The following is a 72089-nucleotide window of genomic DNA, read 5'->3' as shown; positions in this document are numbered from 1 at the left end:
CAAAAGCTTTTGACTCTTTAGAATAGGATTTCATGTTTTCAACATTAAACGAATTTGGTTTTCAAGATTATATGCTCAAATGCATAAAAACTTTGTATACAGACATTAAAAGCTCAGTGATCAATAATGGGTGGATATCTGAACCCCTCAACATTTTTCGAGGGATAAGACAAGGATGCACGTGCAGTGATTTAATTTTTGTTATTGCTGTCCAGATATTAGCATGTAGGATAAGACAAGACAATAAACTTAAAGATTTGAAATCAAAATAGATGGGAAAACACATTCTTTAAAAATCAGTCAACTTGCGGATGACGCCACACTTTTTTTAAAAACAAAACAAGACATTTCAAAAGTTTTAAACATGATTGAAATTTTTGGCACTTTATCAGGGCTTAAATTAATCAGATCAAAAACAGAAGGCATTTGGTTAGGAAAACACAAACATTAAAAATAAAGAGACCCTTCACTAGAATGCTGGACTAGTGAAGTAAATTGTTAACAGCAAGCAATATATTGTTGAATAAAAATAAAGAAAAAAAAACAAATAGAATTATAAACCTAGCTCAGAACAAAGAATATTTGTGTTAAAGCCGTTTGAATACTTCTTCTTCTGTACATCCTGTAGCAGTATATTCTAATGTTCAGAAGCAGGATTTCACCATGTAACTCCACAAAACATTTTTTCATACAACAAACTGAAGGTATAGAAAGGCAAATGAGCATACAAAAGGTACATTAGTCGTAAAGTGAAATTAAAAAAAACTGTCATATCCTGGAATAAAGATTTAAATCAAAACTGTTCAACAACGTGGAAATCAAGAACCAAGCGTGTAACGCACTATAACAGAAATCTTTAAAGACATGATATGATTGAAATAAGATCTTATACAGGGAGAACATTCTAAGGAAATAATTTGGATTCAGTTTCTCCCACTAAAGACTTAAACACTCTGAACAGGGAGAAGTCTGTTCTTGCACGGAATGTATTATTTCCCAAACGTTCTTTAAAAGGGAAATATGTCATGTATGTGATCGTCCCTTATCAAAAGAATGCTACGCTTAAAGAATGCAAAAACCCATTTCATCATCATTTTTCAAAGAAGTCTTATTGTCTGTAATAAGATAGCCAGGAATGTACGAATACGTATAAAACTTGATACATACATGTACGACTAAAAGGGACACCAAGAGAATAGCCAAATATGTCTAGGTCAATTTTGCCTGAGGAAGTTTGCATCTTACTATTTTGATTATTCTTTATCTATCAACCTGAAAAAAAAACCCAACTATACGTCTATAAATCATACCTCTACAGATGCAGTCACTACTAAGGTAATAGTAACATCGGAGAGTAAATGAAAATAAAATAAACAATGAATTATCATTATGTCACAACCAATCTGACTTAAATGTCAACAATACTGACTGTAGTTATCTCGTTCTAAGTAAAAATGTGTTGTTTCAAAATGTTGTTTTTGATTTTTGGACATTAAGCATTCAACCAACAGGTCTGTTATACGGCTTTCCCATATTGGGCTTTAATTTGTTTCAGCAGTTGGAAAAAAAAATCTGTAAAATGTACACATTGAAATGTTATACATATTTTAAAGATATGGCATATTTACAAACATTAATCATTAAGAATCTTATATGGTGGCATTGTTCTTATATGAGCAATACCACGAGTGCACCATATGGAGCAGGATCCACTTACCATTCCAGAGCATCTGAAATCCCTCCAGGTTTTTGTTGGGGTTTGTGTTCCAAAGTCTTAAGTTTCCTATGTGTTGTTTTGTATACTGTTGTTTGCCTTTTGATTTTTTCCTTTTCTTCAACTGAATTTCCCGGCCGATAGAAGGACTCATGCTTGCTAGTGTTCTTTTACTTATGGTGGTAGTATGAACACTCAGTACAATCAAAAGTGAAAAAGGGTGTGATTTTGTTAAGGAACACGTGCGAAAGATCTTTGAGGAGTGTATCAGTATTTGTGAGAATCAAACTTTGAAAGCAGTGACACGCTCTTTTAACTCAAGGAATATACAAGTTGGTTATTGGGGTACCACATCATTCTTTTATTACTAATGCCAGCACTTTCGAGCAAGTTTTCTAAAAGTTGTTAACAGGCTAACATTGGATTACATTCAGTTAAACGATATGTAAGATGTCAGTATATTAGAAGAAATTTCATTATGTTTCCTATTCTTGTCAATAGGACTCATCGAACTCTATAAGTAATTGTTATGTAACCATGTATAAATGAGACTTGCAAATTTGTCACTTTAATATACCGACTTTATTATAGAGATATGTATTATTTCGTAAATTAATACTCCCTTTGTAGATTAGAGAAATTAAATGCGGTTTTTAAACTTCAATACAACAGCGACATTCAATGCAGAATTCAATAATCAAACCTACAAAGCAATTATCCACCAAAACATAGTACTCTTTCAAGTAAACCATCTAAATTGAATAAAAATGATAAATTGCAATTTTATTTGAGCAGAATCAATTCTTAAAGTACTCATAAATACGTTTTATAACCATGATAACTATACGTTTCTGGAACTCAGTTAGCTTACTTTATGTACCATTACCAGTGTGTTTATTAAAACATATACATATTATGATTTGTTTCGCATGTCTTATTAAGATCTAAAAAACTATAAACAGGTGCAAACAGAAAATATTTCTTTTTCAAAATTAGGTTTTCTTTTTCATATGTTGTGAATTGTATTTCCTAATTTTTGTTTTATCTTGGAAATGCCTATTTACGGTTGTTGATTCTTTCATGGTACATGTTCCGTCCATCCTTGTTTGATTCAGTTATTATTCTATTTTTTGACATCATGTTGCTACTTGAAAGCAGAGTTAACGTAGTAAAGTGAAACACAACTTTAAGAAAACAGATAGTTTCATTAAAAACATATGTTGCCATTGCTTATAAAGATTGCATAACTATATAAAAGTTTCTAAGTATCTAACAGCCAACGGAAATCATGCAAGCAAGTATTTAAGTAACAAAACTTGACATGAAGCAAAATAAGCCACGCTAAATTAATTGCGAAATGACGGTTATTCTCCGTGATTAAATAAAAAGGATTTCATCCGACAGAACGCAGACATGATGAAAACTCAAAAGATCGTCGGGTGTCACTTTGATATTCATTTCTTTTTTTCGATTATCATTTTGAGTTTCATCCTTTTAATTTTGACAATGGAAAATATTCTTCAGATATTCACTAAGTGCATGTCCTTTCGTAGAGAACTTATACAAATAAAGGTCACCGTACGTCATGGTAAAACAATATAATCAATCGATCCTGATTTAAATGGAATTAACCAAATCATTTAACAATTATTCTGACAAAGTTTTGTAAATTTTTGGAACACATGAACAGTATAGAAAATATGATTTTCACATTTTTTAAATGTTTATGTGTTGGTTGTTGATCAATTTCACGTTCGATCAACTTCGGCACAAAAACCGATAGGTTAATAAACTGTCAAAGTGTTCCCTCAACAATGAATGGATATTTTTTCACATGTAAACATATGACTCATTTATAACTATCATTTGAGAAATGACATCCCATTTGTGAAGTCTTCTCAAAAATATCTTTTATCAAACAAAATATTATGTGTTATTCGATATGTGACGGAGACCGTGTATATTTACGCCAAAGATTTGTCATTTTAAACTGACAAAATAGATTTTGCAAATTGCCCTACAGATTTCACAGTTAATTGTTTTGAAACATGTCACACAAGTCTTTTGAAGTCACTTTTGAAAAATCATTTTCTTAATGAGATTTGACATTTATTATATTTATGCGATTACAATTTTTGATTTCACAAGGATATTAAAAAAATAATAATAAGTTTGTTTTCAAAATGGTTTACTTTATCAACAGTTTGAATAAATTAAAACATTTGCATTTGCTCGTTTTAGAAAAAACAACATATTTCAATTGTATTCTAAAAGCAAATATTGAAATTGCTGACCTTAAGCATTTTTCAATCAGACTTCAAATATTGAAAAATGAAAAAATGCTCTAACGTGGAGCATTTTTCATTTTGACTTGAAATATTGAAAAATGAAAAATGCTCCAAGGTCAAGCATTTTTCAATTAGTCTCTTAATATTGAAAATTGAAAAATGCTCCAATATGGAGCATTTTTCATTTTAAAATTACGAATTAAAAAATGAAAAATGCTCTAACGTAGAACATTTTTCATTTTACTTTGCAATATTAAAATTTGAAAAATGATCCAATCTGCATCATTTTTTTTAGTTTTAATGAGTAGAACAAAATGAAATTTGTCTCAATATATGTGTTTTAAATTTTCATATTGTCGATTCTAATTGTAAATTTTTCACGGTTTCCTTTTTCTTTTTCCTTGTTTTAAGTTAAATATCTCTTATAACATGTAAATGATGTATACGTGTGCACTGTGTGTGGTATCAACAAATTCCGGACATGAGTATCATACTGAAAAGTACAGTAATGACCACAAAGATGTGATTTTTTATTAATTAGTTAAACCCCGAAGTACACCGCTTTTTGATCAGTTTGGTGATGAAGAAAGTCACTGTATGGTTTCTCTTTATCTTTGAATTTATGACCATATATTTGACAACAAGAAGCTGATGACTTGCAGATGCCTAGCCTTGTTATACTTTTGTTACAAATACTTGAAATGTCATTAGGTAAAGAATGCATAATGAAAGTCAAAATATAAAGTGTTTTACAATTTTTAATGTTTCCATATCTTTAACATTTCAATTGATCATGTTGATTTGTAATCAGAATTCACGACAATTTGTAATGTTGTGGTATAAGAAAATTCAGGAATAAGAAAGGAAATTTATAAAGGGTTTTGGAAGATAATGGACAATTTAAGGGTATGGTATACTGAGGAGTACTTGGATAGAAAGAAAAATATAGGAGGTGGTGAATGGGTAGTTTATCACAGATCGGAAATTATGCCAAAATGTGTTCTGGATTTAGCTAGATCCAAATATTTGTATCCTAAAGACATTCCATACATTGGACATCAGTGGGAATGATGTAACAAAAACAAATCATTATATGTGAATATCCTGTGCATATGTCTATTTTGATAATAAAACTTCTTTTCTTTAAAACTAAGGTCATTGTCTTTTTCTCAGTTTTACTGTTATCAGATGTGAAACCACAACCTGAACTGTTCGGCAATTAAATCTGTCACTAGATGATAACATACTGAAGCTGTTACAGATCATACAAATTCAGTCCGGACTGAAGATTTTCGGGGTTTAACCCACAAAACACATACGATTGTATACCTACCTGTGTCTGGAACACTCCAAATATCCTTATATATATACGTATGATAACATAGAGAATGGAAAAAGGGAACGTGTAACAGAGGCAACAACCCGATTAAAGATCAGAAAAGAGCTCAAAGCCACCAATTGGTCTCCTACACAGCGAGAAAATCAAGCACCCGGCGATGGACTTCATATAGCTTCCTCCTAAAAAAATATTTACTTGTTCAGGGAAAAAGGAAGTTACACTAAAATTCAAAATATAAGAATTTAATGAATTAAAATTGGAAAACAAACAAGCAGGACTTACAAAAATCAGAGGCTCCTGACTTGGACATACATATGTTTTGTGAGATCATACAATACTTCTAAACAATGTAGAATAAACAAACACACAACAACACAGTAAAACTCAGAGTAAGATTTCTGAAAAGATAACAAAAAAAATTAATCAAAATGACAATAATATATAAATTAACAACGGACTTCTAACACTTACTGACATGCCCGCTCCAGACCTCAATTAGTCTGATTGAAAGATAATGTCATATGAAAATCTAGTACAATCTCTCCCGTTAGGGGTTTTAGTATCATATCATCATAAACTATATGAAAGGAGCATAACCCGTTTTATGCCAACAATAGCTGAAGTACATTTTGTACGTCTCCCGTTACTGGAGTTTCTCGCTATATTGTAGACTCATTGGTGGCCTTGGGCTGTTTTATGCTGTTTGGTCGGATTGTTGTTTTTTTGCGCAGTCTCCATTTCCATTCTCAATGTTATCATATATATAAACGGATATTTGACATGTTCCACACACATGTAGGTAAACAGTCGTGTGTTCTGCGGGTAAAGTACTTAATAAAAATTCACATATTTTTTGTCATTACCGTACTTTTCACTATACTACTGATGTTCGGAATTAGTTGATACCACACACAGTGCACAAGTATACATCATTAACAAGTTTTTCAAGGAATTTTTCCTAAAACAAGGGAAAAAATACAAAAAAGAACAGTAAAAAATTCAAAATTGGTGTCGAATTTGAAAATTTAAAATTCCTATATTGAAACAAGTTTCATTTCATTAAACATAATAAAACATGATGCAGATTATATAATTTTTCAAATTTTGATATATCAAAATAAAATGAAAAATACTAAACGTTAGAACATTTTTCATTTTTCAATTTATAATGTCAAAATGAAAAATGAAAAATGCTCTATATTGGAGCATTTTTCAATTTTCAAGTCAAAATGAAAAATGCTCCACGTTGGAGCATTTTTCATTTTTCAATTTTTATAGCCAAATTGTAAAATGCTTAAGGTCAGCAATTTCAATATTTAATTTTTACAATGAAATTGAAATATAGTTTTTTCTAAAACAAACAAATGCAAATGTTTTAATTTATCCAAACTGTTGAAAAATCAAATCATTTTTAACACAAATTTGTTTTTATTTTTTTCAAAAACCTCGTCAAATCAAAAAATGTAATCTCATGAAAATTACAAATTTCAAATCTCATTAAGGAAATATTTTTTTAAAAGTGACTTTGAAAGATTTTTGTTACATTTTTCAAACCAATTGACTTCAAAAGATGCAGAGCATTTTGCAAAATCTTTTCTTTATTTCAAAATGAAAAATGTTTGGCGTTAATGTACACGGACGTTTATGACTAATAAAGCAATCGAATGTTGTTTATCACGAATCTTGTATCTGAAACAGGCACTCAACGCAGCCTGGTAAACCATTAAATCTCAACCAAATGGTTAATCGAGAAAAAAAAAATTACTAGGAAATTCTGTTGAAATTGTCTTGTAATTAATATCGAAAATAAAGATAGAGTATGCCGACTTTAATTGTCTAACTTTGATTTCATTTTATAAATAGAAGTATGTCATGTGATAGATACATTAGTGATAGCTTGTCTCATTTAATTCTCGGATCAATGTAATTCAAATTGTCATGGCAATGACTTTTCTCTAACAGGTGTGGTCAGCACAGTCAATTGCTGTCAAAACAGAAATAACATCAATAAAGCTAACGTATATATTAGTATATTGGTATTCTTCTTAATCTATATGAAAGTATAGTGTCAGTTTTTTCTAGTTCTTTACGAATAAGATTCAATTAAGGTGTATCCCTACAGATATAGCAATTTTTTTCACCATTGAATTTTTCTTAAAATTTGCATACAATTTCTATGCAATGGCCTATATAAAATTTTGAGTTGAAAACATCATGTCACAAGATTCGTTTCCATGGTAATGATCACCAAAATTGGTACATCACATGTATGAATAAATACATACCTGAAGTAGAAATTCTGGATTTTTTTTTCAAGCCTTTTAACGTATTTTGAAAGGTTAGTTCTTCATTTATCACAAAAATAATGTTACAAATGTAAATAAAACACAAATAATGGCAATTTTATAAATATTTATTAAATCCAGCTCCAATTTCATCAACACTGCTGCACACAAAAACACAGATTTTGATAAACAATTCTATTTTTCTTAAATTTCCACACAAAAAAATGGTCCATTGAATTTATTTTTAAATTTGACATAAGATGGTCAAAACAATGAGCTTTAAAAAAATATAGATAAAAATATGAGTCACCAGACTAGTTGTTTTTTTACCTAAAAACGTTTTTGTTACCCTTGCCAACACAGTGATCAACAGCAATTCTTTGTATATCTTTCAAATTTGTGTGTACAACCTACACTCATCAATATAGTTTCACATGTTGTCATATCTTTTGTTGAACCTACACATATCAATATAGTTTCACATGATAATCAAATGAAAGCTATTTTTTGTTTCTATGAACAACGGTTACCATGGCAACAGGTCAAGAAGTAGGAAATTTCAAGTTTTTACATTGTTCTGAGGTGCAAGTATTACTACTACAGTCCTTGAATGGTGTAAAATTCCCACTAACACCATACACCACTACACCATTCACCATACACCAATACACCATACACCCTGTGCCATTACACCATACACGTTACAACTTTGCACCATACACCTTACACATTACACCGTAATGCAATTTAATTTCAAAGAAAGCGTGCGACTACAAAATTATTTATTTATTTTAAAAAACAAATTTTCATCACAATATTGTAAATCAATGTATAAAATTAAAACTCAGTTATTATCAATATTTTGCATAGTTTAAAATGTCGTACACCATTCATTCACACCATTCCCAATCGCACGTTACACCATCACACCATTCCCCTTACACCATACACCATAGCACCATACACCTTCTACCATTGCACCATATGCAATACACCATTACACCATACACGTTTTTTTGGGGAAGTTTACATCATCCAAGGGCTGTAACAGACAAAAGGACATCAAATATTATGATTTCAGAGCTACAACACATGGTTTCTATGAAAATGTAAACGAATACCATGATAATGCAGCTTTTATTAGCATTACTATCGTGTAAAATTAGCAAAATAAATTACTGAGCAGTTAGCAAAAATCACAATATTTTTTTGTTTTTTTCAATTATTGATTCATAGGTACCAGTCATACTAGTAAATGGATTAAAAAATGTCAAGACTTGTTCCAATCTGTCGCCAATTAATAATTTTAGTTAGATGAAGCATACACATTAGTTGCCATGATACCATAACTAAAAATGGTGAAATTATAATTTTTCCAAAGTCTTTCAACTTTATTTTTAATGCCTCAATAATAAAGCAACAATATAGACTCTTATATTTAAATATCTATATAGTTTACTCATCTGATTCAGTCAAATACTGATTGATAGTCATAGCATGTTAAGAGTTCACTTTGTTCCCTGTTAAAATTATCAATCCTTCCATGTTGAAGAGTACAGGTTTCAACTTCTCTCCACTTCAGATACTTCTTATTAGTGGCATGATAAAAAGTAAATATCATTTATTTTGCTCGCTTCATTTAAAATGTCCATCTTGGCATGATATATCTCTGGAATAGGTTTGGTCCACTGACAGCTGCCAACTGAGTGATGTCACTATTTCTTGAAAGACTTCTTGTTTCCAAATTAAAATCTACATATTGATCTATATATATATATATTATAAAAAAAAGAGGTGAAGGAATTTGCTGAATGTCACAAGTAGTGTCGTTTACTTCCGTTTCTTTTTCATATGTTGTTCCTTCTTTAACGCTTGAACTATCATGTTGGGTCTTCTTTCTATTCTTTTTATTTTCAATTCTTCTCTTTTTAAATGCTTGTGTTTTCTGGTTTTCTCTTTGCCTCTCCAATTTCTTATTCATACTTTCCCCAACTTCCAGAGTAAATTGGCCTGGGGACAGTTCTGATGCTTCATTTGGTTGGGCATAACCCAGCAAATGGGGAACATTTCCCCAAATAAGTAACATTCCTCATTTGAGTAATAGTTCTGAAGTGTCAATTTTTTTTTAATTCACGTTTATTGACTTAAAATGGCAAAAATTCATAGAAAATGAAACAATTTTCAATTTGAACAGGCCCCTAAAATGAAGGTGGGGTGGCCTGCCTGTCCCTCATTTTCTTTTATGGATTAGATGCATTATCCTTCATTCTACACATCATACAAGGTGTGTTTTCAAATGACTAAATCTCTAAAGTGTCAAACCACTTGGTACGATGATCACATGTAGGAGATTTTTAATATGAAAATTCTGATCATAAGATAAAAACTCGTATTTTATGTTTGTAATACATTATTTCTGTAAATAAATTATGGTGACTGTGTTTGTTCTCTTTTTCAATTCTAGTTTTAACTAAGTATTCCTAAACTTTAAAACCCATTCAGGATAAATTTTAGTATTTCTAAGATGATGAAAAACGAAAGAAATCATGATTTTTGTATATCACGTGATTATTGAGATTCCCGCCAAAACTTCACTGTCATAAGACCACGTATATACACGTATCTTTACCTGTCATACGATTGATTTGAGTTGTCTTTCATGGTTTTGACCATGACTTTGTTTTTCGATATACTTTGCAAAGGAACCTTTTATTATTTAATATTTGACATGCTTTTATTTGTCGTTATCGGATTGGTGTCCTTTTTCCTTTCGTCTCTTAATGTTTTATAATATTTAATTTCCTTGGGTATTTATTATATGACAGAGATTTTTCTAGCAATTTCAGAAATATCGAATTCAAAGTGTTAGTCAGAATTTGTCTCTGTTAAAGTTGATAACTGGGATTGCATCATACTTTATTAAGCATCATTTCAAACGATCTCTTCTTCTGCAGTTAATATTGTTTATTTACAATCTCCGATTTTTTTCCCAAGGGAAAACGTTCGACAAAGGGATGTGTATATTTAAAAATAATCAATACAGGTCTTGTTTAATATTTTAATAGTTGACATACACTTTTCTTTCAAATAAAAGTCAACTAACATTAAAAAAAAAGAATTTTGTAATTAATAATGATATATGTAAATAAATGTGTACACCAATTCGTTATATAGATTGTAATTTGGAAGGTGTACTTGATTAGCAATTGATGACTAATCTGCATATAAACATTGACTGCTGTGGATAGTAAAATATCAATTAATAGTTCATAGTAATTGGCTAAAAAAAATGTCATGTCCCAGTTATCTCTGATTAAAAGTGGACGAGAATGCCAATCTATATACTTGTTACACTTTTAAGACAACTATATTGCCATTTCAGTCTTTACAGTAATTTCCATTTTAAAATGTACTTTTAATAAGTAAGGCTTGATATTGTCATAGTTGTTTTTGGATTAAGACAACTCTTACTAATCCAATTAGAAGTGGATTCTAAAACTATCACATATTGATTGAGTTAAGCAAAAAATTTTAGTTTCAATTTTAGTCTCGCATTAGAGGTATATATTTATATATAAAAGTTAAACTCTACGACATATCCATGCATAGGATCACCATTGAAGGTGATACACGGGTGGAAACACATTTTATATCAATAATTACTTTGAATATGTAAGTTTGTGTAAACCAAGCTCTCTGAAGGAAGGTTTTTACAGGTTGTTCTTATGTCGTGCTGTTGCACCACTGTCCCAGGCTTAGGGGGTGGGGGTTGAGCACTTATTCTTTATGTGCCTGTCCCATGTTCGGAGCCTGTGGTTCACTTGTTGTCGTTGGTTCATATCTGTTATATTTGTTTTTCGTAACTTGTTTTGTTATAAATCAGGCCGGTAGTTCTCTCAATTGAATTGATTCATATTTTTCAAGTTGGTTCCTTTTATAGTCGACTATACGGTATGGATTTTTCTCATTGATGAAGGCCGTACGGTTGCCTATCATTGCTTACATCAACTTCATTTCTTTTTGGCAATCATACCATATCTCCTTTTTTTGTTGTTGTTCTTTTTAATTAAATACGTTTAATATTCTCAGGTAATTTTACATTTAAGAATCAGCTTTCAGTACCTGGGGGTACTTTAATATCGGTACTCTGTGTCTTTCATCATAAAAATGTAATTGTTTTGGGCTTAATTCAATATTGATTAGTTGAGCCATTTCCAACTGAATTTTACAGGTTTTTTTTTCTTATATTGTGCTGTTACACCAGAGTGTTGAGCGCCGGTAAACGCGTTTAAGCAGGCCAAATTCTATATTGGCTTTCCCAAGTCAGATGCTTTCAATTCAGTGGATGTCGTTGGTTACTTTCTGTCATTTTTGTGCTAATTTTACTTTTGAAAAAAATTTTATTTTCGTTTGAAAAGTTTACATTTTTAAAAGTCAATGCCTTATATACTAGTATCTGATAATACGGTATGAGTATTTGCTTATTGTTGACTACAGTACGAGCCACTGTAGTCGTAATTCACACCATTTGGACTCTGTTTGATAGTTTGACCCCAGGAGTGTAAGGAATAAATCGAAAAAAGAATGCATGCTAAGCATACTAATGCTTTTGAAGAGAAAATTGAAAATATTTGTTGAACGGACAGACTGGCGGACGGACAGACAGGGTGATGGTAATATGAGTGCGGGTACAATATTTTGTCAGCGTATGTAGATGCTAGTGGTAAGGAAGTCTGGATAAAAACGGGGTAATCTTTACTTGTTAAAAAATACTTTTTACTATTTAGAATAATAATTGCATGCCTACTCGATATTAGTACAATAGCAAGTCACAACGATAATGGAAGCTGTGAAACACCATTTTACAATAAAAACTAAGCTTTTTGATACAAAGAAACAAGGAGAAAAATCAAACAAATTATGAAACAAAAAGTGATATCAAAACAAGTGTTGCTAGAATAATAATATATGCACTTAAAGCATAAAATATATAAACAGGTTTTTATTAAATATGGAATTGACTGGTAGCAGGCCAGCCTCGATTACGGGTTCAATTATTTTGTTGGACAATTCGATCGAGCGAATCGCTATCATTTCATCATCCTTAATATATATGTAATATTTGTCGCTGGATATAAGACATACATCAGTATCATCATCATCATAAGTATTATAGCTTGAGGCTAAATCTTCGTCGTATTTATTATCGCTTATAAGTTTTTTTAGCTTGAGGCTAAATTCTTATCTGATATTTTAGCCAATTTATGTCGAGAACTTATTTTATGCATGCATCTCTTTGCTACATAATTTTTATAAATGTCCAAGTTAAAGCCAATAGAGATCATAGAAGTATGTTTATCAAATGATCATGTCTACTCATAATTAAAACAGTAAGAAAGGGATTGACTCGTCCGACTAAAACGAAGCACAAAAACAGCAAATACTAGTATTTCAAAATAAACTCTATGTACCGCTCTACTGATCTCTATCTTAAAAACAACTACAACTAATAAATACAGAATAGTTATCCAGTCTAGAATATTAATCAGTTATTTCGTACTGTTACACCACTGTCCCAGGTAAGTGGGCCCGTTAACTCCGCCACATTATGTATGGCGGTGACTGTCCCAAGTAAGGAGCCTGTAATTCAGTGGTTATCATTTGCTGCTGTGCTTTCGTTCATTTTTTGTACATTAATTAGGCCGTTAGTTTTATCGTTTTTGTTGTTTTACATTTGTCATTTTGTGGCCTCTTATAGCTGACTATTCGGTATGGGCTTTGCTCATTGTTAAAGGTCGTACGGTGGCCTATAGTTGTTAATTTCTGTGTCATTTGGTCTCTTGTGAAGAGTTGTCTCATTGGTAATCATACTACATCTTCTTTTTTGTACATATCACAAATTAGGTAAAAAAGTACATAAACACTCTAGAAAAGCAAGATCTTTTGTCATGTCAAAAGTTAGTGTTCATAACTGTATAGCAGATTATATGTAGTTTCTATAAAATGTAGTGATAATTTATCAGTAAAAGATACATGATTATTTGTTAGTGGGATTATATATAACTAAATAAATGAATATTTATATTAAAAGAAACATCAGAAACAAGAATATGTGTCCATTAGATTACACGCCAGTATCACATTTCCGTGTTAAGTGAGCTCTTAATCCAGGAAAAAAACCAATTCAGTATGTAGTCTTAAACTTTTAAATCTCGTGCGAGATGTCTAATGTTCAAAGTTGTTTTTGAAACATATTTATCAAAGTCAAACAACAATCATTTATTTTTTTTTTGTGCCCTACAATTTGTGATTATGGCCGGATCCAAGATATTTGAAAGAGGGCGTAGTTCCCGATAATTGAATTTATACAGCCAAGCGAAGCAACGCGAAAAAATATTGGACAATTTTATACTAAACATTTGTATAGATAACATGGAAAATGTGAGATGTTCAAAATTACTTGGCGATCGAAAGGGGGGAGTAAGCCCTCTACCCCTGTATCTGCGAATGCACGTTTAGGTATACATGATCAAAACCTCGTCCCATGCATTATTATAGTTAAAGACTAAAAAGTACTTTTTGATAAATGTGTCAATGATATGAATTTCTGCCTACGTCAAATTATCTTGAAATAAATTAAAGAAAAAATTTTTTTTCTAAAGTTAGTCGCGTACACCTTTTACATTCGGGTGTGTTGGAATCCACTTTTTAAACGTTAAAACTTATAAAAACAAAAAAAGAGACAACATTCTCGCTTCGGATTTCATTATTTTAATATTTTAATGCTAAATGTTTACTTGGTAGTTTTTAAAATTCATATGTTGAGAAGAACTGAAATATGGGTCATGTGCAATGCCAAGAAATGATGGGTGTATTTGATTACAAGTTGCTAGCTTACTTATTCCATTAAAATATTTTTGCCAATAAAATCATTAAAAATTTAATAACAAAATATTGAAAGACTAAAAAAAGTAGTTGGGGTTGATTTTTACATTAAGTCTATATCAGCAAAAAATTCGTGTTCAAAGAGCAAAAAATGCATGCAGTGTATGCTCCCCTCCGTCATGCTTCGATGCAATAGGACGATATACGTTGAGTTAGGTCGGTTATGTCGAGTAAAGTCATTTTATTGGAAATCTCTAATATGCATTACGTATCAGTCACTTGACGTTTAAAACGTATCCATCCATCCACTAGCTAATCGAGAAAATAAGGAGATCACCACTTGTCTAGGCTCATTACGATAATGATGTTTGTATTTTGCAGAGAAAGTAATCTGTAATTAAAGATATCATACTTGTTATCTATATGTTTAGTGTGTTCTTAGCTAGCTTTTAGAAGCTCATCAAATTGCTACGACTTCATATCGTGAATTCTATTATTATATTATTCTACAGATTTAAATAAGTCTACTCTGTTGTTTGTAATATTCAACTGAATGTTCAGAAGCCTTGTTGTAGTTTTAATTAAAATTTTTAAAAAGTATTCCTTATTTGTTTTTCTTATTTTATAACCCTTTATTATTGAAGTGATTCATGTAATTAATTCATGTAAAAGCAAATTCAGACTCTACAAATATACTTAAACTCACCTTAAAATCAAATGGTTGAATGTGTGATTATAATTGAGACAATTATCAATATAAGACTTAAATTTATTATGAATGAAGCTGATTGGTTGCTTTCTCCCGTTATGTCCAGTGGCAAATATGTTATTTTACATTTCGGACGAGAACAATTTAAAATCGTTATTATTGCAATGTTGGTTAATCGAACTGAAACGGTAAAAATGGAGAGCATCTTGGACAAATGGCACATTCGGAAGCGACATAAAGTCAGCTTTACAAGAACAATGTAGAACAAAGATCCATATCTTAAATAAAATGCATGATATTTTTTCCGCTATGTGTTTCAACGACGGAAGAATTGTTTAACAAATGAATAATACGGTGGACTTTTTGTTATATATCTAAAATATAAATGTTGATATAGTGCTTTCCGTTTTATACCTCTATCCCATTATGGACCTTTGATGTTGAAGGAGATTGTATAATAATACATATCTTAATAAATAGTTTTAAGTAAATACAACCTATACTAAAAGATACTAGACCTACTCCAGGTCAGTAAGTTCGAGGCTTATAAGTTAACAGAAGACTTTTTTTTATGAAATGATATCGTCCTAGATATCGAAGGCAACCAGTTTGCGCTTAAAAATAATTGTAACTTCACGAAAACTATTTCGAAACAAATACGCTGTCAAGTTGCTTTCGAGGATAACTGAGTGGAGAAACATTATCAATTGAGTTATGTCATAAGGTCGGTAGCATAGGCTAAATCACTTGTGGTTCCGAAACATTTAGGAAATATATATTTTGATCGATTTACATGTCGTATACCATTTGTTTATCTTACAGTAGTCGATTGATCACTTAAAGTTTTACAACTGATAAAAAAGATAATAAATCTTACTATTAGGTAAATATAAGGAATTTTAATTTTCGGAAATTGTTTTTCGCTGAGTTACTGATTTTTTGTCAATTTAAACACTCATGCAAACTTTTATTAAGCGTCGACAAGTCAACGAAATTATATCTTGAAATATATTTGAACGTTGGTGAGTAAATGTTTACTTTATTACTGATGCATAATTGCAAACATAATTTAAAATTGTTTATAAATATAAAAAATACTGAATATTTTGTGCATATTTATACTTGATCTGTTTCTCGTTCGTTGTATGTGTATTTTGTCCGCACGGAGGTGTTTTGTTGTAAATTATAAACTACAAAGAAACATCGATAAGCTAATTGTCTCTGTTGTAAAATTAATAATAATAAGACACACGTATATAACTTTCCTTTCTTGATTTCAATATTTGAAGATGTTTCTGATTATATTCATACTAGAGAAGTTCAAATGTGTACTGTATATAGATATAGGAAGATGTGGTATGAGTGCCAATGAGACAACTCTCCATCCAAGTTACAATTTATAAAAGTAAACCATTATAGGTCAAGGTACGGCCTTCAACACGGAGCATTGACTCACACCGAACATCAAGCTATAAAGGTTATGCATATTTAGATGTGCAGGTTAGACTTATCTATTTTTTTTTGGGGGGGGGGGGGGAGGGGGGCTAGGAGATGAGTTGGATGGTTGATGTGTTGCGTTTAATTTGTCTATGCATTGCTTTCAGACAGGTGTTTATCATTTCCATTTTTCCTCAGAAATCATTAAATGTTTTCAGACATTTTTACTCTGTTAGATAAAATCAAACGTCAAATATATGCATATTTATCGTATCTATATGTGATAGGATTGCCTTTAAATCATTAAGCTTTTGAAAAAGTGCTGCAGTTTGAAAACTTAATCGATAAAAATCTGATTGTAAATAATCAATGGTTTGGTAAAAGATACGTATATTTTTTTATCGCTGTTTGATTTCGTGACTGTATTACAATAAAGAGATATTCTCATTGGTAAAATGTTAATCTTTTAACAAATAATTCTTTTTTTACTCTAAATATGTTTAATGTTTTCTTGTTTGTATGATAAATTATACCAAGGGAAAATTAAACTTGTTTGAACAAAGTACATATGTCTGTTATAAACATTAGAAGGTGACCTAAAACATGAGTAAACAAATATATACAACATGTACCTTTCGCATAATATTTCTTAATATTCTTATAATTGCACACTTTGCATTGCTGTAAACGTAAAGATGTCATATGAGTTGATTATTGGTGATTTAATGTTTCAGAAATTCAGATTTAAAAAGTTCAAATACAATTTGTTTCAGTAAATTTATTAAGCAATCTTATTATAGACGAAACTGTTACAATTAAATGACAACTAAAACATGTGTATAATTAATTCGATAGATATATTTCTTTTAATTGACAATATTCTTATTTTGCCCAGTTTTAACGATGAATATTATAAATCATATATATTATATAAACACTAAAATTGAGAGTTGAAATGGGGAATGTATCAAAGAGACAACAACCCGACCAAAGAGCAGAAAACAGCAGAAGGCCACCAATGGGTCTTCAACACAGAGAGAAAATTTCGCACCGTGCATTTTATTTCAAACGGTTTTATATTAAATGGACAAGAACGTTGAAAGAAGAAATCCACACTTTACTTCTGCATAAAATTATTTGATTAGATTTAAACACAAACATATATTGTTCTGCCATAGATTCCACATGTCCCCTATTGATCCTTATAAATTATAACCATTTTGTCGTATCATGTCATGTAACACAACATTGCATTCAGTTATGATAAGAATCTGATGAGAGGTTGCTTAATGAATGAAAGTTGGTTCTTTTCCTATCGACACATTAGGTTTCATTCAATTTTAAGTTACATCCGATTCCATTTTTAGCAAGATAGTATCTACATATTTGTCTACTAGCAGAAACAGGGAGTTTGGTCTATTCTATTTGAAAACAATGACAGTTGACAGAACACGTCACATTAAATTTGAATTAATCAATACAAATGACACACAAAAACACTAGGATGCATTTTAGATCTATTTTTATGTTAATATTAAAAAAAAGATGTGGTATGATTGCCAATGAGACAACTCTTCACAAGAGACCGAATGACACAGAAATTAGCAACTATAGGTCACCGTACGGCCTTCAACAATGAGCAAAGCCCAAACCGCATAGTCAGCTATAAAAGGCCTCAAAATGACAAATGTAAAACAATTCAAACGAGAAAACTAACGGCCTAATTTATGTACAAAAAAATGAACGAAAAACGAAAAGGATACACAGCAACAAACGACAACCACTGAATTACAGGCTCCTGACTTGGGACAGGCACATACATACAGAATGTGGCGGGGTTGAGCATGTTAGCGGGATCCCAACCCTCCCTCTAACCTGTGACAGTGGTGTAACAGTACAACAAAAGAGCGAACTATAAGAATCAGTTGAAAAAGGCTTAAATCATCTAATGGATACAAATAGAAATACATCTAACAAAAACACAGAGTGGACGTGGGCGGGTACTTGTACATTCCAACAACAAAAAGAAACTAAGTACAGATCGGAGAGTACTCGCAGTTACTGACAGCTTGTTCAAAGCCACTAACAACTAATGAAAAAATCATGCATCTAAGACTAAATTATCAATCAGTTCACATCCAACATCCAATGGATTTAGTGTAAAGACGTCATAAACAGTCAGAGAAAATCATGACCTTGTGCATTGCTAAGATACAGGTATTGACAGATTGTAGATCCATGAATATGCATACGTATAAAACCATAATATTTAGTTTGCCTTTAAATTACTGATAACAAAATCAATATTAATACCAATAAAAAACAATATAAAAAGATCTAATTACAGTGTTAAATTGGTAACCTTTTAGAATAAGTTTATTTAAAGGATCGATAAGTTTACCTGGATTGTTTCTAAATTTCCGGATACGGTAAAGAACATCGTAAAAATGAGGCTGTGCTATCCCGTTTGAAATAAATTTTCTACAGGTACAACCAAACTTGCAAACCAAATTTTCATATCTATGGAAGAATTTAGTAAAGGTTTTAAGTAATTTGTGGTAACGAAATCACTGGCTTAATTTTTTACCAGTAATACATAGATTACGTTCATGAAAATCAAAAACGTCACGACAGACACGGGTGAAAAAATATAAACACCGTAAGATGGTGCCAATGCACCAGTATTATGCCACTGTTCAATAGTCATTAATCGAACAAATCCGGGTCAAAACCAAAACCGAGGGGAACACATCAACTATAAGAGGAAAACAACGGAGCCGGAAACATACATAGAAACGGACTATGAGATATTAACTGCCACATTCCTGACTTGGTACAGGACTTTTTAGAAAAAAAGGGTGGGTTGAACCTGTTTTTATGGCTAGCCAAACCTCTCGCTTATATGGCAATGTTAAACTACTGATATCAAAAAACGATATCAAAAATGATTTATGAACACATTACATCAATAAAGGTTCTTGTCTTATAATAATTATGATTTGTTTTTAGAAAATGTTCAAGTATAGAAGTGTTCTAAGACGTATTCTCCTTGGTATAATAGGTAAGTTTTCATAGTTTTATTCAATGTTTATATTTAACCAATAACTTTAGAAGTTTGTTTTTCGCAATTCTAACATTAAATTGGTGAACTTATTAGGCTTTTTCGAAAGTTGTAAAAATTGTGCTGAGTAGTGCCTACAATTATCAACCTTTGTAAAGCACAATTCAACTAATGAAATATTTCGTCTTTGTGTTATGTAGCTGTACTATACATGTACATACATATGCAGAATTTGAAACCTGTCATTTGTATTAAGCATAGTTTGTTGGTAAATTTATGTAGCTATAATGTGTAAAGAGTATCTAAAATATTAGGTTAATACTTTAGTCTGCACAATAATCATTGGAGACACAATAGTCAAACGAGTTCGAAGGCCATTCTATAACGAAGTTGATAAGCTTTTAGAACCCTATTCCAAAGACATTTTTCTTACTCTGGCTATATTTCGTAAACAGTTATTATGAAAAAAATGACCTTTTATTTGAATACCGAGGTGCTTCTGGGATTTTGATATCCTCTGAGACTAAACTGATATCAGCACTTGCATCGACCATAACATTGACGGAACACAATTAAAAGCACTAAAGATTTCGACAGTAATGGCCTTTTCAGTGAATCTCGAGTCCAATATCCAGTAAACACATGGAAGATCAAATAAAACCTTTAATATTCAAATTTCAGCCAAATCCGGTCAAGGAATCAGAAGGAGAAAGTTTCCTTCATTGAAAAGGGTTTCAAAACTTTTTAACAGCAAATTTCAATTTAATACTATCCATGTTTTTAAGCTAGAACTGAAGTACTCTCTTTCGTTTTGCTGGTTTAACCATCGGTACGAAAATTTTTACATGAGAGGGAGAGGAAATTTCGTAAACAACAAATGCTTCAGTTAATTTTCTTTCAGTATGTAAACGTTTCTTCTTTTCTCTCTTGGTTTTATCAAAGGAGAATTTATTGATTTGACATAATGAACTTCAAAATGTTGTTTAGCCAGTAAAGTATTGAAAAAACGGCAACTTTAATAGCATATCAAGTTAAAATTTAAATTTGCTGGTTCTTGGTTGATTAATGATAAAAGGTCAACTTAAACTTCACTTTTTAGCTCACCTTCCCCAAAGGGCCAAGTGATCTTTTCTCATCACTTGGCGTCCGGCGTCCGTCGTCTGTCGTCGTCCGTCGTCCGTCGTCGTTAACTTTTACAAAAATCTTCTCCTTGAAACTCCTTCGCCAAAGTTAACCAAACTTGGCCACAATCATCAATAGGGTGTCTAGTTTAAAAAAATGTGTCCGGTGACCCCGTCGCTAACCAAGATGGCGGACATGGCTAAAATAGAACATAGTGGTAAAATGCAGTTTGAGGCTTAAATCTCTGAAACTAAAGCATTTAGAGCAAATCTGACACTCGAGAAAAATGTTCATCAGGTTAAGATATATCTGCCCTGAAATTTTCAGACGAATCAGACAACCCATTGTTGGGTTGCTGACCCTGAATTGCTAATTTTAAGGAAATTTTGCAGTTTTTGGTTATGATCTTGAATATTATTATAGATAAAGATAAATTGTATTCAGCAATATTGTTCATTAAAGTAAGATCTACAAATAAGTCAAATGACCAAAATTGTCAATTAACCCTTTAAGGAGTTGTTGCCCTTTAAAGAAAATTTTCAGCAAGTTTTCGTAAATTGTTGTAATCTTTTACAAACATGTTCTCCTTTGAAACTCCTTCGCCAAAATTAACCAAACTTGGCCACAAGGATATCTAGTTAAAAAATGTGTCCGACATGGCTAAAAATAGAACATAGGGGTAAAATGCAGTTTTTGGCTTATATCTCTGAAACTAAAGCATTTAGAGCAAATCTGACATAGAGAAAAATGTTCATCAGGTTCAGATCTATCTGCCCTGATATTTTCAGTCGAATCAGACAATCCGTTGTTTGGTTGCTGTCCCTGAATTGGTAATTTTAAGGAATTTTTGCAGTTTTTGGTTATCTTGAATATTATTATAGATGGAGATAAACTGTAAACAGCAATAACGTTCAGCAAAATAAGACCTACAAATAAGTCAACATGACCAAAATTTTCAATTGACCCTTTAAGAAGTTATTGCCCTTTCAAGTAAATTTTTAACAATTTTTCGTAAATTGTTGTAATCTTTTACAAAAATCTTCTCCTTTGAAACTACTGAGACAAATTTAACCAAACTTGGCCACAATCATCATTAGAGTATCTTGTTTACAAAATGTGTCCGATGAGCCTAAAAATAGAACATAGGGGTAAAATGCAGGTTTTAGCTTATATCTCTGAAACTAAAGCATTCAGAGCAAATCTGACACTTTGAGAAAAATGTTCATCAAGTTAAGATTTATCTGCCCTGAAATTTCTAGACGAATCAGACAACCGGTTGTTGGGTTGCTGTCCCTGAAATTGTAATTTTAAGGAAATTTTGCAGTTTTTGGTTATTATCTTGAATATTATTATAGATACAGACAAACGGTTAACAGCAATAATGTACAACAAAGTAAGATCTACAAATAATTTGAATGACCATGATTGTCAATTCACCCCTTACGAGGTTATTGCCCTTTAAAGTCAATTGTTAACAATTTTTTGAATTCTTTTACAAAAATCTTCTTGTCTGAAACTACTGAGACACATTTAACCAAACTTTGCCAAAATCATCATTAGGGTATCTTGTTTTAAAAATGTGTCTGATGACCACGCATGCCGACTAATATGGCCGACATGGCTAAAAATAGAACAAAGGGGTAAAATGCAATTTTTGGCTTATATCTCTGAAACTAAAGCTTTTAGAGCAAATTTTGCTCAAAGAAAAATGTTCATCAGGTTAAGATCTATCTGCTCTGAAATTTTCAGACAAATCAGACAACCCGTTGTTGGGTTGCTGCTCCTGAATTGGTAATTTTAAGGAAATTTGCAGTTTCTGGTTATTACAGTTAGGTGCAGACCAAGCATTACATGTAGACGGGCCGAAAAAGTAAACGCGGCGTTTACTCGCGTGCACTTCATGTAAACGCCGCGTTAACTGTGCGTTATATCCGAAATTTCAGTAGACATAAAAAGTAAACCTCCGCGTTAACGCAAAAACGGCGCGTCTTCTAATTTTGTAAATAGTAAACGGGCGTTTACTTTCGCGTTTACTTCTGCGTTAACGTGAAAAAGGCGCGTCTTTTATTTTCGTCAAAAGTTAACGCACGTTTACTGTTTGTAGTAAACGCGCGTTAACGCAGATTGTCATCGTATCCTGGATACACTGACCTTAAATATCAAATGATAAGGTACATCAAAATTAAATGACCAACTGGTCATTTTTGATTGACATATTGACGATTACAATTAATTAATAATGTTATTACACCTCTTTAATTAATTGAAAATTAATCATAGTAAATTTCTTTTTCTTTACAAATAAATAGTTCAAGCAAGTCCTTCTTTTATTCACATAATTTAATCATTACCCAAATCGAACAATTTTTTTCATCTCAGACTGGCTGACACAGGATGACTAGTACAACAAAATTATTTGATCACATTAACGAAAACCACATTTGCTCTTTATCAAGTAAATCCATATCGCCGCATAGTAAATCCGTTATATTTTTATGTGAAGATGGACCGTATAATACAAATGACTTTGTTGGAACACAATGAATACAAAATTTTGTTTGCATCAATTTAGAGTGCCAGTATGTCCTCTTTTTATTCAAAATATTGAATCGTAAACAAATATCAGTAGTTTTCATACCTCAGACTGACTCGTATAACAAAATTATCTGTCCACATCAACCACAACTGACCATATTTGCACTTTATTATGTTAATCTTGTAGTCTCATAGTAAATCAGTAATATTTTCACGTAAAGATGGATTGACTAATACAAATGACAGCAATATTGGAACACAATGAAAACAAAATTTGGTTCGCATCAATTTAAAGTGCCAGCATGTCCTCTTTTTATTCAAAATATTGAATCGTAAAGAAAGTTCAGTAGTTTTCATACCTCAGACTGACTCGTATAACAAAATTATTTGTCCGCATCAACCAAAACTGACCATATTTGCACTTTATTATGTAAATCTTATAGTCACATAGTAAATCAGTAATATTTTCATGTAAGAATGGATTGCATAATACAAATGATAGCAAAATTGGAACATAATTACTACAAAATTTTGTTCGCATCAATTTAGAGAGCAAGCATGTCCTCTTTTTATTCAAAATATTGAATCGTAAAAAATTTCAGTAGATTTGGTTACTCAGGATGACTCGTATAACAAAATTAATTGACCGCAATAACCAAAACTGACCATATTTGCTCTTTATTATGTAAATTTATATAGCCGCATAGTTAATCAGTAATATCTTTATGTCAGGAAGGACTATATAATACAAATGACAGCAATATTGGAACACAATCAGATCGAGTATTTGTTTTCATAAATCAGTAATATATTCATGTAAGGATGGATTGTATAATACAAATAATAGCAATATTGGAACATTACTACAACATTTTGTTCGCATCAATTTAGAGAGCAAGCATGTCCTCTTTTTATTCAAAATATTGAATCGTAAAAAAATTCATTAGTTTTGGTTACTCAGGATGACTCGTATAACAAAAATAATTGACCGCAATAACCAAAACTGACCATATTTGCTCTTTATATTGTAAATATATATAGCCGCATAGTTAATCAGTAATAAATTACATGTCAGGAAGGACTATATAATACAAATGACAGCAATATTGGAACACAATCAGATCGAGTATATTTTTCGGACGTCCCAGATATCATTTATAATCGTTATGGATAAGTCTGTCTAAATTGACGAGACGGTACAAATGTACATACTTGATTAATATCCCTATATTTACACTGTACAATTTTCGTTTGAACACTTGGCAAAACAGCATCTTAAATCATGTAAATCCAAGGCAAACAAGGTTAATTACGATTAAAAATCCATGTATAAAATGTATCGGGTTATATTTAAGAAAAGAGACTGCTAAAAATGGGGAACGAAGCAACGTCAATCATGATGTTTATCTCCAATTATATAAAAATATTTTTCCGATGTGTTGGATAACTTTTCTATCCTTCTCGATATTTGTACATGTAACTTTTGAAAAGAAAATTTAGAAAACGTTTAACCTGCTACTCAGTAAAGTTATTGGAACTGTTTTTTTGTAAATAATAAAAGTTAATATTTCGAATTAAAAGTGTTTTTGAATTGTTCTGGTTTGAAACACATATACGTGAAATATTAAGATAAAAGTCGTTTTAATAATATAAATGTCCAAATGAACACGAAGTTTATTTTTTAATTTACAAAATTAGTTAACGCGAAAAGTAAACGCGCGTTTACTTTCAAGTGCACGTAAAAATACACTTGTGAAATCTGTAGTAAACGCCCGTTTACTTTTAAGTGCACGTAAAAATAAACTTCTGAAATCTGAAGTAAACGCCCGTTTACTACTGACTAAACGCACACAGGATAAACGCCCGTTTACTCGGGTAGACATTAGAAATTTCCATTTTGACCGCGTTAACGTAATTATAGTAAACGCGCGTTTACTAGTAAACGCGAAAATTGAAGTTAACTAACGAAATATGTGCACGCGGCGTTAACTTGCGTTTACTTTATGTAATGCTTGGTCTGCACCCAAATGTATCTTAAATATTATTATAGATAGAGATAAACTGTAAACAGCAATAAATGTTCAGCAAATTACGTTCTACAATCAAGACAATATGACGAAAATTGTAAATTAACTCCTTAAGGAGTGATTGCCCTTTAGGGTCAATCATTAACAATTTTTCTTAAATTTTGTTAACTTTTACAAAATCTTCTCTACTTAATCTACTGGGTCAATTAAAATTAAACTTAGCCACAATTTTCAATAGGCTATCTTGAATGAAAAATATATTCAATGACCCTGCCATCCAGCCAACATGGCCACCATGGCTAAAAATAAAACATAGGGGTTTACTATAGAAGTCTATTGGAAAATTGTAAACAGTTTCAAATGGTCACAACTTGAAAACTAATTTAGATAATGATAAGGGGTCTTCAGTAAGTATTGTAAGACTACCTTGGGATGACCTGCGTTTAATTTAACTACTGGGCCAAATTAAATCAAACTTGGCCTCAATCATTATTAGGGTATATAATACTATTTATTATGATTTTAACCTTATTTTACATGATTTCCAAAACCACAGTAGATATAGGTGAGCGACACAGGCTCTTGAGAGACTGTAGTTTCATAAACGATTCCACTGTTTACCTCTCATTGTTTAGGACTAAAAATGTAAGTTTTAGATATACAATATTTGATCAAAATTCATTACATTAAGTGCATGTAGAAACTTTAAAAAAATTGCTAAATTTTTTTATAATTATTGCATTAAATTAAGTTAACGTTCACGTATTTGCTAGATAAAGTGCTTTATTTTGCACATATCGCCCTGACTTGAAGTATATAGATCAGACGTAATACTAGTGGGTATTACAAAAGGTAAGATGCTGCTCTGGAAATTCACTACTGTATTCAGCAACTGATATAAAGTATCCAAACGACACGAGATAATATCACCAGGATAGCCACTTTGAACTCAAATTTAATATATCATGACATTTTCGATTATAACGACACTAAAATATCAAAAGGCGATACAAAACCATCAGTCAAAGAAAGACGGAAAAAAATCTGGTCGAAAAGAACAGTGACGTAAAAACTAACAACATAAATGAAAAAACGATTTATAAAAGCAATGGATTGGCAAAGCGAGGCTAACAGAAAAACTGTAAATAGGTGTTAGCAATGCCGATCTTTAGATCTCGGTGGACATCTTTTAAGAATGTTTCATTTAGTTCATATCATTGGTTGATTTTCTTTTTTTTTCGGTTTTTGTTACCCATTCAGCACCGTCTCATACGTAAAATTTAAATCCTTGTTCGACCAAGAAACATATTTAATATTTTTTACGTGCCTATTTTAAGTCAGAAACCTCATTCGTAGTTAATTAAGTTGAATCAATTCTGTTCTATACTAAGTCACTAAGAAAGATTTTGTCATTGTGTGCTAATGCTTACACTACAGTTTGCCGGCAGTCTGGTTCTAACCCGGATTTGGAATGGCACCATGGAAACATCAATAGATTTACTACATGGATTGTATCCGAATAATACATCTTTATTATAACGAACAGTTTCTTTATACTAAGTAATACAACAATACACAGAAAGAATAAATACGAAATAAAAAGGAGAGAATATATCAAAGGAAAATAGAAAATATCGAATCTAATAAAAAAAGACAACACGATAGTCAAATATAAAAAGGACTAAAAGAAAAACATATACATGTAGTTAAAGAGAAACAATACAAGACATAACGATTGAGCAACAAAAAAACACAACAAAAGTATTGTTGTGTACTTGGGTTCTCTGGAATGGTAAGCTGTTCCTTCTCATTTGTGGCACACGTTTTCTTAGACATTTAAAATGGAATCAGGTCAAGATCGCTGTTTCATTTCAAAACAAACTAACTTTAGCATGTTTAGTAATAAGGCATTTGAAAAAAAGGAGTCATAGGAAACAGGATAGAAAAAGGAAGTTTGAACAGTCTAAACACTTATTTTGTCTGTCTAATACATATATATTCGTATTATTACAGCAATAAGTCAATTGCATGCAGCAATTTCAACAGGTAAGCAGTAAGTAATTTTACGACTAACATGCTTACACTTACAGACCGGAGATGAAAACAGGTGCTCGTAGAAGTCTTGTATTCTCATAAAGTCTTGCTATGTTAGTTGGTCATAGTAAACTGACTACATACTGGCTATATTATATTGTTACTTGGTATTGCAATTATTAAGTATCGCTTTGTACGCGTCAAGAGTTTGAACATTTTAATTAAGAATATATAAGCAATTTATTAAACAAAAATACAGCGATTGATTAAAAATAGATTAGAAGCCAACCCAGGATCACTGTAACAATTTTGTAACTATCAGATGTGTATTACCTTCATTGAATACTCTTGAATGTTTCTGTTATGTTTGGATTTTGAAATGATTTGTTTTCGTTCTGGTGGACTCTTTGCCTTCCAGGATGACACTTGCTTTGTAATACGTATGTCAGGTTATGAAATGTGCTGTTATACAAATCCAAACGTCATAAAAGGGTACGGGATTGCTCTGTATATCATACATTATGTCAGCCATTGACTTTTTGTAAGTATGATATTTTCGGGAAAAAGAGGGATTTAATTGTTATTTCAACAATATTTATCGGTTGTTTTTTTTTTTTTTCATTTTCGAATACTCTTATTTACGTTTCAGTGTTAAATTATTAATACTATTTAGTAAGTATATAATTCAAAAAAGGTACAAGCTCAAAAAGCAAACTTTATTATATTCTTATCTGTAAATTTTTGAAGGCTGAATAGAACACAACAACCAATTAAAACAAATATACACATGAATAATTCAACCTTCTTTACTTCTTCTTTGATAATGATCCAAAGAAATAAATGTAATTTAAAAATTATACGTACTGCATGTTATCTTTTATTTTTATTTTTGTTTTACTTCTTTAAGTAGAATCTGAAGCGATTTGCTATCTTGTTCATTGATTTTTTTTAAAGAAATAAGTGCAAATCAGAATGTTTAATAGGCATTGATGTTAAAGATGTTCTCGACGTACACTTTCATAATTGAATTATTTCTCATTTTCCGGATTTTTTTCAAAATACATTAGCCAGAACCAGAGATGAAAATTGATGTATGTATCACAACGGCCTTTACAATTGTAGAAGTTGTTATGGAGTATATGATAATGTTTCTTCTAAATATTTGTCCTACCTATATCAGTAGTTTTCTTTCTTCTACGCGTGCTACTAGTACTCCAACCATAAATTATTTCTACTACACTTTTACTATACTCTTTTTTATAATTCGGTAATCAAAAGGTTTTTGTCAATACGATGGCAATGTTTTTTGTGAATACTTATACAGAACCAATGTCTTATATCATACAGCTGCAATATTTGTGCGCCCATGTCCTTATAGATACAACAGTCAGCAATCCTCACACGCCATATTGATCATCTCTATCTTCTAATAATTACATAACATATTTTGACGAGCAGTTCTAAATATTATATTTTTTTTCCGTATGGAATATAACATAATTATATACAAATATTTGTATTAGGAATTAAAACATTGCATGCAAAAAAGACAAAAGGCTTGATTTAACTTCATATGTTTAGCATACAGATTCAATTTTAAGAATTGAATGCCTCTTGCAGTAACTTTTTAGGTTGTATAAGCATTGACCATGCGGATATCTTAGTATAATGACCTTCCGAGCTACCAAAAATTGTGCTTCCGTCAACGTTTTGAAATCCAAATTTAATTACAAAGAGAAATTCATTTTTTTTATTATAGAAAGTTCCGTTACCATTGTGTGATTACACCCTGCGATATGCTTATACAGTTAACTCTCGTTGTCTCGAACTCGGTTGAGTCGAAATTTCGGATGAGTCGAAATTTTCCCGTGGTCCCGAACTTTGTTTCATATAGATACATATATTTCTACTCCTAATGAGTCGAAATTGGATGAGTCGAAATTTCGGATGTCTCGAATTAAATTTACAGTCCCAAGGCTGACAAAAGCATTTAAATTTCATTCTTTATGTCGAAGTAATACACATGTGTCAAAACGTAACCTCGGGGATTTAAATCTATTTCATGGCAAGTTAATCCGACAGTACACTTGTAATTAAATTTCCGGTCATTGAACACTGTATTGATTTACGACAGAGTATTTACCTATGATTATCTTTGATGTCAATAATGAATAATTTGCTATGCATTGTTATAGATTATCAAAAGTTATTTATAAGGTTTATAATCAATTAGCCCTAATAATACACTAATTAGCGCTTGGTTGTTCATTCATGAGTATTAAGTGAGCAACTCAATACTTCTCAATCGGTGTCTTTAATCTTTTGTTTTCTCTCGTGGAATTACAAAGAAATAAAAGAAAATGAAGAGAAGTTAAATTTCTCAAATTTGAGAAAAAATTTACTGATGTTATAAAAAGGTTCCGTTGTTTTTTATCCAACATGCCTTTCAGAATGTCTTTTGATGAAACTGTTACACGTGAATCTGGTGAAGGACCCGAGCTTTGTCTCGGGGGGATAGCCAGATTTACAAATGTTGATCAAGCTAGTGAAGGACCCAGCCTAAAAACTGGGGGGATAACTAGCTCAGCAGTAACAGACAAAGGCATAAAACGTAAATTAGATGCTAAATCATACGAGACAAAATATGATGCTATTATGGCAGTAGAGAGAGGTGATAAAACCAAAAAACAAATTGCTTTAGATTTTGGCATTCCTATGTCTACCTTATCAACGTGGTTAAAAAAAGTGAAGAAATTAAGCAAAAATATCTTTCGGGAGAAATTGGTTCACAAAGAAAAAAATAAAGAACTGCTAAATTTCCAGAGGTAGAAGATGCTCTTTTAAAATGATTCAAAAATGCTAGGGAACAAAATGTTGCTATATGAGGGGAGTTAATGAGAGAAAAGGCTAAATTTTTTGCTACAAATTTAGGCATTGCAGAAAATGAATTTGAATGCTCTTCTGGTTGGTTAGAACGATTCAAAGGTCGACACAATATTGCTTTCAAAAATATCTGTGGGGAGTCAAAATCTGTTCAAGAAAATTCAGATGAAATGAATGAATGGAAAAATAAATTGTCCAATCTTCTAAATGACTACTCGCCTGATCAAATTTATAACGCAGATGAAACTGGTTTATTTTTTCGGTTATTACCTGATAAGACTCTAGAATTTAAAGATGTAAAATGTAGTGGTGGCAAACAAAGTAAGGAAAGGTTGACTGCTTTAGTTTGTGCTAATATGTCTGGGAATGATAAATTGCCTATTCTAGTCATTGGCAAATCTAAAAATCCTCGTTGTTTTAAAAATGTCAAATCATTACTTACATTGTACTGAGTATGTCGCCAACAAAAAGGCTTGGATGACTTCAGAATTTTTTATAAATTGGCTTCATCAAGTTGATAAACAAATGACTAAAAGAAAGAGACGTATAGTCATGATAGTGGACAGTTGTCCAGCTCATCCTCATGTTCCTGGTTTAAAGTCAATTAAATTGGTATTTTTACCACCAAACACTACTAGTGTAACTCAACCAATGGACCAAGGTGTAATCAGAAATTTAAAACTTTACTATCGCAAATTAGTCATCCAAAAGTAAATCACTGCCATTGACACTAAAACTGAATTTACAATAACCGTATCAATTCCTTGGTTATCATTTCTCTATTTCAAACATATTGATATATGTGCCTTTTACAACATTATAAACTATTTACAACAAAAAATTGAAATATCACAAACGGATTTGTTTTGCTTATATTTCACAGGTAAACTTACTCTTAGTGTTAATACAACGAGTTATATAACGGTATATGGCACTCCAGTGACCCTTGAATGCATTGTTACATGGGATGGCGGCTTTGACAGCATACATGTGTATTGGATGAAAGCTAACATTGACAATCAATTGATATATATGAATGCTGGTTACCCTGGAACGGAAGGTATGACAAAGGACGATCCTTCGCTTACTATCACATTTCCAACATTTGGCGATAATGGCCAATACATCTGCTCAGCAAAAGATTATTCTTCCAATTTGACAAGCCAGCCGATCAATTTAAAAGTCATTGGAGGTAAGCTCTTGAGTTGGCTGTATTAATGTTTGTAACTATATATAGATATAGATAGAACTGCGAAATTATCCACTCGTATTCATCTCTAACAAAGATTACAATACGGGATAATAGAAACATAGAGTTATTTATTTGTCACTTAAATAAATGTCACTGATAATAAAAGAAAGGCAAAAGATACCAGAAGGACATTCAAACTAATAAGTCGAAAATAAACTGACAACGCCATGGCTACAAAAAAAAACCCAACAGACAAACAATAGTACACAGAACACAACATAGAAAACTAAAAACTGACCAACAAGAACCGCCTAAAAAAAACTAGACATGATCTCAGGTGCTCAGGAAGGATACGCAGATCTAGCTCCACGTGTGGCACCCATCGTGTTTCTCATGTTAGTACAAAGCCGGCAATAAGTCTAATTCTGTAGGTCACATTCGGGAAAATAACAAATGAGACCATACAAAAAAAAGGAACGGCCTGATGAAAGTAATTGTTAATGAACTGATCACATTCACTACAGATGTCAACCAACGATAACCCCTAGCCTACAGTCTCCTTGTGTTAGGAGAACATTGAAAGGGCATAGGGGTCAACATGGCTTGAACTGCTTAACCCTACCTATAGAATGTGACATGGCTTTAACAGCACAACAGAAGAAAAACTGCAAAAATCACGGGAAAAGGGATCAATCCTTTACATTGGTTCTAAGCACAAAACATTTTAAAATGGGCAAAATACACAAACTTCTGTACCGTTACTGTACTTCTAATTCAAAGTTGGGTTTGAACCACTAAATAAGCCGACTTTTACAGTCTATTATAACAATCAGGAAATCTCCAACATATTCTATGAAAAGAAGCCATAACCTTTGTCAAAGAAAAAAAGATTCTTACATAACTGTCTTAATTCTTAAAATCAATGGCAGTGTTACGTTCTAATTTTTGAAGTCATATTATCGTCCGTCATTTCTCGTACATAGTATAAAACACATATGCATTGGTTATAGATTTTTCCTTAGGTGACATGCTTTGTATATTATTTCTTCCTTAATTGTTGCGTTATAATTCAGGTGGTTAGTATTCAACTTTTGAATTGTGAAAATGTTTGTCTTTTCGGAGCTTTTGTATATATCTATACGGTATGGAGTTTGCTCAGTATAGATAGCCATAGAATGACCTGTTAACGTTGTTGCTTCAATTAACGTTATTAGGACGTTTGTGAATATAGGTTTTTTTGGCTATTTTAACCCCTTGTTATGTTTTAATGAGAACGTCTTGTGCATCGGAGAAATCTTAATGATTTGCTTTTATATATCAACCTGATATGTCCATGCAGGTACTCCTTATGTTACAATTGACATTACAACAAAAATAGTTGAATACGGGCAAAATGTTACTCTGGACTGTAACATAACATCTATACCAGAACAAAACAATGTCTACTGGAAAAAGAAAGCTGATGATATCGTCACAGAAATAACATCTGATACCCATAACGTTAATGGTGTTACACTTATTGAGCCTTCCTTGACCATTTTGAAAGCAACGAATTCTGATTCTGGGGAATATGCATGTTGCGCAACAAATTTGATTGGAACTGGAAAAAGCAACTTCACATTTGTTAAAGTTGTTGGAGGTAAGATTCAGTCGTATAATATTTCCTGGAAATGTTGAAGGTAAAGCATGTAAAGGGTTAACATTTAAACCCGAACATTATGAGGAATACCGGTTTCTTCTTAATGAGATACATTATGTTTAAATAGAACATAAGTAACCAGCATTTTTGTTTACATCGCTTCTAATGGGCTGATATATTTGAAAATGATGAAAGTCGCTTGTAAAAATAGATTCAAAGCAAACTGATATAGTCAGGTTTTCTAGAAACAATCACAGAGACTATATGTCAACTTTTCTAAACAAAGTAAAGTTACAAAAATACCGAACCTCACGGGACATTCAAAACGAAAAGTCTGTTCACAAAACGGCAAAATCCAAAGCTCAAACACATCAAAAATTGTAGTTTAAATATGGTTTGATAGATAGCTTAATCTCACACTTGTAAGACAATCACATGGAATTCTATATTTTTAGGGTGCAGTAGTCAACATTGTAATTTCATCTTAATCACTATAAAAACAAATAACTATTACATCAAAGAAAAACAAAATATCATATAGACACTCTTTAAACAACGTACATAAACAAAACTGAAAGACAAGAACACAAAATTGGTTATAGCAAAATAACACAATGGCGGCGTTTATAAGTACTTAGCTACGCCAAAAGGATATTACCAAAAATAGACCAAACAGTAAAGGTTAAAAATGTACAGGGACAAAGAAAAAGAATTTTAATACACGTAATTTAGATGATAAACAACGTCAGTACCTAAAATATAAACATCAAGACCATCATGTATTATTTGTGAAGTAGATACGGTATATTTATGAACAATGTCTTCGTATCTTCCCATGAACTTTTTTTTAGAAAAAAGGACGAGACGTTCTTTGACATAACCTTGGTTCATCAACTTTCTGTTCATAAACTGGTGACGTTTTATAAAGTCTGAGTAGCGGTTGCAAGCTCTTTTATACATAATGAGTTGGATAATGTATATCCAATATTCAGGGGAAGTTGGTATATTGCTGCTTAGGTTGAGGAAATTTATTATTTCAAAATCAAAATCGTCTCGTTTATCATGTATTCTGGTACTGAGATGTATGCTTATGTCAAATTCGAGGTATAAGTTTAAAAATGAGGAACAGGAAGACGTGTCTGTTGTTTCTTTAATTTCTAGTTCTGGAGAATATGTTAACGAAACCCAATCAGAAAATTTGGATTGTTAACATAAAGAACATCATCAATATATCTGAATGTGACATTAATTGATCTTTGATATTCTTGTTTTTGACAAGTGTCTGAAGGTATTCCGACTTTTTATGAAAATAAGAAGAGGTCGGCAAGGGGAAGGGCACAGTTTGTTCCTACGGGAATGCAGACAATGTTTGATAACGTCTACCTCAAAATTCCACAAATAAGTTTTCAATAAGAAACTCCAGCATACTGATCACTTGTTCCTATGTGTACAAGTTTTGTCTGTTTGTTCATAATTAACAAATTATACCTATGGTATCCAAAAACAATACATTCATAGCGTATGCTACTGTTTTTATATCGAAAATAATGGTGGAGGATTTCTTCTGGAAAACAGACTGTTGGTAGTTTTACTGTTAATGTTGTAATAAAACAACAACTATTGTTTATAAAATATTCTAAACTTTAACATTAATGTCACTTTGATTCCCCTTTAAAGTACATTATGTTACAATGCATGAATCGATAGAAAACTTTGTAAGTATTTAATCTTTCACTTTTTATTTTCATAGATTATATTAATCTCCCAACTTAAGTGCAATACAAAATTACATTCTACAATTATAATGTCAAAGAAAAGTTAACTGAAGGAATATGTTATATGTTATATTTTTGTCGAAACACTTTAGCATTTTGTCTATCAAAGGGCATCCTGAACAAATCTCAATATATCCCACTTCACATTTTATCTATTTCTTAACAATAAATTCAAATATAAATGATGAGGCGAAACGTTTTACATATATATTTTCCAATAAATGTGTTCTTAGTGTTGTCTATATTTTAACAATGTTAATGTCATAATTATAGATATTCCAAGTGTATATGTTGAAACTTCTGACAAAAATGTGGAATACGGTCTCAATGTGACTCTGAATTGCAATGTTACGTCATTTCCTGTTCATTCTTCTGTCTATTGGCAACGAATATCAAACGGTACAACAACAAACATAACATCTTGTAAATCTGGTATTGATGGTGTTACTAATATATTACCTTCATTGACGATACTAATGACTAAATCAGCTGATTCTGGATTGTATACGTGTTATGGGGTGAATATAGTAGGAACAGGGCATAGTGATGTGATTAACTTAACTGTTATCGGAGGTAAAATTAAACTTTATCAATTTCGATAAACTGCTGTTCCAAAATGCAGTACTTTATGGTTTTGGTCTCAATGTTCTTCAAAATGCTCGTGCGCTTGAAACTTTTTTAAGTTGTTACTCCTCACCGAATGAGAACAGCAGAAACTCTGTTCCAACTATTATTGTTGTTTACAACATTTAACATATGTCAAAGTAAATAATTTGAACCTATTTGATAGTTAAAAGCATAATATATCTATTAAACGTAATGTTATGATTTTTTATAGGACTTGTAATAGGTTACATTATTCATGTAAATTTTAAATAATTTTATTTAAAATTTGTGTTATTTTGTCTCCTCATCTGACATAACTGAATCCTAGTTTTTGAAAATTATCTTATTATATTCCAATGCACCTATACGTAAACAAACAGTGTGTAATGCAACGATTGAACCCGGTTCTAATATCATGAAAACTGAATATGGTAACGAACGTTGGTGTTTCTTTTTTTGTTTCCGAGTTACAATGAACCGCTAAGAGGAAAATCATCTGTTCAGACGAATTCCTGAAGTTTTTTAAGTTCTATATTTTAGACATTTAATTTTAGACATTCCACACGTAGAAGTTGGACCTACCATCAAAACTGTGGAATACGGTTGTAATGTAACTCTCGACTGTAACGTTACATCCTTTCCTCCTCACATATCTGCCTATTGGCAACGGATATCAAATGGCACAACAACAAATATAACAACAGCTAGTTCTAATACAACGTTATCTTCTGCATTGGCGATTTTAATAGCTGGGGCAACTGATTCCGGGTTGTACACATGTTATGCAGTCAATATAGTAGGAACGGGGAAAAGTGATACAGTTAATTTAATTGTCCTCGGAGGTAATACATATTTGTTTATTAACATATAAGTTCAATAGTTTGGTAACTGATTTAGAAGGAAATATATTTAAATCTTATGCACTTATTTAGTTTTTTTTTTAAGGGAAGATTGGATTAAAATCAAGAAAGAAATAAAGTATGTTGAAGATTGATTACATTAAACATCTTCATACGTTTAATGTAACAGAAAAAAACACATAAAGCAATTTACCAAAATGACAATGCATTAGTTCTTTTCGATACGACAATACATTCAATCGATTATATACGCATGCACTTTCAAAACATGTTCATACAGACGCTATTTATACTTCAATTTACTGTTTTTAACAGGCATTCCTACAGTAGAAGTTGAATCTGGAACTGTTGACATTTTGTATGGTCATAATCATACTATTAATTGCCAAATTTTATCTGTATATGACTTAACAAACGTTTACTGGCAGAAGATGTTTAATGGTACTATTACAAATATAACGTCTGACAGTCCTGGCATTGCTGGTGCAGGAATAACAAAACCATCATTAACAATATTAAAAGCTGATCCATCTGATTCTGGACAGTATGCATGTTATGCTGTGAATATTGCTGGGACAGGACAAAGCAACTTCATTAATGTCACAGTGTTTGGAGGTAAGTTAAATGTGTATTCGTTTACTGCAACATCTTCCTTGAAGTGTATTTTTGGGTCTGAAGTAATACTGTGTACCAGTTAAGTTAAAGTTCGTATTTCATTATGGATGGTTGCAAAATTTTGGAGAAAAAAAAAACCGTGATAAAACTAATTGTTGACTTCTAAATGTAATTTATTTTTGTCGTTTGGTTGCAGTGAAAATATAAATCAAGTCTTAATAGACCATTTTAAAATTAATTGTACTACGACTTAAAGGCATTCGTTTGAGGGATTTGTTCAAAATTAATGCAACTTGATAATATTCATAATACAAAATTTAAGTAATATTTTTATGTAGATGTTTGACTTAATTGCAACAACACAAATTAACCAAAACATAGCTATTTTTAGGACTTAAAAATAGTTAAGTTAAAAAATAGTATTGACAATCAAAATGTGAAAAACATAATCGATACAAGCTTGTCATTCATGTATATAAATTACAATTTCCACTATAAGCGTAATATCGAATTTTGTGCGCAATATTGGATGATAAACATACTGTTTATTTTCTTTCTGTGTAAACGTATGTTTGTATAACCTGTGTTGTGTATTTGATAAATTTATAAAAAACATCGTGTTTCTAGATCTATGCAAATAACTAATTTTTGTATTTCTTGCAGAAGAAAATTATCCAATTGTTGATATTGAATTCAATCAATTAATAGTAAATTACGGCGATTCATTTACAATTGAGTCTAATGTCCAGACAAATTCAGACTTTCCGATAAAAAATGTATATTGGCAGTATGTTAATAATGGCGTAATCACAACAATTAAAGATGGCACTAAAGGCATTGCTGGAAGTACAACAGAAGCTCCATCTCTTACTATTAGGACCGCCACAACATCTGAAACAGGACTGTACACGTGTTATGCTACCAATGATATCGGGACAGCGAGAAGTAATTCAATCAATGTAACTGTTACCGGAGGTATAATTGTCATAATTTAAGGAAAAATATGAACAACAACATTAAACAATTGATCTTTCGGATAGACAAAAAAATGATATTTGTTATATTATACTTATTTTTTAACGAATTCACATTCAGTTGTATCATATTTTACATCTTATTTCATTTTCGACTATTCAAACTTACAATTATGAAGTATAACCTTTATTTTCTAGCAGTTGGTCGATACTGCGGCTGGTTGACTGTTATTCAAAATGGATGTCATAAGCTCAATAGTCAATTATTTAGTAGTTCTATAGTTTAGTAGATACCTTTTCTATATATTGCAAGTGGGCCCCGATGACTGAATAGTCAAAATTGTCCATCTATAGTAGCAATAGCCTCAGTTCGAACCTCGCCCTAGCAAACTGCGATCGATCTTTATTGACTAGAATTACCAGTTTTCATGCAGAAGATCGGTGGTTCTCCCCGGGTCCTCCAAATTCCTCAAAAGATAAAAACTAGCGGCCACTAAATAGCCATTTGCGCTGAAAGTGGTGTACATAACGACAATAAACAAATCCATTCATTCTAAATTAACAAACTCAGTATTTCGTACGAAACCAAGAGGTTCAAACTCACTCAGGCACAGTATACGTAAGGGGGAATGTTCGTATTTATTTATGTTCGTACTACCTTCTCATATTATCAAGTAGTTTTAGATCCTAGGCTTTCACTTTGTTAGTTTTAACCGTGTCTAATTAAGGTAAATATAGAAAAGTTAGTTGAACGCAGAAAGATGTAAATAATTATAATATTGCTGTTTACTCCTGAACTCAACATTGTTAACCAGTAGTAAATTTCTTTATGATTGTCAGAGGATCGTGTTTGTCTTCTAAAATATATTTATTTGATTCAGTACACGAACAAAAAAGACGAAAAGATAAAAAGAGTAAAACAATATGTTTTGAATGATAAGCTTATAAAAATTGAATAGCCACATGACTGCTCGACTTTGTACACTTCACGTCAAGACGTTTAGTTCACATGGATATTTTCGTTATTGATTCTTAACGGTTTTACAATAAACAATATCGCAAACTATTCGTGCCAAACTTTATATGGTGTGGACAAAAATAGTAATTTGACGATCAATATGGACAAAGCATGATTATGAATTTAAGTCATTAGACAGCAACCTAATTACAAAAATAAATAGGAGGCATCTAGGGATAATATCTAACTTTCAACATTTAATATGAAATGCTTCAAGCTTTAAATCATCTCTAGTATATTGTCAATAAATCTGCAGAATCAATACACGATCTATAATTTACAACCTTTTCATTTCGGTATGACTACGACAAACATTTTTCTATCGATTATAACATGTCAATAAGTGTTTTACCTGTCATGATAAGGTTAACTAATGTTCAATAACATTCGTAAGGTTTTTAAATGAACAGTGCTGCATTCACGCCTTAGTTATGTCCCGTATATAAATATTTCAATATTTAGGATACAATGTATTTTGGAAAAAATCCTAATGAGTCTGATTCTCTTATTATTATAGGCCTCCCAATGGTCACAGTTGAAGGGAAAAAATACATTTCAATTTACAGTCATGAGGTTACATTAGAGGCTGTAGTAATAGCTGACCCACCAGTGACATTTGTTTATTGGGAAAAGGTGGTCAATAAAAGAAAAAATATCATAAATAATGGCGCCGTTGGAATTCAAGGTGTAACCCCAAATAATCCTTCATTGATACTTAAATACGGCACAAAGACAGACAATGGAATATATCGATGCTACGCTACAAATGATGTCGGAACAAGCCATAGTAATGTTATAAGTTTACAAGTAACTGGAGGTAACTTAAGTGTTTTTCGTCAAGTTCTCAATAAGCCATACATATATATCAACATAGCTTGTCATGACCACAACTATATAATACGTATACAAACACAATTAAATAGAAGTCAGTTGGTCTTATTAATAAGGCATACGTCAAGTTTAAGTAAATGCACATAAAACACAAAATCTTTATTAGATGATCCGGTTGTTAGTAATAGGATATGTTCCATATGAACTGAATAGTTCATTACTGAAAAAAAGAGTAAATGGATTCTTCAAATCTATCCGTTCATTGAAATAAATGTGAAACTAGACGAAAAGAAATCATAGCAGAACACAGATATCGCTTTTCAAATTTTTACACTCTAGTATATTTTTCAGAGAAACCAAATGTTTCCGTTCCATTTGCTAACACTTCTGTCAATTTCGGGGATGAAACACACCTTGTTTGTAATGTTGACTCTTCACTGCCTATAACAATCGTGTATTGGGAGAGAGTCATCAATGGTGTTATCTCTAGAATTTATCAAGACACAATTGGTACTAAAGGCATATATGCTGATAATCCATCGCTGATCATAATGTATTCTACTAATGCCGATTCTGGGCTTTACACCTGCCTTGTAGGAAATGCAGTTGGAATTAGTCGTTCTATGTCCATGAATGTTACTGTAGCAGGAGGTATTTTATAAAAGTAATATCAGTTTCTTTGTTATAAAAACAATAGTCACCTACTTCAATTCTATTTGGTTATTCAGCAATAACATGTAATGCCTCGACATATGTTTTGTGTCTTGTTTTGTGTGTTTTATTTTCAAAACTTCGAAATAACAACATATAACCAAGTGAACATTTATGATTGCGGAATTTTTCTACAAAAAAAATGAGTTAAAACAATGTGTTATACATGATGAATAAACAGATGCACTGTTGCAAACCAGAAGTTAAAGTTATGACATTGCTAGAAATGTCCATTTATAAATGATCATCGATGTCATTGTAAATGAATAAAAATAAAAAAGCACATGAATAGTGTATCATTTTTTATCATTGAGTAATTAGTGTCTGCTGCCATCAGTGATTAAACAGTGTTCATGCATTGTACCCATTTCTCAGTGTTAGTTTGCATATTTACATTTCGAATATACTCTGTTGTGTAATAACTGTCAAATAAATTAACTACCATTTTAATATGGTCAGTAGTTTCAATGGTTAAGATAACTTGGTTATTAATTTATTGTAATGAAATGTTTGAAAAAATGAATTACTCTTCATCGTACTGTTCCTATGATTGAAATTGAGTTTATATGTAAACGACTACACCTTTCATGTATGCTCAGTTTGTTTTCTTTCTTAACAGGAATGCCAACTGTTTCAGTAGGCTCTATGTACTATAATACTACTTATGGTAAACAGGTAATACTTGAGTGTAAAATAACAGCATATCCGCCTGTTACATTAGTTTACTGGCAAAGGAAAATAGGGGATGATATAACAACTCTAAATGAAGGGACAATAGGAACAAAGGGGATAAGTGCTGACAAGCCATCGTTAGTTTTAATGTTTGCCACGACATCCGATTCCGGTATTTACACATGTTATGCATCTAATAGAGCAGGTACACAGAAAAGTTTGGAAGCGATATTGATTGTTGAAGGCGGTACGTATTTTATCAATTAGTTTATAACATTTCCTCTCTCGGCAATCTTTTGAACATTTTGTCATAACTGATACTACATTCTAATATATTTTATTCGCCTGTTTGGTTAAATTCAGTTTACGAACTATAATACAATTACATTGTAGATATTAGATGCTGAAATTCGTTCCTTAAGTTTATAAATCCGCTTTCTAGTTCAGTATCTGGCCAAGATGAAGAATATTTTATGTTTACAATTTTTTACTTTCCTTTGTAAAGTAATAGAAGAGTAAAACAAATATACTGAACTCCAAAGCAAAGTCTAAAGGGGAAAGTCCATAAAAATCAAACGATATTAAGCAACGAAACATGCTGTATTCTTGACTTGGTACAGGCATTTTCCGATGAAAATGTTGGGTTAAACCTGATTTGTTAGGTAGCTCACACTTGTATGACAGTTTATAGTTCAGTTATATTGACAACATTTAGTAAGCAAACCAAACAGATGTAATGGGATAATGTGACAATAATTGGGACTCAGTAACCAAAACTGGGCAAATATGCATCACAGATATACAATACAACTGACTATAAAATTTTAACAAACAAACAAATCAATCTAACAACGAAGCCAACAAGAATGTGTAGTAGATAGTAATAAACTCTTTATAGATATCAGGATTAAAATTATGTCCGTTAGACTAAAATACTCACCAGTGAATTTGACAGTGACGACGTAAAAAGTATTTGTCGGTGATAGTACATACTGTATATAGTAAACACTTGTTCGATAACATAAAAATTAGGTTAATATACATACAAAGATAAACAAATAGAAACAGCTCTGTCAGAACCGAATCGCACCTCAGGACCGACCTGCGCAAGAACGTTTAAAGTCAAAAACTATGGCGGAAAGCATAAATACCGAGTCACGTCAAAAGTCATGCGACCAAAAGAACCATAACAGAAGAATGTCAAATAACGGGGAAACTTAAGTAAATCAAAAAGATAAAAAACTTCTGCACCTGAGATGACCAGATGTCAAATTTGACGTAACTGTCTATAAATTATGCGAAAGAAGATGTCTCAGTAGTTTCTCTAGTTCAGGAGGGTACATTAATTGGACCCAATCAGAAAAGGTCGGATTTCAAATTGAAAGAACATCATCAATATACCTGTATGTGAAATAAAAAAATCAGCTTCCTTGATATTCTTCTTTTGTACTAGTGTCTGGAGGAACTCCGACTCATAAGAAAAGGTCGGCCGGGAGAGGTGAACTATTGGTTGATTTAATAAATATGTTGTCAATGAGAAACTCCAGCATGCTGATTACCTTATCTTATGTGTAGCATGTCTACTTAAAATAAAGATGAACAAATTCTTTAATTCGTTTCTGAGGCAAATGCAAACTAGAGGAATTTTTTCTTCCAGTAGTAGTCTGGCATATTCATCATATTGATAGCAATGCAAATTAAAATGATAAATATGAAAATAGGGAGATGTGGAATTATTTCTTTTGCACTATTTCAGATTGAAAAAAAAACATATAATGCAAGTAATTGTATTTCTTATTCGGGGTAACGGAGACCTCTTTAAATATTTTGTAAGCATTATAATTTTATAGAGTAATTATTTAATATTTACATGGAATAGATACCAAATCAACTCTTACTATAATCAAAAGTATTCGAGTAGAAATATGATTGTTACCTTACCCTTTTTTATTTACTTATAGGTTGCACTTTGTAAATACAACTGTTACACAAGCCGCACCTCTATTGGGGAGATATATAATATTCATAGATATGTTAATTTGTTAACCTACTGGTTACCATATATGATCTCTGTGTTTCATATCATAGAGACATAACTTGGGAATGTTACAAGTATAAAAAAAAACATGGTAGCACATAAAATTTAATTCTTAGGAGGTCCAAAAGTGGAGGTTGGGGTAGTATAGAATTTTACTGTAAGTTTAAACTCTTAGAAATTGAGGGCATATAAATGTTGAAAATATGCCGCACAGCCCTATATTTTGACCTTTGAATAAAATAGTAGTGGATATCAACTTTCCGTTCTGGGATATAATTTTCACGAAACGTCATAGTAAAAGTGGCACAGTTTTAGCCGCAAAGGGAGTTCCTATGGGAAATTGCATTGTCTATATATACAGAATTGCAAAATTATATAGGGTGAAAAAGAGAACATATAGAATTTCACCAAATCTGGTTTATCTCAGAAATTTGAATACAATTAACTCAAAAACAAAGTTTTATGAATATTTCATGAAGATTGAGAAAATCCTGGGTCTTAACTATGATGACTCAGCTTAAATTCACAGTTTACAGTATGCATAATTTACTTTAAGGCCTGAATTCAAAATAAATTCTTAATGTATGCATATTTGTAATTTGATTTGTTTAGAAGTGCTTATATTTACTCTTCGCAGTCATTGAAATTCATAGATCCTTCCTGAATATTGTTTTTGGGGTGTTTTTGTTCTGTCGATAACCAAAAAGTAAGCCGTAACACCTGAATGTGCTTTTTTTGTGACTGTGGCATCAAAAATTACAAGCTAGAAATACAAAAATACAAAAATACCCAAATAAAACTAACAATAGTGTGTTCTATCCTAAATATGTACTGAATATGTGGATTCATTTATTTTCGTGGGTATCAATTTTCGTGGATTAAGGAAAACTTGCATGTTCGTGGATATCTAATTTCGTTTTGCCGAAGTCTGCATACAAGCCTAAAGAAAATTTGACATTCATTGAACATTTAATTTCGTGGTTTAACTGTACCCACGAAATCGACGAAAATTGGTATCCAACGAATAATAATGAATCCACAATATTCCATATTCACGGAAAAAGCTGAATAATTTAGCAAATGTGAGGACTAGCGGCAACTACACTGACCATTTGAGGTAGAAATTTTTAACTTTAATTGACAAATAGGCATACAGTAAGATGTGGACTAGAGACAAAGGCAGGATTGGATACTTTATATAATCTTGAATGTTGGAATGCTTAACTACTTAACTTTACATTTATAGTATTCTGAAATTCTTTTAATTTGTTATCAAAACAGTTTCAAACAAGTTATATAAGTTTCATGTCAGATAAATAGTTTCAGACAGGTTTTAGATTTTCATGTCAGAAATCATGCACATAGGGTAAGCTGACAATAATTAAATTCTTGTTTTCAAATTCTTTAAAAAATTGAAACAAGGGTTGAGGTATAAAATTTACTGTAAAAGAAATTAGTATATGCAGTGATTTCTTTAAGGCTATAATTCTGATAAATAAGTATTGTTTTGAGAAAAATTGTTTTTCAAGAGTTTTCTATTTAAATAATTGTTTGTATACAGATGGGTGCAGTTCTAACCTGTACAGCTAGTTAACTTAATAAACAGACTTTATGACCGGTTAAAGTTAACTTAGGACCGGTTTTATGACTGATGTGACCGGTCCTAGGACAGAATTTGTGTTAACTTAAAAAGCAGACTTGGTCCTAGGACTGTTTAATGATTGCCCGAAAAGTTAACTTCAGGACAGGTCCATGTCCAGAATTGAAGTTAACTTTGGACGAAGTTAACTTTGCCACAAGCAGTCCTACATGCAAGTTAACTTATGACCAGGTTTGCTATCAACAGTAAAACCAGACCTGTTCTTATAAAAGTTAACTTTGGTTTGGTCCATGATAAAGTTAACATGATCCAAAGTTAACTTTGTTCTGGTCTGCTCCTCTAAGATAAAGTTAACTTGGTCCCAAGTTAACTTTGATCTGGTCTGCTTTCAAGATAAAGTTAACATGATACAAAGTTAACTTGTAAACAGGACTGCTTTTATTGTTTGTATCAACGTGGTAAAGGATACCCATAGGACCGATTAAAAAGCAGACCTGTCCCCATGACCAACAGGACTGCTCTGTTTAATACCAAACTTGTTCACAGGTCTAGTCTGTTCTGGTCCAGTCAGGAAGACCTGTTCACAGGTCTGGTTTGGTTACGCAGACATGTCCACAGGTCTGATCTGGTTAAGCAGACCTGTCCACATGTCTGGTCTGGTCAAGCAGACCTGTCCACACGTCTGGTCTGGTCAAGCAGACCTGTCTACAGGTCTGGTCTGGTCTAGTCAAGCAGACCTGTCCACAGGTCTGGTCTGGTCGAGCTGACCTGTCCTGAGAACAGGTCTGCTCTAGCAAACTTGTCCTTAGGTCTGGTCTGCAGCAGTCATAAAAAGGCAGACATGAGGTCTGGTCTAATAGGGATAAAGTTAACTTACAGGTCTGCTAAATTTTCCAAAGTTAACCTATAGAGCAGTCGTAAGGACTGCTTTAAGTTAACTTGTGTACAGGTTAGGACCACACCCATCTGTAGGTTGCACTTTTTTAATTCAGCTGTCTGTTTCACAAGCCACGCCTCTTTTGGGGAGATATATAATATTTACAGATATGTTAGTTTGTTAACCTACTGGTCATCATATATGATCTCTGTGTTTCATCTCATAGAGACATAACTTAAGAATATTACCAATATAGAAAAACATGGTAGCACCTAAAATTTAATTCTTAGGAGGCCCAAGTATGGAGGTTGGGGTAGAATAGAATTTTAGTATAAGTTTAAACTCTTAGAAGTTGAGGTGATATAAATGTTGAAAATATGCTGCACAGCCCTATATTTTGACGTTTGAATAAAATAGTAGTACTTTCCGTTCTGGAATATAATTTTTCACCAAACTTCATAGTAAAAGTGGCACAAGTTTAGCCGCAAAGGGAGCTCCTGTGGGAAATTGCATTGTCTATATTTACAGAATTGCAACCTATATTCTGTTCATCGTTTTTAAGATTTTCAAACATTAAATTGTAAATACTAACACCTGATTGTTGATTTAATATAAAGGTATAAACGTATGTCCATCAATATCATCTTTGACCTAAATTTGGAATTCAACATGGAAAGAAATTCGTAAATTGTTTATGATATGACGAGATAAAAAATCTCTAGTTTTGTGTTTTATAAATTTAAATGATAAAGTAGATTTCTGTAGCTTGCACAAATGTGACCTTTCTAATTGTTCTGCTGAACTGTACAGTTTTTTCATTTTATATCCGTGAAATTGGTAACTTTCCTAAATTCTCTAGCCAAACTATTTAGAAATTTTATATCCAGATTGTTGCTGATATTAAATAGATATATCATAAAAAGAGAAATGTGTGTTTTTTTCTCGATTGTTATTCTTTTTAATTTATATATCTTTTTATAAACTATTTTTTCCTTATTTACATGCATTTGCTAAGTCATTACTTCATGATGTATTATAAAATTTTATGTTGTTGATTGATTGATCAATCCCTTAATTAATTAATTGCATTAAGCAAATGTGAAACGTTTTTTTTTTCTTGAATAGTTTGTGGTTTACTGGGATCCTATTTATTTTTGCGATATGTTTTCATCTAATGTCTTTCGTTTCATATGCAGGTATACCTGTCGTTACGGTTAGATCTTCACAGTATACGGCAAACTATGGTGATTCCATAACTTTGGAGTGCAATATAAATGCAAATCCACCTCCGACTAGATGTTATTGGTATAAAACAGCAAATGGAATTACCACAGAAATTCCAAATGGATTTCCAGGGACTCTTGGTATTACTCTTAAAACTCCGTCTCTGACAATAAAATTTGCTACATCAACTGACACGGGGTGGTACAACTGCATTGCACAAAATGCTGCCGGAATAGGTCAAAGTCAGTCAACTGCTCTTGAGATACTAGCAGGTAAACTGCAATATTATATTTATTTTTCAAGCTATCTGAGACATGCATCCCATATGCGATGTTTTGGTACCTTTTAGTTTGTTTATTTTGATTTTGCCAAAAATAGAGATTACAGAGTAATACAGATTCTTTCGATTTTGATCTTTTAATATCGTATTAAGGTTTATTTTCACATCATTAATCTATATTCACTATTACTCACTGCAAAAAAATGCTTATAACAACACGTAAAGCGTGTAGTGGAGGTGCAAAAAGACAGACCAAGAACACTAATTAACAAGCAACAAAACTGTTGTACGAACTGATTAAAAGGATACATACGAAGTTAATATTAAATCCAATAAACGATCAATGGAAAACTGGTTCCGAGAATGTTAAGCACATATTTCTTCTAATGGGACACGTGTGTCGTAAAAAAATGCTACATTTTTGTTAAAACTGGTAGTGTTTTTCCGGTTATAATGAAAACAAAATTTATAGGTATGCAGCGGAACGTTTCTAAGTGTTCGAATGAAAACATTCATCCACTTAATTCATCGAGACCGTCACCGATTAAAAACAGCTGCATACTCATATCTAATTATTTGTATGTACTATTTCTATGTGTTCACTTTGTGATGTTCATGTAATACTATAAACCTATTGACTGGGTTTGAGGGTAATAGCAAATTTGTTGTCCCTGAGATACCAACTATTGCTCGAGGTGAAGCCGGTGGCAATAGTTGGTTTCAAAGGGACAAAAAACTTGCTATTACCCTCATAACCAGTCATTTAGTGTTTTATTATACCGAACAAAACAACTTTCTAAAAAGGCTACATACACCACTTGAAAAAAAAAAGATCACATAGACATGTACAAGATTAACTATCAGGTTTTTTTTCCCTGTGTGGTATTTGTCAATAATCTATTTACTGTAATCAAGACCAGGAATCCTTGTGTAAAAATTGCCGTGTATATGATCAACATTAGCTAAAATATTTTACCGTACACCAAAGCAATCCCAGATTATGAAGACGACGACAGACCAATACCATACATTACATGTTTTAGTTCTTAAAATATGTCGCGTAGATTTTCTTTTTCAATTGCTTCTGGTAAGTAATATATTAATTTGAAATTACGACAGATACATACAGATTATAACGTTTACGATATTTCAGAGTTTAACGTTGCCAAGCGCACAAATCCAACCAGAATAGTCGATGACGTCATTGTTGTCCAATGAAGAATTAGTATGAAAAAGTACGGGAAATATGTTTATAAAACTATTGACCGGGGTAATAGTCTTTGAAACTATTGACTTGCAAATAGTCTGTGGAATGAAATAGCACAAATATTTCATTCTTTTTTATATAGAAAAAAACATACTGAGGTATAATAATATAATTTATCAAGTTAGTTTCCCCTATTAACTCTTCACTCAGTGATGTTCATGTAATACTATGAATTTTCAAATTATTTTCTTCTTTTAATTCTTCATTTAGATATCCCTGAAGTTACTGTTCCATCTGAATCATACAAGACGGGTATTGGTTATTCTATTACCCTAGTATGTCGTATTATAAAAGCTATTCCAGCAGTAACAAAAATCTACTGGATACGGTATAAAAATAATGCGAGTACTGTCATTACATCTAACTCTATAGGTGTTGATGGAGTCACGGTTGACATCCCTTCATTGACAATTTCGTCGACCAAAGAATCTATGTCTGGTGAATATACCTGTTTTGCTATCAACTCTGTAGGTACAGGAAGTAGCTTTCCCTCTGTACTGAAAGGTAAGATGATAATAACAAAAATAACTAAGAAAAGATATCTTCCCGTAGAATTAAGTAGATTAAGCAGGTCTGACAAAAGCAGCCTTTTTGTTTTGAGGTGACATAACGTAACCACCAATCAATCAACAAAAGAAGGCAGATAATAAATTCTAAATGCCACCAATTAACTTACTGATAGACAAACAAATGAGAGATAAGATCAATCAGGCAATTAAAAAACATCAGTAGAAGGAAACAAAACAAAACTAAGACCTAATAAAAGAAAAAGAAAATAAGTCCAGAAAGCATGAACCTACATTTTGTGTCTTTTTCATGTTACGGAATGGAAGTATGTCCCGAATCTATCCTAGGTCATCTCTGCAAAACGGTCAAATAATACAATAATTTAGATTTAGTGTGAATGTTAAAACATTAATCAAATAAAGATAAAAAACATAATGACGTTCTAACGATATAACTACTAACAAATACTATATTGGGTAAAAAAAGAGAACATACAGAATTTAACCAAATCTGGTTTATCTCAGAGATTTTAATGAAATTAACTCAAATATGAAGTTTTATAAATAGTTCATGAAGATTGAGAAAATCCTTGCCCTTAACTATGATGACTCAGTATAAATTCACAGTTTACAGTATGCATAGTTTACTTAAAGCCCTGAAAGCAAAATAAATTTATAATATATACATATTAGTAATTTGAATTGTTTAGAAGTGCTTATATTTACTCTTTGCAGTCATTGAAACTCATAGATACTTTCTAAATATTATTGGTGGGGTGTTTTTTTTCCTGTCGATAACCCAAAAGTAAGCCGTAACACCTGAATGTACTTTGTTATGACCGCGGCATAAACAATACAAGCTAGAAATACAAAAATACCCCAATAAAACTTACAATAGTGTGTTCTATCCTAAATATGCACTAAATATTCCATATTGATAGAAACAGCAGAATAATTTAGAAATTTGAGGCCCCAGAGGCCCAGAAAAATGACTCCCCTTGGGTCATAAAACAGATAACTTGACTTGTAAATGCTATGACTTTATTATTTTAAAGGACTTTTGTATAGAAACCAATAACTGTGCTTGGAAGTTATGCAAAAATCAGATGTTAGCAGTCATTTCTATAAAACTTTTAGTGAATTCAAACATCAGACTGGTATCTTCATACATACAACTTTTGCAAATATGGCTTTGTTTTAATACTTCTAGTTCATATATTAGCTAAATAATGTTAAATATATGGTAAGAGATGATACTGTTTTGACAAGATTTCTAAACTGACCATTTGAGGCAGTAATTGTGAACTTTCATTGACAAATAGGCATACAGTTAGATGTGGACTGGAGACAGAGGCAGGATTGGATAATTTATATAATCCTAAATGTTGGAATGATTAGCTGCTAAACATTACATTTATAGTGTTCTGAAATGCTTTCAATTTGTTATCAAAATAGTTTTAAACAAGTTCTATAAATTTTATGTCAGAAAACATGCACATAGGGTTAGCTGGCAATAATTAAAGTCTTGTCAAATTCTTTAAAAAATTGATACAGGGGTGAGGTTATAAAATGTACTGTAAAAGAAAACTCAGGGTATGTGCAGTAATTTCTTTAAAGCTATAATTCTGATAAATAAGTATTGTTGTGAGAAAAAGTGTTTTTAGAGAGTTATCTATTGGAATAAATGTTAGTATAGGTTGCACTTTGTAAATACAGCTTTTTCCCAAACCATGCATGCCTCTTTTGGTGAGATATATAATATTCATAGATAATTACTTTTGTTTATGTACTGGTTCCCGGATAGATCTTTATGTTTCATCTCGCAGAGACATAACTTGGGAATGTTACCAATAAATATACATATTCATAGCGATAAAATTGAAATCTGTTGAAATCCTTAAGTCAAGGTAGGGTAGTATAGAATTTTAATGTAAGTCTAAACTCTTAGAAGTTCGGGGTATATACACGTTGAAAATATGCCGCACAGTCCTATAGTTTGACCTTTGAAAAAAATAGTAGTGCGTATGAACTTTCTCTTCTAGGATATATTTTTTTTCAAAACTTCATAGTAAAAGTGGTACAGTTTTAGCCGTGAAAGGAGTACCTTAGGGAAACTGCATTGTTGATATTTACAGAAATGCAACTTATAGACTTTGCTATATACCTGTTGTTGTGATGTAAATACTATTGTTTATCTTTTAATTTTTTTTACCTGCTTTATGTCGTGGCGTTGTCAGCTCATTGTCAACTTATGAGTTTGAATGTCCCTTTACAGTTGACGCTGGAATAAATCCATCACCAAGTACAAGTGATTCTGGAGCAGATCATAGTGAGTACATCTTATTACATTACCAACTTATTGACATTCAAGATAACCTCTTGCATGCCAACTGATATAGTTCTCCGGTAAAAAAAAGGATTAATCTAAAACCTAAAAAATTGTTACTCGTGAAGCATGCAAATTTCAGCTCGTGTTCACGATTACGTGTTTCTCTCTGAATGGAAATGGTTACTGCAATCACAGACTATAAAAATAGCACGGTATGTACGTCACTAGACGTAGTTTATCTTTTATAGTCTCGGTGGTCCGGGCAATAATACTTCGAATGTATTGTGTATATTATAAGAAACTGTAGCCGTTTATGAATGTTAAAAACTATAACAAACAAAGAAACAAACCTAGTTTTAATCAAATTAACGCAAAACGGAGCGAACCATCATCTGCAATACATGAATCATTCAAAATGCCAATTCGGACTCAAATGCAATGATATAGAATATGATTCAATTAATGAATTGAAACAAATTTCACACGTTTTTGTCATATGACAACTGTTCTTTGTTCGACATATAAAGGTTACTCATTGGTGTATGGGAACACCGCAATGAGACAGCAGCCCTAGAATATTCAAAAACACAGGAAATATATATTTTAATGTCAACATACTGTCTTCATTGTTTCCGATATGAAAGATGTATAAACATTTTAAAAATGCTGCCCACCAAAACATTGTTTTTTCAAGTGCACATACACAGACAGAGATAACAATAAATATTGTTCCCAACTTCATATAGGCACATCGCCATTGTTAGGAAATTTGTTTTCATTTTTGTCACGTCCGGTGTATAATACAAAAAAGAAACACTCGTACACTTACAATTAGTTCAGAAAAAAACACTATAAACTTTATAATCGTCATTTGCATACAGAAATAACAGGAAAAGAAGATAAAAAGTACTCACAAATAACAAAGTGAGAATTTTTAGATTGATTGAAAGGGAGCTCACAGTAATAGCACGTCACTAGATGTATAATACTAATGACCAAACATATTGATACACAACATCAGTGACTGTCTTTTAATATGTATGTATTTTTCTGTTATTTGGAGAATGGAGGGTTGATGGGAGACATTTTTGAAGTATCTGTTTACTTTATTCACAACGTTGTAGAATTGTCAAGGTCGTAAAGCTTGCCATATTTGATCCGGCATTTTGAATTGTGTGTCTGCTTCTCTTTTCTTGTTCAGGTTAGTTGTCATCCTATTAAAAGCTATACTGTATATGCTTATTTATTGTTCGTTAAGCTTAACAACATATAGCATGTATTGTGTGTACTCATAAATCTGGTTCAACTCCATCAAATGTGGTACTTGTACCAAGACTCGAGTGCCTATTTGTAGGAAGAATACGATGCTGGTGGTTGTTGTAGTATGTTGTACTTAGATGGATAACTTGTCCTCTTTGTTATGGGATACCAGAGCTAAACTTCTTGGTAAACGGATTTGTTTAAGTGATGTTCTCTTACAATTTTCTAGTACACTCGCAACATGTGAGTTTTGATATAGCAGTCGACCAACTCGTGATGGTGTTCGTAAAGTTTTCGAATTTATGATAATTTACCACTCGGAATCCTTTGTCCAATATCTGCATTATAAGCAGCAACCGAATATATCGTCAAAGATGTCTACGTCTGCCGTTAATGTCTCTATATTGATTGCAATGTTCCTCTCATTTGTCTTTATATTACTGAACATAAAGATAGAATATTTAATTGAAAATTTGGAAAAGAGTTATAAATAAAAAGACTTGACCATGCTTTCTATTGCTTTGCTGTTTTTCTATTCCCTTGTTCGTTCAATCGTGCTAATCCTAATAGTAGCAAAATTGTGCAAGATGATTTTTATGGTGTATTTATATTTAATGACATATGGTCTGATAAAGCAAAGTGGGGGTAGTTGCGCATTTCATCTCATGCTGATTATTTGTTTCGTAATCATGAATGCACGAGAAAGATTAATTTATCTCCGCCAAATGTTGTACCCTTTTGCCCATCTGTGTTTCTGTGTTGTTCAATTTGTTTATTTTTGTTTTGAGGTCTTCGTCGATATTGGCTATTTTCTGTTGTATAATGTAGAATGTTTTTGTTATTCCTGTTATCATTGTAGCAATATTATGTAGCCATCTGTCTATTTTGGAAAATTACAAGTTGACCTCGAGATGTCATTTTTGGCGTCATAAGGTTTTTTATTCATTTTATTTTTTTTTGTAATTGTCGTATACCTAAATTTGAGAATGGAAACGGGGAATGTGTCAAAACGACAACAACCCGACCAAACAGCAGAAAACATTTCTTTACTATTCTTTAAAAATATTGAAAGAACGTCAATGAGACTCATTAACATTTATCATATAAAAACCATGCTATGCCTTTACCTGTTAATATAAAACGTGCAACTTAAAAATAAAGCTCAGACATGTCATGTTTACATAATTGCTTAATATTTTGAATTTTCCTTTAATCTATGTTTCTTTCTTCTTTAGCGGAGTTTTCTTGGAGAATATATATCTATGTGTATATCATTTCTTGCAGCGGAAACAATTGTAAATGGGATAATAGGAGCCGTGGGTGCAATAGCAACAGTTGTTGCTTCTGTTATCGCCTACAAGGAATTCGAAAAGAGGAGAAAAAAAAGAGGTAAAATTAGTTATTAATTGAACTTTTCGTAGTTTAATTTCGCAACTAATGATGATATTAAAGCAAGGCATATGTCTCTCCTACATGCTGTTTTTCTTACCCGACTGTCTTTTAGTTAGTAATGTGTTTCCTTCCATACTGTTCCAATATATGAAACACCTTCCAATTAATTTTGACATTTAGTTCTCACTTTGTATTGTTACATTTTTTTCTATGTTTACCAATGTTCAAGGTTTGAGGGAGGTTAGCGCGCCCAAAAAGATGTTCAACACCGAGACATTATCTATTTGCCAGTGCTTCAGTTGTTGTAGTTGCTTGCTGTCAATGATGTTTTTACGTTTGATATTCAAGCATTATATATGCCGTAAGATTTCTCATTTAAATTGTTTCATATTTTGTCATGCCAGAGGCTCTTTTGCCTACTTTACAGAAATAGTTTTTCTCATTTTTGAAGGTCATACGTTGACAAATGCCCAAATTAACGTCCGATATCTTCTGGTGGGTGTTTTCACATTGTCAATAACAGGATATTTCCATTATTGAGATTAACCTTAAAATACTGAATACCATGAGTCAATATTTACGGCCATTTGTCTTTTTCTTCACTTGGATATTGAGGTTCACGACGAGAAACAGAAACGTTGTTCCAAAAGTTTCGACAAAAGAGATGATTTATCGTTCCCTCTTATTCACCTTTTTTTGTTTTGAAAGGCAATGTTCTTTTGAGGGCACAGTGTTTATGTGACCCCAAACGTTCACTTTGCCCGTGTCTGTAGTATTGTAACTGGTAAATGATTAAGCTATGTTTTTCTTGTCCACATATTATGTTTAACCTTTTTTAGAACTTTTTTTTATAGATATAGTTGTTGTATTGCGTCTTTGATTTAGAAATATTTTGTCCCGTATAATTAGTATTAAGGTAATATTTTTTCATGTCATTTGAACGTGATTCAGTTACATTTCAACCGTTAATCCTAGAACTTTCACTGGGTCGATACAACTTGGGGTAGACTGCAAGCCCGTTAGGTGATCACACTGGCCCAGTAGCTAGTTTTTTTGGTACAAAAATGTCAAAAAATCGTTAAGGATGGAAGTACGGATATTTTATTGAAACATGATGTCATCAATTTATGGAAATAATTCTAAATTAAGGTATACTATCCTAATGCAAACCTAAAAGATGTTTGTCTTCGGCTGGTTTAACTTTTTTTGGTTGTTCAAACATTCCAGCCTCGAGCGTCACAAATGAAAGTGTATTGTCGAAATGCGCATCAGGTTCAGTATAATTGGTACCATTTATCCGATATTGTCATGATTTATGAAAACAACTTTCTTATATTGTCTGTTTATAAGTTTATAGATTAGTATTTTTTTGTCATATAACTGTTACGGTTCTTTTACATTCTAGGCTTCCAAATATTCGGCTTTGAGCGTTCCTGATGAAGGTAAATCCCGAAAAGCGATTTAGGCGCATGGAATTATTTAACGTGTAGTTTTCATTTTTTTTAGGAACTAAGGTTTGAACTCCCTCAGATGACCTGAGATATATTTGAAAATTATGTTTGGTCCTTTTGGGTCATATATAAATGTAGTTCTTAAACTGTTTAGGTTCTTTTTACATCCTTGACTCTGAGCGTTATAATGAAGGTTAGCCCAGAACAGTACTTCAAACGCATGCAACTTTAAAAGTATTGTAATCGTTTTTTGTGTTATCAGTTTGGTAGTTTGACTATACTATACTATAAATTCAGAAACTATTGCGTGCATTTATTATTTTGATTTTGGAAAAATTATAAAAATGCAAAATTAATTATTGCAATTTCAGTAAAATGTGCGAAAATATCAATGTATGAGATATCACATTTCGAGTTCTTATTATTGCGATAGCCAACTAATTGCATTATTCGCATTAATAAAAACCTCGCAATAATGTATAAAGTTACAATACATAAAAGTTACCTTCAATGAAAATCTTAACTACAATATATGAGCTAACCCCTGCTGTTCAACATGTTTCAAGGAAAACATCACAACCAGCACAAATTATTTTTAATAATTAAATTATCACCTTGACTGAAAATATTACTAAACTGATTATCAAAAGAATACATTATAGCATTTACTGTGTTAACATTAAAAGTCTTCTCTTGGATACCAAAATTCCTATTCTCATATGAATTTCGAACAACCGAATTACCCTGAAGTGTATTATCTGACGGTTGTGAAGCTTCCACCTTTGTAAAACATATTACAGCTCTAACAGATATCAGAACTCAAAAACAATTTTATTTTTACCTCGTTTTACTTTTCCAAGAGTCTGTAGACTGATCTGTACAATGCAACTGTGCCTTTTGAATATCCCGACTGTAATTCACAAAGTTGTTTAATAGTTGTTTTCATTTAAAAGTTCAACCATCCTTTCTAAATTCATTTGCAACTTCAGTAAATCGTCGTCCGATACATCGGAAACTGTCTATTACGTATACTCCAAACATTGTTCTTTATATTTATTATTCTCTTTAACATCTGCTTTAAATTATTATATATTATATTACTTATATTAGCACTTGAGTAAACGTAACGACGGTCCTTGAATTTATTTTATAACTAGACGATAATTGGAAAACACCTGTATGTGTCCACACTGTTTTCATCCTTAAAAATGTCCAATTAATGCATTTACTATCGCTCTACAAACAATACAATATTCGATTTTAAGATCAAATGACTGGGTGAAGATAAAGTTGGTTGTTTGCTGTCAGTTATAATGTTTTTAATTGTTGTTTATTATATATGAAGCTGTTGGTATTAACGTTTGAATTGATTCACATTATTTCATATCTGCGCCTTTAATAACTTACTTATCGATTTGTCATCATTGTTGAAGACAGCATGGTGGCCCTTAATTACCTACATCCTCGTCCTTTCTTCTTTATAATAAGATTGTGTCTCTTTGGTCTTAAGCAATATCTTGTGTTCTAATATAATCTTTATCTGTTTCTTATGAAGGTCTAACGCTTACATTCATCTCGTTTGTACTCTGTTTGATACTTGTCTCATAGGCAATCATATATAACGACATTAATTTTAAAAGATACACTAACGAAACCATTGTTACACATGTTTTGTCTTTCGTTGAAATTGAATAAAAAATCTGTCCTGTATTAGCCAATTTAGCTAACCAATTAAAACTTTTGACAGAAAACCGACCAAAAATACTATTCTACAAATATACATATACGATGTGTATGTTCGAGACCATATGAGTATTTGGACCGTACGCATATGGTCATGACCATATGGGTATACTCATATGGTCCGACCATACACGTATGGTATGGTCGAACCATATGAGTATATACTCGTTTGGTTATTGACGGGCCGGACCATATGAGTATTTAGACCATATAGGTATTTTTCGAATAAATTCACATTTCCTTAATAGACACAGCTCGTTCTCTGAACCATAATCGGCACAAGTTATTAACTGAAATCCTTAATTTTTGTTATATATTGTCTGCATCTTGGTATATTTGTTGTCTTTTCCTCGCTATCTAAAGTCAATTTTAACCACTTTTATGCTATCGAAAGTTACGTCCGTACCTGAAACCACAGGTGTTTCGGGGCATGAACATTTGTTTTTCCGGCGTTAAGTTAGATTTTCTTTAAATTCTTCTAATTTCCACTTATTTTCACTTGACTGATGTGCTCATACTCTTATTCGTTTGATCTTACAATAACAGTTGTTTCCACATAGAATAGAGGGGTAGCACGTATAAACTACTGTAACTTTAAATCGTATAAAGAGGAGCATGAACAAATTAAATAACTGAAAATAATTTGAAATGTTTAAGAAATCTTAATTTACAAACTGAAACACAAAAATGAGGAAAATAGGGGGTTCAATGCTCCAATTGCTAATGTGTAAAACAGTTGACTTCTTGCTTAACGTGTTTCGTAAAGACAAATCAATAATGACCATGCAAATATGCTTCTACTATAATTTTAACTTGTGAGTTACATTGATTTTATTTCATTAATCACGTTACAATGATTACAAAATTCTTATCTAAGTCAAAATTTCATTTTTCGAAACTTTTAATCTATGACACCTTGAAGGGTTATGCCTAACGTAATTACTGTTCAACGCTCGTTGTATTAACTACCCGGACCATACGCGTATGGTCGGACCATATGAGTATATACGCATATGGTCATGACCATACGCGTATGGTCCAAATACTTATATGGTCCGGAACATGTTTATAACTCAAAATACATTTGTTTCACGGACTCTTTTTTAAGCATAGGCAATCATTTGTATTTCCCTTTGGAATATTTTGTTCTCCTTCGACAAATGTTTGACTTAATATGTTTCAAAGTTACGTGTGATGTCCATTTCTGCTGACATAGTATACATTATTAAATTAGGGGCCAGCTGAAGCCCGCCTCTGGGTGCTGGATTTTCTCGCTGTGTTGAATGCCCATTGGTGACCCTGTGCTGTTTTCTGCCCTTTTGGTCGGGTTGTTGTCTCTTTGACACATTCCCCATTTCCATTCTCAGTTTTATTCAATTCCTTGATATAAAGTATTTTTTTAATCGTATCTTATTTCATGTCGTGTGTTAAGCAAATTCTTTTGGTTAGGTGTTTTGAGTCAAATTTTGTTTTCAATTCGATTGATCGATTACAATTTTAAGGTTAAGTGTTTTACGAGTTTTATTAATAATCTAATTTTTGTTAATTATGTCGTCACTTGTCAGGAACTGTTTCAATGGTTATCTTTAGCTATATTTCTGTGAACCTTATCATCTAAAGAATATGATGTTGATAGCAGATCAGTGATGTTAAACTTGTCTATTTGACAAAAAACATATTATACTTTATATGAATTTGCAATGATCGAGATTTCTTTTCTTTTATAGACAGGGGCGTTATTACTGGTGAGTATTTCTGCGTTTAGCAATCACACTGAGAGCACACAAAATATCAGTTTATAATGGATTAAGTCAGACGCATGTTTCGTATGTATTAAACTCCTCAATTTCGAAAAAGAACAGTAAAAAGGAAAAAGAATCATAAAATTGAAGAGCATTGGATACTACAAATAACCAAAATATGTGTCAAAAGTGACCACTGGCAATTATCAATTTAGGCATTTATGACAAATACATATATTGAAGGAAGACTGGTAATTTACAGACAAAATGATAAAATTAATAATGCAATTAACATGTTCTTATTAAAACCACTGGATACAGAACAAATATATAATTTGATAACAAACAGAAATTATTTGACACTTAATCATTTAAGTTCAGCATAAGTAACAAAGAGCATTACTGCAACAAGTATCATTTCATATAACTTATTAAAATTGTATTTGTTAATTTTATTTAAATACTTTGCAGGTGTCCATTCTTACAGCTTTTAGTAGCTTTAACAATTTAAGCAATATGAAATCTTGATTTAATACAAATAAATAGAAACCTGCGATTTCATTGAGACCTGAAGATTTATACCTTGTAACCAAAAACACTCAAATACGTTCCTTAAATGATTATAATTATAAAATATTTAAACAAGTATAAAAGAACTCGTCCAATAAAATTTCTTTGTCATTATTTTTTTAAAGTAACAATTTCTCTGTATACCAGTTTTTTCCAGTTCTTAGTTTTTAATCACAAAAACTTCATTTAGACCATAAATCTATTGAAATGTGAAATAACTCTATAATAATAATAAATATAATATCTTAAAGTCATTTACGTATACTATGGCAATATGAGTTAATAATGAAAACCAGTTAAAAGATGAATAACATTGAAAAATATCTTGGCACATCGTTAAAATTTAACAAAAGTATTTTTACATGTCGTGCTAAAATGGACTTAAATCACAGTTTTGATTCAAATGTTTACGTTTGTTTTGCTTACCAAGTTATAACTATGTTATCCTTGATGACTATATTTTTTTAAATATCATAATGTATTTTAGTTGCCTATTGTTTATTTGTTTTATATCAGTTAGATATATTGAATGTAATTGACATGCATGCTGTATTGTATACATGTTAAAGCAATTATTATTATTATTATTATTTAAATACGCTTCGATCTTCAGTTTTGGATTTTCAAATATATTAAACTCGAGAATCACTGAAGAGACATTTACTGTCAAAATGCACATTTGGTGCAGAAAAGTTGGCATTGCTAATGTTATTCGAAGCCCGCACGGTCTTTCTGTTAGTGATCCCAAAAAAGTAGTTTACAGGTTTGTAAAAAAAAACAACAGACTAATTCCAGATTGTATATGAAAACCACAATAGATATACATTTTTAAACACCATTATAGCTATAACATTTTACAACATAAAAAAAAAACTATTCCAAAAAATTTCTATGTTCCTTGTTAAAATAATATTAGCCTGAAACACATTAAAAAGAAAACGTACAGTTTCAAATGCAGCCAGCTAATATATTTTCATTTGTATATCATATTCAAATATGCATAGTTACTGAATCTTTCTATTTCAAATTTATCAAGGATAAATTAAACATGAAAAATGATGGTCCAAGGTGGACGTAGCGAAAAAAAGACAAATTAAACTCGTGTTATTCAATAAAAGAACACAGCCAAACATGGGTCTACAAAAACCATATGGAAAGGACTGATAGAGCAAAACCCCAACAAAAACTTTGCGTGACCTCCAACGATTTGGAACAGCTCTTGCTTTTCTTGTGATATACGGCTGTGTAACCAGTGATTTCATATCCTTGAAACAAAATAATAGCTAAATGTATTTCATTTACTTTTATATCAAACTGTGGAAATCTTGTTCATATTTAAAAGACAACATTTGAAACCCACTGAGCCAATATTATAAAAATAAGGAGATGTGGTATGATCACCAATGAGACAACTATCCACCAAAGTTCAAATGAAGTGGATGTAAGCAATTATAGGCAACCGTACGACCTTCAACAATGAGAAAAACCTATACCGTGTCGTTGGCTATGAAAAATATGAAACAATTCAATTGAGAAAACTAACGGCCTAATTTAAAACAAGTTAATTTACGAAAAAGCAATATGACAGACGTCAACAAACGACAACCACTGACCTACAGGCTCCTGACTTGGGACAGTCACATAAAGAATGTGGCGGGGTTAAACATGTTTGTGATTGCCCAACCCTCCCCCTAACCTAGGACAGTGGCGTAACAGTACAAAGTTAGAACAAACTATAAAAAATCTGTTGAAAAAGGCTTAACTCATCAGATGGATACAAATTGAAATACATCTATCAAAAAAAAAAAAAAAAAAAAAAAACAGAGTGGACGTGGACGTGTACTTACACATCCCAAAAACAAAAAGAAACTAAGTACAATCTGAGAGTTACTGACAGCTATTTAAAAGACAATAACAACTAATGAAAACAATCATGTATCTAAGACTAAAATGTCAATCCGTACACATCCAACATCCAGTATATTTAGTTTAAAAACGTCATTACATGTAACAGTCAGAGACAAAACATGACCTTGTACATTGCCAAACTATAGGTATCGACAGGATGTAGTACCGTGAAAGTACATATGTGTAATATTTAGTATGGTTTTCATCTACTGATAACAAAATCAATATTTATACCAATAAAAGCAATATTTCAAAGATTTAATTACAGTGTTGAATAGGTAATCTTTTAGAATAAGTTCATTTACAGGATCATATCTAAATTTCCGAACTCGGTTTACAACATCATCGTAAACTTGAGGATGTGTTATTCCGTTTGAAATAAGTTTTTTACAGGTACAGACAAACTTGCAGACCAAATCTTTGTATCTTTGAAAGAATTTAGTAAAGGTTTTAAGTAATTTGTGGAAACGAAATCACTGACTTAATATTTACTAGTAAAACATAAATTACAATTTACGCTCATTAAAATCAAAAACGTCACTACAGACACGAGCATAGCGAACGGGTTTGGACATATAAACACCGTAAGACGGTGCCAAAGGAACATCACCGTACAAAAATAGAAAATTAACAATAGGGAAAGAAAAAACATCCCCTTTGTGGCAAATTTTTGTGAAGAATACTGAAATATCTAAACCTAGGAAAGGACAGTTATTGCGGTTTTGCACAAATGGTGCCCACAGAAATACCTACAATCTGTCGATACACTTGATTGCCGAAACGTACATAAATGTTTTCAAGTAGAAAACTTAGTGCTTTAATCAACTTGTCACACCTCCAGTAAGTATATCTAGCATATTTACCTTTCTTGTTCACTTTTCGCAGACCGGTGTGAAGTAATGGGGAGCATTTATGTGAAGCCGTGTTGAATGTAAAATTGTATAAATATATTATAATCGCAGTTTGTTTCATGTTTTTTAGAGCCTTCGACTAGAAATACTTCAGGAGACTCTGACAATGAGAGTTTAGATATGTTCGGTAAGTATTCAATTCACATATAAATGTTTTTGTCCGGTTTTTCTTTCTCAAACGATGAAAAAGTGTGATACCTCATTCATATACAAAAAATATTATAATTGAAAATGCACTCCGCTAATAATATTTACTTCTTAGAGACAGGTGCAAAATGTGTTTGAACATTTATGTAGAATGTTAATTTTTTTTTTTAGATATTCTAAACACAATTAATTTTATCTAATTTAGCAACACATATAGAATTGTTTGCAGGAAAAAATCATCACAAACTACTATGCACATTGGCCTATCAAAAGTAAACAGATCAATTACCATATACATGTTTTGTATTTGTTTGTATGCAGTGTGTGAACTAATGAAGTAGGATAATTAGTAAATAAACTCTTCTAATGGTAAAGGCAGTTTGTTTGTTTCGAAATCACACTCTTACATGTGTTAATAGACCACTTTCGAGTTATATCCTTCGCCGGAAAAGTTTGTCAATTATGCGCGCCTTTATGACGTCATTTGTTAGGTAGAGGGGTTCGCCTGTATCTCTGCACTATTAAAGTCCATCAACCGTCTTGAGTTCGTGATCGTCATTATGCAGAATAAACTTGAAATAATATTTGTTCAGTAAGTACTTAATCACAATTCCCTGATGACAGCAATGTGGATTATCAATGATACGAATTTAATTTACCGAAAAATTCGTGCAATATAGCATCATCTTTTTTCAACCGCTCACTCAACATGGCAACGGAATTGACGATGCCCCTAAACGCACAAATGATGTTCACTAAAACCAAAGTTTTTGGCGGAAATGCAACGAACTCGAAATTGGTCTATTAGAATATGTTAAACCATGCGACATAAAATAAACGTGCAAACAAATACTGTCAATGTTTCACTGTACATGTATCGAGCGTAATTCACTTGGGGTTCGACCACATTTATATTTAAAAAAGAATGTTGAATAAAAAAACAAAAATCACATAAATGATCATACAAACTTCCCGATGTCTAAGTATATGAAAACAAAAACAAAATACAAATTCTGAAGAGCTGTAATAACCAAAAAAGACAAAACGTGACAGAAGCATGGACAAGGAATCAGATCAATGTATAAGGGAGATATTTTTCTTAACTAAAAAGAATTTTGAAATTCATAATAGCAAATTTATATCAATTACTATCCATATTTGCATGCCAGTACCGGAGAACTGGTTACTAGGCTGGTGTTAACTCCTGGTTTTAACAGTCACAATTTGTCTTCGTTCGTGCATGAAGCCACTCGACCACGAATATTGGTATACAGTTAATTATAATGAATACTCTAAAAACGCTTCCTTGATTACTCTTGTCCATACAAATTATGTAGGTGCCTCATTTATTAGGAGCTTCAGTTGTTTTTATCCGATATGTACTACGGTTTGTGAGTCATTTTCTTGTTTTTGTTTCTCCGTGTTTATCTTAGTTTTGTTCACCAAACGAACATTACGTTCAACATTTCTAAATCAAAACAAAGAACCCGCAATATAATACAATTTAACTATGAAAATAAAGCGGAATATGTATAAAGCAATTCAAAATTCTAGACCGACAAAACTGTAACAACGATGAGAAAAATGTATCCAAATCCTTCCTTGAAAGAAGAATAATCTTAATTTTAGTAACGATTGTGATGTTTGGTTCCGTTTAGTATTTGTTGAACCGTTCCGGTATAAGATTGCAGCTATATTACCATTAAAATGAAACTGTAAAATTAACATCAAGCTGTATTTGGCAAGACCTCTCGGTTTGATCTGCAATGCAAAATTATAGTCATTCCAAACCTTATACAAATGTTGATTAAACTTAAAATGACAAAACGTACGTCAAACCAAGGACAAGGAATCAGAGCTTTGCATAAGGTAAAATATATCATAAATAACAGCAAATGTATATAAAACATCCGTATTTTCATACCAGTATCAAGCAGTGGATACTGGGCTGGTGATACCCTCGGGGATTTAAAATCGAACAGCAGAGGTATCGACATAGTGGTAGTGATTGCATTAACGGTATTTGACTAACAGCATCGGATGCGAATTTTGACAAAAAATACCTTCAATGATGTTCACCGATAAACAGTATGTAAGTTTAAAAACATAATACAAACGTTGAAGATCTAATTTAACCAAACATGACCAAAAGTAAATCCAAATCATAACAAGGAATCAGAGCTATGCTTGGTTTCTGTTAAGTACCGACTAACTTGGCTGGTGATATCCTCGGAAAATCATAGTCCACCAGCAGACAGAGTGGTAGTAATAACACTCATGGTATCATTTTACTGCATTCCGAGAAATAAGAAAACCATAAATGACAAAATATTAAGACAAAACCTGGACAAGGAAGCAGCGTAATGCATTCCTTAATTGAAAAATGATTTTGAAATTATTACCAAATTTATTTTAAAAACGGTATCTCTACTGTCATGCCAGTACCGAAGAACTGGCTACTGGGCTAGTGATACCCTCGGGTACTTATAGTCCATCACTAGAGGTTTAGACCCAGTTGAAGTATTGCCAATAAAGGTATTAACTTTACTGCTTCAGATGTGCATTTCAAAGTAGCATATCTCTTCATTGATGTAAATGGCCAAAATATATGAAAATCGAAAATCTAATACAGACGTATACGAGAAGAGATCAAACCAAAAAAAGCTAAACGTGGACAAGAAAACATGGTTATGTACTATGGAGATAAGTGTGTTATTGAAAATTATTTCGAAATTCATATTAAAAAAATTATCCGTATGCTCGAGGTCAAACTATATGAAAGTCTAAAACCTAATACTAAAGTAGAAGAGCTGATAAAACCTTAAAGGGCCAATTAGTGAAGCAAACCTTGGACGAGAAATCTCTATACATTAGGGACCACATAAAAGAAAATCATCAATGATACCAGGATTATAAAAGACTTATTGGTGACGCTAAAAAAAAAGGAATAAAAAGTCATATAAATACGAAGTTCAAGAGCATTGAGCACCCAAAATTTCGAAAGATTAAAGTGTTAACAAAAACTTCTTTTCACGAAGCTCCAAATAATTTCACGTAATGTTGTATAGCCTTTGTTTCCTTCCCGTTCGGGTTAACATGTGTGATACGCAGATCATTTTTATATTAAGTAGAATTTTTAAAAATGTTTCAATTTTGGTATAATGTTATTAATTTTTTTTTCAGAATTTCCTAGCGAATACAACTATAGGCGACCGTATATTCCTTATCACAATGATTCATTTATGATTGAAAGTGTTGGTAGCATACGGGATTTCAACCATGAAAGGGACGATAGCTACGATTTTAACAACTTTTTATAAAAGTGAAATGATATTTCACTATATATAAAAATGCTATTATCAGTCAATTTGTTTTTTTTTTTTCGTTAAAATAAACTCAAAAGCATCGGTAATGTATCATTGGCGAGCAGGTAAATCATTCAAATTATTTTAAATCCATATTCATCCGATCTTCTATTTTACCCTCAGCTGGAGATGGGCTACACATGTGGTAAGCATGTTCAGTTATTAATTGAAAAGAATTCCAACATTGGAAAGTGAAACTAGGGAGCAACGGGGAAGATTGATGTCGTTTACTGATTCTGCAAACTTGAAAAAAATCATTTTTATTCAGGTAAAACAATGATTTTCATATTCTTTTATTCAGTGACAGGAAATCAAAAAGAACTAGAAAATCAACATTATACGATTGCACTTGCCTGTCTGTGTAATGATATTTATTTTTTTGTTTACATCGAGTCGTATGACAATCAGATTTCTAAAGACGTCAACTCGACGGTTAATTAGGTGGCGTCTAGTCTAAAATACACATGAAATGCTGATCTATTTTAACGAGTCTATGCCTTGTAAATAGTATTTGTAATTTTGATATAAGTATGGTTGACAGATTATGCACCTTTAAGCAGTGTTTTAGACAGGACTGTATATTAGTTTTTGAAGATTGTATACTCTTTAATTTTGATTTAAATGTCAATTAATAGTAGGCAGATTTATCAAACCATTGTCATTTACATTATAAATTAAATGCGGACTTTCTCTATAAGAGAAAAAACTAGGTAGTCTAATGTATAATATTCTGTATGTGATTTTTATTTCGAGTCATCTTTATTTTGAAATTATAAAATCTCCTACTGGAAACCCAAATGATGAACTTGTAATAACATCTACTAGTGTTTGTTTTTTAAAAAGAACAAAATCAAAAAATGTTCAAAATCAAAATTTGAAAGGATTAAACCATAGTTTTACCAAAAGATGTCCTACATAAAGAGCATCATAATTTATTACTAATCACTTAACCACAGAATATAACCTTTTCAAACGTCTAAAACTATTATTAAAATCATATATGGGCAAAGACAAAGATCCTGAAAGATCATATTAACAAGTGTGTTGTGTAATAAGTATAAACCAAAAAACGTACTGGAATCTGCTAGCAAAACATTTACTTAATCAATTTAATATAGAATAACGGTCAAATTATTTTCAGTATGTAAATGCGAGGAAATACTTGTGTAGTGGGTAGAAACGTCAAATGTTTTTGTACTATTGCAAGATGAAAGATTCTAAGAATTATAGTACTCTTTAAAGTATGCATATCTGATTCACGCCGCCGCTAGCATATGCGTTCACCATAACTTTTAAGCCAAGCTTTGCTTTCTGACAAAATTGATGTTAATAATTTAGAAAAGGGTTTCGTGGAGCACATGGAAAACCAAGCAAAATAATGATATTTGTCAGGACACTTATGTAATTAAGGTATTTCAATATTCAATATACACATGCAAATTTTGCTCACGTGAATTTCAAACGAATCTCATGTGAAATTCACGTAACTAAAATCGAGTGAAATTCACCTAAAATGAGCTTAAACGAAAAACTCACATTAAGGATTTCACGTTAACTTGACGTGAATCTCACGTTAACTTTATCAAAATATGTGATTTTCAGTTGAAATTCGTGTGGGTTTCACATTAGATTTAGATGAAACCTACACGAAATCAGTTCACGTGAGTTTCACGTATAAGCTCGTTTGGTGTGATATTCTCATATACCTCTATTCTCGTAAATTTCTCAGTGAATTGTGACATAATAAAATTTAAAAAAAAATCAATAAGTGTAAAGAACTACTGTAAACATATCTTTAGCTATACTTCTTTAATGGAATCTGTCAAAAACCAACGTTTTCTTAATTGGGGGATTTTCATTATGCTATTCATTTACATATAAATCTGTTTCTAAATACGACATTCTAACTAGTTGAAAAACATTGAACAGACAGCTATTGAAAAGACTTCTTTATATCTTTTTATTATCTAATTATCTATTTACAAGGCATGTTATAAGAACAGAATAAATTATATTTGTGAATTGTTGCAGAACAAGTATCACATCATGCACATGTTTGGTTTACAAAAAATCTAGCTACAATATCTAAAATAATATTCTTAATCACATCACGATAAAAATGTTGATTTTAAGCAAGCTTTTGATACTCTACCCTATGTACATAATTTTACAATCTTCACCACTGTAGTAAATTTCAAGATTAACATTATATTATTGAGATGTATGCACATTCATATTCCTGCAAATAAGGTGTGTCGTTTATTTCTTTGTAACAGCCTCGCCGGTTATAAAAGTTCCAAGATTAACAATACAAACAATATAAACATTGATATTCCTGTGAATACAACACAAAGAAGGTACATTGTTCGCAAAAAATGGAGTAGACATGAAAACTGCGATTTTAAATATTTATAAACTGAGAGCTAACCTAAATAGAATAAGTTTTAGATTTAGCAAAGCCGTTACTCAAAAGATGTCAAAATATAATATAAAATAAATAAAAAAATGTACAACTGTAAACATGAATAACATTTACAGCTTCTGCTATTTCCTTTCAGCAAACTTTTTCAAATGTGCGAGGCTTACAATTTGGTATGCGATATTATCGTCTTCTTATAAAGCAATATTTACAATAAAACTTTATGTTAGTCATATCATTGCTTAGGGTAAAACACATTTAAGCGTATCGCAAAAGCAGCTGATGTTTTCTATTTTGCAGCAAAACAAAGATTATTTAACCAAGGAATGAAACTTAAAGTTAGAAATTTTACATCATATACGTCATCTTGTGCATAAAAATGATTTTCTTTATTGTATGATAACATTTGACATAATTGATTATATGCATTTAATTTCTGGGGTTATTTTTGCCACACACACATAAAGTAATAAAGAAACAATAAATGTATAATTAAAATTGACTGTTTGTCTTTTTCTTCTTAAGCCATGGCGTTGTCCGTTTATTTTCAACTTTTTTGCTCCTTTGATATCTTTCACCTCCCTGTTCTGTTGAAAATATACATCGTTACACTAATTGCCATAGGCAATGGGGGTCTTAAGTGTTACCCTTGACCGTGCTTTCGTCTGTCCGTCCCATTTTCGTTTCCGAAATCTTACTTAAGTTTTCCTCATCCAAATTTTATGAAACTCATACACAATGCTAAGAACCACAACCCGCAGACAGAGGTCAACTTTTAGAAGTGAGTCATTTACCGTTCTAGACTTATGCCACTTTTTAACTTGGGAAATTGTAAAACTTGAGCGGATGTATATGTGTTCTCAGACACATTCTTCTTTTTTTCTGAAAATAAAACTTTACTGCTGCTTTTAAATATCCTGCACGCTCTGTTCGTGAAATATTCTGAATATTTACATTTTACTTTGTTTGATTTCAACAAAATATTTGATAATGGAATGTGTGTCGATTAACACCTGCATGACTGTGGGCGCGATATAAGCCCTGTATCTCTATCCTGAATCATGAATTTATCAAAACAATATCTTTAAATTCTGTCTTGCCTTTTTGAAATCTTCAATATTTCCTCTGTTTATTTATCTTTCTTCATTAGAAATGTATTACAGATATAGCTATAGTAAAAACTGGTATTTCAATATTCGCACAGTCCACACTCTTTTAATATAATTAGTAAATAATTTCATAATTGTCAAATACAACTGGAAAACAATACGCATATCAATAAGAAAATATCCCTCTTAGTAAGTCTATCGCAATATCATGTAGTGTTTATATAAAAAAAAACAGTGATATATAGTCACTATTTCCATATATTCAATAGAAACATAATATACATGCAGTTCAATGGCAAACATGTTATAAAGACTTAACTTGTCGGCGAGCGTATTATATGTTACTATTCAAGAAACGAAAACTTTTGTGAATATGTATATTCATATTCGCCTCTTGGTGATTAATTTATAGGGTCTATTAAACTCAAACACCTTGTAAAACCTTGATGCATGTAAATCTATGACTATTAAAATGCATAAATCATTTCATCTTCAAATAAGACATCAATAATTGTTTTTAGAATTTGTATTAGAAAAATCGTACTTTTTGACGGAATTTAATTCAAAAATATCGAACGAACTAAATACTAGTACTGGAACGAGTCGTTAGAATGAATTGCTTGACAATTACTTATGTGTTATGTTTTATTTTACGAAATATTTGATTGATATATGTATTAATGGCATATGTCCAGTGACATATATTCCAAATCGAAATAATAAAAAAAAAAGATCATGTGTCTAAGCTTTACTTCCAAGCACCAAAAAACACTCCGTTTTACGTTCTGTTCTGGTAATTATCTCATGAGCCAATGCAATTTCGTTAAGATATGTTTTAAATAGTATCCAACGAAACGTTTCAGATCTTGTACAAGAGAGGTGGGAGATACCAATGGGTTATTCAAACTCATTAGTTAAACACGAACTAGCAATGCCTTGGCGAAAAAACAGATCTTTGTAAGCAGAGCATGCTCGTGTACACAAGAACTCTTTTTAATCAGATTGCAAATACTCCATGCATATTGAAGATCGAACTATATTAATAATACATTTAACTTGCTGATGAAAGTGTTGAATGTAGTATCCATTTATAGATCATTTAAACTCTCTTTCTGCAAACTAGAAATCAAATCTGTTATTATATATCTTCATTCTGTCAAACCTTTGAAATTACAATGGTATACAGACACTGCATAAAATTGAGAATGGAAATGGGGAATGTGTCAAAGAGGCAACAACCCGACCAAAGAGCAAAAAACAGCTGAAGGCCACCAAGGGGTCTTCAACACAGCGAGAAAATCCCGCACCGGAGTTGGCCTTCAGCTGGCCCTTTACATGCAGGACTTTAATAAATACAGACATAAATGCACAAATACACAGTGCAAAATATTTACACTTTTTACAATTATACTGATTGTATTTAGCCAAGAGGGCACACATAGAAATTTATACATCTTATGAAGGTACACAGCTTTCACAATTTAAATTTTTGGTTAAATTCATAACTTCCTTAAACATCAATATACATACTTCTTATCAATACATGTGTTTTTTTTTTTTGCTGACATCTCTTTACACTTCATAATATAATGAAACTCATCTCCTAGATCTTTTGATTTACACAATTTACAAGTACGTCTATCTTTCAGAATATCTATGAAAAATTATTACACCAGGGTTTTCGATATCACAAACTAGTCAAAACATTTACTAAATTTTATCATCGGTACAAGGACATCATTCGTAAATATAAATCAACATGCAGACATCTTATACGTTCAGGTATTTCACATCCAATATTTTATGGTAATATTCTTTACAAAGAAAAAATGTCGGCATTCACCTCAAAACCTAACCAAACCATTTAAACAGACTTATTCGGAAAGGATATAGTTACGATACTGTTGTCAAGTCATTAAGGATTGCAAATTTTGGTATTAATATTGATTCACTCATAGGGTCTTTGCATCGGAAATAAACACATTTATTTTAAAACCAGTTGTTGGCATGATACGGGTTATGTTCTTCTCAAATATTTTATGATGGTATGATACTAAACCCCTAACGGGAGAGATTGAACTTGATTTTGAAAACGGCGGGGTTAAGATCTCACAAAACATGTTTAACCCCGCCGCATTTTTGAGCCTGTCCCAAGTCAGAAGCCTCTGACCTTTGCTAGTCTTGTATGTTTTTTTTATTTTAGTTCATTTATATGTTTTGGAGTTTAGTGTGACGTCCATTTTCACTGAACTAGCACACAATTTTATTTAGGGGCCAGCTGAGGACCATCTCCGGATGCGGGATTTTCTCGCTGCATTGAGGACCCTTCGGTGGTCTTCAGCTGTTGTCTGCTCTTTGGTCAGGTTGTTGTCTCTTTGACATATTCCCCATTTCCATTTTCAATTTTATTAATGGTTCTAAATTTGCATAAAGTGAAAATATCACAAAATTCTAAAATATCAAAGTAATTCTCAAAGCCAAAAGTATCCCTAGTAATTCGATAATTTATGTCTTCGAACATGTTTGCACATTTCAAAAGCATGTTTGTTGAAACTGATCTTGAAATGATTTTCTGATTGTATTCTTTAACCAAGTGTCTCTAATACATGGTTGAGATAACCACACAAAAAAATAATCCCGTTTCATTAAAAATAGATTCAACATGAATTAACTAACTAAAATTCACATTATTTTCTTTTGACAGCTATAAAGAAATTTATAAATGGTAGCTGATAATTT

This window comes from Mytilus californianus, unplaced genomic scaffold (genome assembly GCF_021869535.1).
Source record: "Mytilus californianus isolate M0D057914Y unplaced genomic scaffold, xbMytCali1.0.p SCAF_10, whole genome shotgun sequence".
Taxonomy (NCBI): Eukaryota; Metazoa; Mollusca; class Bivalvia; order Mytilida; family Mytilidae; genus Mytilus; species Mytilus californianus.
Note: the sequence above shows the minus strand (reverse complement) of the source record.